This window comes from Arachis stenosperma, chromosome 10 (genome assembly GCF_014773155.1).
Source record: "Arachis stenosperma cultivar V10309 chromosome 10, arast.V10309.gnm1.PFL2, whole genome shotgun sequence".
Taxonomy (NCBI): domain Eukaryota; kingdom Viridiplantae; phylum Streptophyta; class Magnoliopsida; order Fabales; family Fabaceae; genus Arachis; species Arachis stenosperma.
The window spans coordinates 119,135,883-119,207,971 of NC_080386.1; the positions used below are offsets into that span (position 1 = coordinate 119,135,883).

The window sequence follows — 72,089 nt, forward strand, 5'->3', positions numbered from 1 at the left end:
TTCATGATTTCATCTCTATATACTACTAGCTATCTCTATCTCTATAACCAAACAGTAGGTTATTAAATTTGCTTCTAGAAGATGAGAACAATGAGAATGAATCTTTTGGTTCTGTTTGGAGTGTGTATTTATTCTATGAACAAGTATCATAAATCTCCAACTACCTACATATGGAAAATTGAACTACTTTAGTAAGACTGAAAATGGTGTTGAAATGAATGAATGATTCATGAATTGAAGGAACAATGTTTGGGCTATACGAATAACTATTGAAATTGAATATATTCCATGAAATAATTTTTTTATTATAAAATACTTTTATATATTTTCTTTATCAAAATACAAAATTATTTTTTCTAATAAAAAAACTCTTTTAAAAAGAGGAAAAGAATACTCAGTTCAAAACCAGAACCAGACACACCTTAATATATGTTTCCACCACCACCACATAACGGAAAAGAAATCAACATACATGAAAAACATTGAATTTTTTTTTTAAGAAAAAAAACAAAGATACACTAAAATTAGGAATTATATTAACAGGATTTTTGGAAGAGGAAAATGAGAATTAAAAAACAAAACCCCAAACTTCAAGGAAATTAAAGGAAATTAAAATGTGTAATATGTAGCAAAATTAAAAAGAAAACCGTTTTTCCATGAAAATAGTAAATTTAATTCCTATGAAAAATGAAAAAATAGTAAGTTTAAATTCTTCAAATCATTCACACTTGCTTAATGTAGGATAAATTTATTATTATTATTATTATTATTATTATTATTATTATTATTATTATTATTATTATTATTATTATTATTATTATTATTTACGAAGAGGACATCAATTATTTATGTTTGGGGGGAAGTCCTCTTTTTTATTAGTTTGCAGATGAGTCCATAAAAAATAGAAACAAATTAGAAATTAGAATATGCTTCTTTCACATGTGACATGTATAAACCAATATGTGCACATGATGTATATATAGTTGAATTTAGAAACCAATATGCTTCTTTCATTGAGTTATATAATTTTGTTAATCAAAATCCATATTATAAAATTATTAAATTAGGTAATAAATTAATAATAACTAAGACTAATTCAGATTGCTATAGCTGCACGCTGTTTGTTTTCTAGATAAACGCATGGATTATGATTAAATAAATCAAAAGTATATTTTAGTATACCTGTAATTTTTATTCTTCAAAACTGTTACGGCCTGGCCCAAAATCCGCACGGATTGACCCGACCCAAGCAATACCCGACCCGGACACGCGCCCCCCAACCGACCCGGACACGCGTCCTGTACGGTTCACACGCGGCTGCAGGACAGCGTCCTTGGGAATATGGGCCTGTCCCCATGAGGGGCCCACTACTGACATGTATATAAAGGGAAGATTGGCTCTTCCCACGAAGTACGTCATATCCTTTCACCTCGTTATTCTGCCCGCCTGCACATTACTGACTTGAGCGTCGGAGTGTCTTTGCAGGTGGCACCCCCCTCATCTTCTCTTCAGACCAAGTGCTCGTCTGCTCGACTAGTTCACCACTGGTGTGACCCAAGCTAAGGCGTCCTCACCCCTTCACTCGCACACCCGACCTGTCCGGAAACCAACCACCGAACATTGGCGCCGTCTGTGGGGACGTCTGCCTAAATGGAAGTCGCACTAGGTCCCGGCGACCGAGCTCGAGCCGCCGGAGCGGAGGGGGCAGCCTCCGTCGCCTCGCAAAGGGGGGCGCGGAGATCTCCCCAACAACACACGAGAACACGACCATTCGGGGGAACGGGCGGCGACAGCGCCATAATAATGCAGGAGCTACGCCACAGAGTCCAAAACCTAGAACGACAGCTGGCTGGCCGGGAACGGGATGGACAGTTTACCGACCCAAGCTACACCCCGTCTCCCGCGAGCGAGGAGGAGGACTCTCACAGAAGCCGCCCGCGACGTATATCCGCCTCCCGGACGGAAGCGGAGAGCACGCGGGAGGAATCACCCGTAAGAAGAAGACGAAATGACACAATCATCTATTCCCGCGGCAGAACAACCCGCCGAGCGGCAAGAGGTCGCGAAGACGGGGAAGGGACAAGAACAAGACAACCTGTGATAATGGGCGTCACCCCGTTCCACCGATCCATCCTCGAGGTCCGGTTGCCGAAACACTTCGACAAACCAACGGACATGAGGTATGACGGAACTCAGGACCCTCTGGAACACCTCACGGCCTTCGAGGCCAGGATGAACCTAGAGGGAGTAGGGGACGAAGTAAGATGCCGCGCCTTCCCGGTTACCCTAGCAGGACCAGCGATCAGATGGTTTAACGGCCTCCCTCAAAGTTCCATCTACAATTTCTCAGACATCAGCCGCGCATTCCTTGCCCAATTTACAACGCGGATAGCGAAGGCCAAGCACCCTATCAACCTTTTAGGGGTAACCCAGAGACAAGGAGAGCCGACCAGGAGGTACTTAGATCGGTTCAACGATGAATGCTTGGAAATCGACGGCCTAACCGACTCGGTGGCCAGTCTCTGCTTGACAAACGGCCTCCTCAATGAGAACTTCCGAAAACACCTTACCACGAAACCGGTTTGGACAATGCATGAAATCCAGACGGTGGCCAAGGAGTACATAAACGACGAGGAAGTCAGCCGAGTCGTGGCTGCCAATAAGCGGCAGTCCGGCTACAGCCAAGCTCGTCAGCCCGGTGGGGACGGTGAAAGAGCAAAAGAAAAGGCCAGGGAGGACGCATCAAACAAAGCACCCAGGCCGTTTCCTCGAGTCGGAAAGTTCACTAACTACACCCCACTCACTCTCCCCATCATGGAAGTTTATCAGCAAATAGCTGAGAAGGGAATTCTTCCGAAGTCTCGACCACTTAAGGACCGTACGGGAGGAAACAAAAACCTTTATTGTGATTACCACAAGGGTTATGGCCACCAAACACAGGACTGTTTTGACCTGAAGGATGCACTGGAACAAGCGATACGGGAGGGAAAGTTAGCAGCGTTCTCCCATCTCATCAGGGAGCCGAGAAGACGCTATCGCGATCAAGATGAGGAAGGCAAGACCCGTTCGACCAAGCGGCGACAGGAACCCGAGGACAGAGACCACGGCCTCACTGTGATAAACGTGGTAACGGCAAAAAATGCTGCACCAAAATCCCGGTCGGCACACAAGAAAGACGCTAAGGTTCTGGCGATCTCATCCCCGCCGGTGCAAGGCTCTAAAAAACCTCCATCCATTTCTTTTGGCCCGGAGGACCAGTGGTTCAACGACGCCCCGGAAGACCCCCCCATGGTCATAACGGCCAGGGTGGGAACCGGCCTCGTCAAGCGGATCCTTGTCGACACAGGAGCTGATTCAAACATCATGTTCCGCAACGTGTTCGACGCGCTAGGGCTAAAGGATGCCGACCTGACGACTCACCAGCACGGGGTTATCGGGTTAGGCGACCACTTCATCAAACGGACGGAGTAATATCCCTACCAATCTCGGTGGGGCAAATCCAAGGCCGAAGGTCGGCGATGGCCGAGTTCGTAATCCTCCGAGATTCCACAGCCTACAACATCATCTTGGAAAGAAAAACAATCAACGATTTTGAAGCCATAATCAACACCAAGCTGCTGGTTATGAAGTTCGTTGCCGATGACGGATCCATAGGCACCATAAGGGGAGACCTCGAGACGGCGGTCGCTTGTGACAACGCCAGCCTTTCCCTTCGAAAGAAGTCCAAGGAAGCATCCGGCGTGTTCCTAGCCGACCTTGATGCCAGAGTGGAAGACAAGCCGAGACCAGAACCAGAAGGGGACCTGGAGAAGTTTAGAATCGGTGACGAAGAGGAAAAGTTCACATTCGTCAACAAGAACCTCCCACATAAGCTAAAGGAACCTTTGATCGAAATGATAAGGGCCAACAGGGACTTGTTCGCCTGGACACCAGCCGACATGTCGGGCATAGACCCAAAAATCATCTCACATCATCTAGCCGTCAAGGCGGAAGCACGCCCAGTGGCTCAACGGAGGAGAAAGATGTCGGCGGAGAGAGCAGAGGAGGTATCCAAGCAAACGGCCAGCCTCCTAGAAGCAGGCTTCATACGGGAAGTGGACTACTCGACATGGCTCTCGAATGTGGTATTGGTGAGAAAACACAACGGCAAATGGAGAATGTGCGTGGACTACTCTGACCTTAACAAAGCATGCCCCAAAGACTGCTTCCCCCTCCCCAACACAGATGCACTCGTCGACGCCGCGGCGGGATACCGGTATCTAAGTTTCATGGACGCCTACTCCGGTTACAATCAGATACCGATGCACCGTCCCGACGAAGACAAGACGGCATTCATAACGCCAGGAGGAACTTTTTGCTATAAGGTAATGCCATTCGGCTTGAAAAATGCGGGGGCAACATATCAAAGGCTGATGAACAGGATATTCCACGACCTCATAGGGAAAACAGTTGAAGTTTACGTGGACGACATCCTGGCAAAAACAACACGACCTGACGACCTCTTGAACGACCTGGCAAGCGTATTTGCGTCCCTCCGTCAACACGGTATGAGGCTGAACCCCCTCAAGTGCGCCTTCGCCATGGAAGCCGGCAAGTTCCTGGGATTTATGATAACTCAGAGAGGGGTAGAAGCTAACCCGGAGAAATGCCAGGCAATACTCCAGATGAAGAGCCCGGGTTGCATCAAGGACGTCCAGAGGCTGGCAGGAAGGTTGACCTCACTGTCCCGATTTCTCGGAGCTTCGGCAACAAAGGCCCTGCCATTCTTTAACCTCATGAAGAAAGGGATGGCGTTTGAGTGGACACCCGCGTGTGAAGAAGCCTTTCAACATTTCAAGGAAATCCTGGCGGCACCTCCCGTTCTCGGGAAGCCAAAGGACGGGGAACCACTATACCTATACCTCGCTATAACAAGCAAAGCCCTGGCCGCAGTTCTGGTACGGGAGGACGGGAAAGCTCAACAGCCAGTCTATTTCATAAGCAGGGCCCTGCAAGGGGCGGAATTAAGATATAGCAAGTTGGAAAAGCTAGCCTTAGCACTCCTAACTTCCTCGAGAAGGCTTAAACAGTATTTCCAAAGTCACCAAGTTGTCGTCAGAACGGACCAAGGGATCCGGCAAGTTCTCCAAAAACCCGATCTGGCGGGAAGAATGATGACTTGGTCCATCGAGCTCTCCCAATACGACATACGATACGAACCCCGGCAGGCCATCAAGGCGCAGGCCATGGCGGATTTTTTAGTTGAAGTAACAGGAGACCCAAGCGAAGACGTGGGTACACGGTGGAAGCTCCATGTGGACGGAGCCTCCAACCAGACCTTTGGAGGTGCCGGGATCATCCTGGAAAGCCCGATCGGGGTTGTATACGAACAGTCGGTCAGGTTCGAGTTTCCCATCTCGAACAACCAGGCAGAATATGAAGCCCTTATAGGAGGCTTAACCCTAGCGGCAGAAGTCGGCGCGAGGAGACTGGAAATATGCAGTGACTCCCAAGTCGTCACTTCCCAAGTAAACGGTAGCTACCAAGCCAAAGACCCCTTGCTTCAGAAGTACCTGGAAAAGGTTAAAAGCTTGAGCCAAAAGTTTGAAGAGGTCACGGTCCACCACGTACCTAGAGAAAGGAACACACGGGCAGACCTCCTGTCGAAGTTAGCTAGCACAAAGCCGGGAGAAGGGAACCGGTCTCTCATCCAAGGCATGACGAGAGAACCCGCAATCACACTGCACGTGACAAGCCTAGGTTCTTCATGGCTAGACCCCATCATCGACTTCCTAGAACACGGCAAACTCCCTAGTGACCAAAAGGATGCGGCGAAATTGAGAAGGGAAGCGGCCAAATACGCCGTCATCCAAGGACAACTGTTCAGGAAAGGGCTCAACCAACCCCTGCTGAAGTGCCTACATCCCGACCAAACGGACTACGTCCTCAGGGAAGTCCATGAGGGCTGCTGTGGGCACCACATCGGAGGCAAGGCCCTAGCGAGGAAACTAATCCGAGCCGGATACTATTGGCCGTCGATGATGGCGGACTCCAAAGAGTTTGTGAAAAAATGCGTAAAGTGCCAACAGAACGCCAACTTTGCCAGGGGGCCAGCCTCCGAGTTAAGCCTGCTAACGACCTCCCGGCCATTCTCTCAATGGGGAGTCGACCTCTTAGGACCCTTCCCAGTCGGCCCGGGGCAAGTCAAGTACCTCATAGTCGCAATTGACTACTACACCAAATGGATAGAAGCCGAACCGCTAGCTAGCATATCCTCGTCCAATTGCAGGAAATTCATGTGGAGGCAAGTGATAACGCGATTCGGGATACCGGAGGTCGTCATCTCGGACAACGGCACGCAGTTTACTGACAAAAAGTTCACGGAATTTCTCAACGGCCTGGGTATAAGGCAAAGGTTCTCCTCGGTAGAACACCCTCAGACGAACGGACAGGTGGAGTCCGCTAACAAGGTTATCCTTTCAGGGCTAAAAAAGAGGTTGGACAATAAAAAGGGTGCTTGGGCCGACGAACTAGCATCGGTCCTCTGGTCTTACCGAACAACTGAGCAATCCTCCACCAAGGAAACTCCTTTCCGACTAACGTACGGGGTGGATGCTGTAATACCCGTAGAGATCGGTGAACCGAGTCCGCGGTTGCTTTTGAAAGGAGTAGAGGAAACCGTAGAAAAGGACCTGATAGATGAAGCCCGGGAAATGGCCCATTTGACAGAAACGGCGCTAAAACAAAGAATGGCTCTGCGCTACAACACCAAAGTGCTCAAGAGGGAATTCGAGCCAAACGACCTCGTCCTAAGGCAGAATGATATCGGCCCGCCGACCCCCGGAGAAGGCAAGCTAGCGGCTAACTGGGAAGGCCCCTATAGAATCAGGAAAGTGATGGGAAAAGGAGCATTCAAGCTAGAAAGACTTGACGGCAAAGAAGTCCCGAGAACATGGAATGCGGACAACCTAAGAAGATTCTACTCCTAGAAGAAGGCCCGACAAACCGACCAGGCTAGCTAAGTAGTTAATTTGCAAATTTAACTTTTGAACTTCTCATAGCGACTTACGAGTCCTTTACACAACTACCGAATAAGATATACTTGTGCAAATTTTCTCTCCTATTTTGTCACTTAATTTTCCAGATAATTCACCACGTCCAACGACGACGCGCGTTCCCGGGACTGATCACCCCGGGAACCCATCAACCACAATCGTAACGACTACGCAAAAGGCCGTAGGCCATTGATATAAGTGACGACAATAAACCAAAAACGGTTAAAAGAAACGGAAATACAACCAAACGAATGAGGAGAAATTCATCACGACAACATGAGCAAACGATTAAAACGGTCATTGATCACAAGCCAAGATAAAACGGCTAAACATCAAATCGTTCACAAGCCAAAAACGGCTAAAACTAGAATAGTTTACAAGTCAAAACAAAGCGGCTAGGCAAAAACCGAAAAAAGAGAATTCATTTCTTGGGGACATCGACAACCTTGCCATCCTGAATAACCTTGCGGACACCAATCGCCGACGTGTCGAATTCGGGGGCAACAATTTTAATTTGAGCTTTGAGGGCTTCCTCGGTAGCCAGGATCGCACCCTTGCCCTGTTTGACGACGTCCTTATACTTCGCCTTCCATGTCGACAGTTCGGTCTCCACGGCCTGCTTCTCTTTCTCAACTTCGGCCACACGCTTTTGCGCCGCGCCGACCTGACCCTCCAAAGCCATTTCACGCTCGACCAAACGTTCAACCGTCGCATCCGACTCTTTCTGTTTCTTCTCAGCAGCTGTTGCCTTCTGTTCGGCGGCGGTAGCTTTCTGCTCGGCAGTGGTGGCTTTCTTCTCGGCAGCATCCAGCTTTTCCGAAGATTGAGTCAATTGCTCCCGAAGGGTTTCAACTTCACTTTTTAGCTCGTTATTAGCCTTCCCGGCAGAATCCAACCTCCTACGGAGAGACTCCATACCGGACAGTTCGAACTCGGCCTTCCGAGCTATGACTGCACCGCGCAGGAGAGTGCGATACATCCACCTCGCCTGCCCGGCAAGAGATGACTCGTGGAAATACTCCTCGGTACCGGGGATCAGCTGGGAGTCTATGAAGTTCCCGGCATCGAAATTCCTTTCCATGACAGTAAGGACGCCCTCAGGACTAGACGACGCCGTGGAGGCCTTCTTTCTTTTCTTCGGGTTGGGAACCTCTTCCAACTCAACATCCGGTTCAGGCACGGAACCCCCAGTTCCAATCACCTCGCGGAAAGGGGAGGCATGGACTGCCTTGCCACCCTCAACCGCGGCACCCTGAGCCGAGGTGCCAATATCGTCGGTTGCGGCCTTCTGCTCGGGAGCATCCTTTTCCTCCGGAGGAGCATCAGGCCCCTCGGGGGCGGGTTGCTCGTCACCCTCCTCCTCATCACCACCGCCCAGAAAGGTTTGGAACAAGTCGGGAAGACCCGTCACCGACGCAGACATATCCACTGCAGGAAAGAAAAGAAGGTCGGTTAATCGCCACACAATATCAATAAAAGGAAAAAAGGTAAAGGGTAAAGTAAAAAGCTTCTCACAAATATAATTACGACCGGACTCCCGGTCACCCATGAGGAGGTGGGGATTTACTGGGTTCTTCCCAAAAACTGCCATCAACACCTCGGCAATCTGCCTATCCACCGCCGACATGCCTCTATAGGTTACCTTAATAAAAGTATTGGCCCCTGCCCCGAAACTCCAATAAGTCGGGATGAGCCGTACCCCCTCCAAAGACAACCAAAAGGGATGACGACCTTTGGCCGGGCGGACCTTAAAATACTTGTCCTTAAACCCATGGTAAGAATCTTCAAACAAACCGAAAATCTTCCGACCCTGGGCAGATCGGAAGGACATGAACCCTTTTCTGTGTTTCCCCTCCTTGGAAGGGTTTGTGAGGGTGAAGAAGAAGAGGAAAACATCCACGGACACCGGCAGTTCGAGATATTCACAGACCATCTCGAAACAGCGGATCGAGGCCCAACTGTTCGGATGCAACTGCGACGGTGACACGGAAATTCGATTTAAAAGCGCCATTTGAAAGGCTGAAAACGGAATACGAACTCCGACTTGAGTGAACATGGCTTTGTAGAACCAAATCCAGTCGGCGACCTGGCGGGGTTGGAAGTTGAGTTCGTACAATCGCTCGTGAGGAGCCGGGACAAAAACGTCGTAGTTGGCCTCCTCGTCAGTCCCACCACACAAATACCCGGCTTGACGGAACTCGGTGAGCTCCTCCTCGCCCATTTGATTAGGCGAATCCTTCACGTCGGAAACGACCCAAGCATAGGGATCGTACGCCGCGGGGTTAACGGATGCCCGGGAGACCGTGCGAGCCATACCTACATGGGGGGACCATCCAGTCAGTCTAAGAGATCGGTTGCTCAGGCCGAATACAGACACTACCCCCCACGACTCCCCGACCAAGGCCAATCAAGACTAAATGGCGAAAAGAACAAGAAAAAGCCTACCCTGGAATGGTATTTTCCCCCCTAACACATCTACTCGCAACTAAAAGGCTATACAGTAACATCAAAGAACCAAGCAACAAGTATACAAAAATAATGCATAAAAAGGGGAATGATTCGAGAGTTACCTAAATTGATGAAAAGAGGATAAAGTTGTGAGTCTGGAAAAATGCAAGAAGGACGAACAGAGGCACCGCAGCAACACCTTGAAACTTTGCAACAGGGAGGAAGAAAGGAAAAAATGGGATGTGTAGAAAAGTACAGAAGCGTCGAAACTGATCGTTTAAAAACTGCTTCCCCAAAGCGCGAAACACCTGGGGGCAGAATGGTCTTTTCAAACGGGGTTTTTCCACCCCATTATGAGCATTCAATGCTCGGCGCAAGAAACGAAGCGATGAAACGGTTGCTTGAGCAACCAAGGGACACGCGCGTTGAGGGCATATCCTTCCCACGAGCGGCCGACCAAACGAGATGCGAGACGACACGCCATTGGTAGCTCCCACGACTACCATTGGCGCGTGGGGGCACTGTTACGGCCTGGCCCAAAATCCGCACGGGTCGACCCGACCCAAGCAATACCCGACCCGGACACGCGCCCCCCAACCGACCCGGACACGCGTCCTGTACGGTTCACACGCGGCTGCAGGACAGCGTCCTTGGGAATATGGGCCTGTCCCCATGAGGGGCCCACTACTGACATGTATATAAAGGGAAGATTGGCTCTTCCCACGAGGTACGTCATATCCTTTCACCTCGTTATTCTGCCCGCCTGCACATTACTGACTTGAGCGTCGGAGTGTCTTTGCAGGTGGCACCCCCCTCATCTTCTCTTCAGACCAAGTGCTCGTCTGCTCGACTAGTTCGCCACTGGTGTGACCCAAGCTAAGGCGTCCTCACCCCTTCACTCGCACACCCGACCTGTCCGAAACCGACCACCGAACAAAAAGAATCGTCATATGAATTAAATTTATTATTTTTCATTGGTTTCTTTAGCAGCAATTTGAGAAAAAAACACTCTTATCTTATGTCATCAAATTAACTTAAATAAATGGTGATCCTATCTGCATCATATGATGAGTTATTCCTATTACACATTTACACTGCATGTGGAAAATATTCCTTGTATAAAAAAGTGGACAGCAATATTGAGATTCAGAATTAAAATCTTTTTGCCTACCAAATCATCAAACGGTACTTTTTTCTTTCCCAGTCTAATATTCTGCTTAATTTGATAAAACATTTTAAAAATATGTTTTTATTTTTAAAACTATAAACATCTCGTTTTATATTTAATAAATAATAAAAGTTTATTATATTTACAATTTTAAAAATTAAAGATGTTTTTCGAATTATAACTATATATATTAATAAATATTTAAATTTATCTTTATATTTATATTTATTATGATTTTTTATATTATTATTTGTATTCATTAAATATTATTTTAGTTTAATTTATCAAATATAAATACTATAATTTTTAAAAAGGAAAAACTTTATTACTTAGTCCTTAGTGTGCCACACAAAATGTTTCATAAAACAAAAAATTAGTTATTATCTACTCCAGCATATTTATATATTATTTTGCTTATTTTTATAAGAATTTAATTTTAATATACTGTTAGTATAAAATAATTTTACACATGTATCTAAGTACATAACATTACATCAGTAAAAATAACTACATTTTATGTTGACTGCATGAACCGTAAAGGATCATCCAAAAAAACGAATATAATTACATGACTGTATAAAACGTTTTACACTATCAAGACATTAAAATTAAACTCATTTTTATAATAAAATAATATATTAGAATAATCATTCTTTTACAACAAAATAATCAATTTTGACATAAAAAATAATCAAATCTTTTTATAACAACAGTATAATCAAACTTTTTCATAAACACTAAATATATATTTACTTATATTCGTATGGCAATAGATTGATAGTTAAATTTTGTTGTCCATAAAACATGAATTATATATATGTTAATTGTCTCCATTAACAATTCGTACAGAGTCTAAAAATATAATTGAAACTTATTTTAGAAACCATATGTATGAAGTTAAAATAAAGTGTATTTAAAAAAAGAGTAATATTATACATTCAAGTCTTTTTATAAACTAAATTCAATTAAATTAAATAATAAAATTTAGAATAATTTATAACTAATTTAGTTCGATTTAATTATAAAAAAATTTGAATATATAACATTATTTTTTAAAAAAACTATAAGTATGAAATTAAATTACAAATAAAGTGTTAAATATAAAATTAAGGCTTAAATTAAACGCACATCCTAGATTGCTAAAGACACACTTTTTACTACATATGGACAAAAATACCCTTATCATTTTGCAACTAGGAATAGTTTATCTAAGAAAAAAATTAAGGATATTTTTAGCTATTTACCATAAAGGTGTATCCTAACAATTTATATAGCATCACCCTTAAATTAAAACCAAAGATAATATATTATATAAAAAAGGTGAAAACGACAATTATTAAGGAGAAAAAGTATAGGTAATTGATTCCATTATTTTTACATATGAGATCATGATGAACATGTTCATATTGCGACGAGAAAACGGTTCAAAGTTGTGTGAGAGAGAATAATTTCCAGTTTATGGTTTTCTTTAATTTCTTTGTGTTGTGACATAAGTCATATAATGCTAAACATATCAGCCGAAAGGTTTTCCAACCTTTTTATATATGTGGGACTGCCTACACGTGATAAGGTCATTATATACCTCTTATTTTTCAAATTAAAGCATTGTAATTAGTCACCTAAAATAATTTTTATACTATTAAAAATATAATTATTTATATATCTTTTTTGTCAATTTAAATTTTTAAAATAAATAATATCATGATATATATTTTAAAAATTATATTTAAAATACTACTTCATAGTTCATGAGATTTCGACACCAACACCAATTGAGAATAACAAAAAAAATATTTTTTATTTTTTATTTTTTAAATAAAAAATAATCTAAAAAAAATTGGATTATAAACTTTAAAACAGATTATAATTAAAAATAAGAATTTTAAGTTAAAAAATCATTTATGATCAAAAATAATATTTTAAATCTTATGATTATAATTAATGATTATAGAATAAATGGTCAAATAGTTTTTGAAAGATCACGCGATCTCTATTTTGATTCTGAAAGATTTGATGAAAGATTTTAAATTAGTCACGTCTTTTCGTCATTTCTCTTGTTAACAATGTTAACAAAAGTTGATGTGGCATGTTAAGAGACACATTAGCATTAACACGATGCCATTTTTGGGTGAGGAGCTGTGAGTGAAATGGTACCGTCACTACTAAAAAAATCACTTTTAGCAGCCATTTATTTTACTTTTAGCGGCAATAAAAATAGCCGCTAATACATTTACCGACAATTAGACATTAGCCGTCTTATGCTTTGTCGCTAAAAGATTTTAGCGGCAATTATAACATTTGCCGGTAAAGATCATTTTAATGGCCGCAAAAAGTATATAACTTTTAGTGGCCATTTTCTTGGCAATTTATATGGCCACTAAAAGTAATTTTAAGATTGAAACATTGTTCACTTTTAGTTGCCATTATTATTGCGCTAAAATCTATTTTACTGGCAATTTATATGACCACTAAAAAAAATTCTAAAATTATAATATTATTCACTTTTAGCTACCATTACTATTGTGGCTAAAATTTTAAAGACATTTTTTTAATTATACTCACTTTATTAGAACTAACAACCTATATTTTTTCTATAATAATAATAATAATAATAATAATAATAATAATAATAATAATAATAATAATAATGATAATTTGCATTTGAATTTTGACCAAAAAAATTTGAAATAAGCTTTCTATTAAAATGCTCCTTCTAACAAACTAGAATGTTAAAAGCGGTATTTGTCAATATATAATAGATGTTTGTTTGTCATTTCATTGACTTTGAATACGTTTTGCAGAAAATAAAAAAATAGGCCAATGCTGCAACAAGGCTACCAACTATGAGTCCCACAGCAGTTGCAGTAATGTCAATTCCTATAACACCATCTGCATAACAGATTAAAATTTAAGTTCAATTAATGTTCTAATGCATGGTGAGAAAAGTTTGAGTAAGAAACAGGGATAAGGATATTGGCATAAACTTAAATAAATCTACACAGCCTTGGATAAAACACAGAGTTCAAGCCAATTCTCACAACTTGATAAAAACTCAAGTGAAATAGAAAACCTATGGCCTTGTCTTAATTCTTAAACTAAAACTCACAATTTCACTCGCTTTTACAAAATCTAAGTTTATAACATTCAGCACCATAAAAGCCGCCCATCATTCCTCTCATGTTCATTGTTGCAAGTCACAATTCATGATGTCACATGTTCATATTCACTATCAGCACATTGCCCAGAACCATATTTCCAATTCCAACTGAGCTTTCGAGTTATCTTTCGACTTTTTATCCAAACCTAACAACGTATATATCAAGTTATTACACACATTTTTTTCTATGTGCATTACGTTAAGATTATTTCGTACCAAATTTATTTCCTAATAAGGGATATTGAAAAAATGCTCATCTTTCTCTATGTATTTTTTATCACCCCAATAACATCTTCACTAAGCTTACCAAGGAAAAAATTTATGCCTTTAGTTTGATTCAAAATTGACGACCATGATATTGAACCAAGCGCAACTCTTTATTCTTTAGTCCCATCAAAAGACCTTGCATCATTTCGATATTTATGATTAAACTTCAAGAAGCATCAATGACCCATGTAGCAATACTTTTGACTTTTTGTGAGCCTTATAGAATGAGTGTTTATATTGTAAGAAGGGCAACCAAATTCACCATAAGTTACCATATGCTAAAAAATTATTTATTGTCCACATGAGCGCTGTTTCATATTAAATGTCTTTTTATCAAAGACATCATAGGTTTCCACCCCAACATCTCATAATTCCTTTAACTCTTCTGTCAAAGGTTGCAAGAAAATATCAATATTATTTTCAGGTGCTCTTGGTCCAAGAATGAGTAACGACAAAATAAAAAACTATTGCTTCATGCACAGCCATGGTGGAAGGTTATATGGCATTAAAATCATTGGCCATGTGCTATGTTTACTTTGCATTTTACTATATGGATTAAATCCATCAGCAGCTAATCCTAAACGAACATTGCGAGGATCTTTAGAAAATTCTTCATGAGAATTGTCAAAATTTTTCCACACTTCAGAATCTGCAGGATATCGCAAAGTCCTATTTTTATTGCGTTCGTCATAATGCCATCTCATCAATTTAGAAGTTCTTAAAGACATAAACAGTTTCTGCAACCTTGGCTTAAGGAAAAAATATCTTAGAACCTTAGCAAAAAAAATTTTCTTATTGTTTTTCCACCTAGAAACTCCACAAATTGAGCATTCGTTGATGTTCTTATTAGCCAATTCATTCCTAAAAAATATACAATCGTTGGGACAAGTATGAATCATTTCATACTTCAAGCGCAATCCCTTAACCATCTTTTTAGTATTATAATAAGAACTAGGTAACTTCTCACCAACAGGTAATACTTCCTTTAATAATCCTAGCAAAGAATTAAAAGACTCGTTACTCCATTTGAATAATTGCTTTAGATGATAAAGTTGCAATAGAAAAAAAAGTTTGCTGAATTTCTTGCATCCAGGATATAATTCTTCATCTGCATCTTTTAGTAACTTGTTAAACATTTTCACTTTTGGATGAGATTCATTTCTTGACGCATGTTTGGCTCCAAAATTTGACTCCTCCAAGTTTGGCTCCTCATCACCACTTTCTGAAGGGTTATTATCTATGTTTTGGGTAAAGCCATTATAAACATCCTCTATCATTTCTACCATATCATCACCCTTAAAAGTTTCTTCTATACAATTAGTTTCTCCAATAGGAGTAGGTGAGTTTAATAATTTCCCATGACAAAATCAAGTGTCATATAATGGCATAGTACCATTAACCACAAGGTGATCATAAGCTATTGTCTGATCCACTAAATAGTGTTATTTCTTACAAGGACAAACAATTGATTCTCCATTACTATGATGAAAGACATGGTCTAAAAACTTTTCTAATCCCTCTAGATACTCTTCACTAATTCTATCACACTGCATCCATCTTCAATTTCTAGAATTGTCCATGATCCATCTATAGATATTTTATATCCTAATTAAATTGAATAAATTAAAAATATATAAACATCAAACATCAAAGACTAGGAAATAAGGTAATCAATCTCTAACATAGGTAAATAAAAAAGTTAGTTAATTATCATTGACCTTAAAATTGGCAAAAATCTAAATTGTTACTACTCAACTTTGGCATAAATTGTAGGTACAATTTCTGGTTTTTTTTTTTTTAATTAAGCTGTGAATTTTTTCTCATTTCTTTCTTTTTCTTTTACTCTTCAATCTGTAGATAATTAAATCAAGCAAGTTAAGACATGATTAAATAAAAAAAATGGGTTTAAGACTCAGCACAAATATTCCAACTTTATAGGAAAGAAAATAATTAAATAAGGATAAAGAAATCAGCATTTTACAAACAAGTATGTTCTGAACGAACACTAAGCAACAATGCATAGAAAGAATGTTGGCTTCCTAGAAAATATTCTAAAAACAATGCAGAAATGAGAATAGCTTACAAAAAGTTAATAGTGTACAATTTAGGATCAACAATATTTGCAAAAATCTAAAGAAAAATTAATTAGTAAGTTATTAAAGTTGAAGTATAAAAGTAAATAATTTATCATAAATTTTACTAAAAGATATACTTTAAATATAAATATATAACTTCAGGGAGGTCAACCTGAACCCAACTCGAAAATTACACTGGTAGAAAATTATGAATCCAAACTTAATAAAAATGAGTTTTGGGCCAGGCAGGCTGGATCTGAACACTAAAGAGGCATTGCACATCATATAGACAATAGATACTATATAACTACTCCATTCGAGATTGATAAGTCACTTTAAATTTTTTCATACATTAATTTTTTGAATATACTAGAAAAGTCAACATGACTAATTGATATGGAATGAATGGATTACTATATAGAATAAATGTTCAGAAGCGCTCACCTTGATTTAAACTAAGGTACAGATAATATGTTTGATTACTACGATTACGTTCAATATAACACTGGAGAAGAGAATCTCTTGGACCAGGCTGCATAATTATAACAAAATAGTAAAGATAATATGTTTGAATTGGTGATTTGACAGAGTTAAATCAAATATTTAGTTGAGGTAATGATTCAATTAGCGATGTCAATTGGGTAGGCCACTCATAGCTTAATCCAAACATTAAAATGCTGCATTCAGAATATTAAAGTGATATAATTCATACTAAAAGAAAGCTGAATAATCAAAGACAAGTTCCCATAAGACATTTATCTTTTTATTGCCTTGAGGTAAGATGCATCAATATCTCACTGAAGAAGATTGTGGACATTCTCCTTATAAATTGATTATTTGTGCAAAGCACTCGTAGTAAAAATTAAATGTTACATTTTAAAAAATAAAAATAAATCCCCTTACCTACTAGCTCCAAAATGCACCCTAGACAGACAGCTTGTTAATTTTTTAACAACCCAACTATTCACCTCCTTTAGCATCACACATAGCATATTAGATAGCTGGGTTTTGGTCTTTCAAAGTTATCAAAATTGAGCTAAACAACAGAAAGAATATCTCCCTTGAGATCCTGACCCAAAAAACAAAAGCATGGATCTTAGAGAAGGGTAGCACCATAAATAGAAATCGGTGCTTATCCCTTCTGGTGGCTCACCTCAGTACCTTCAACCTCTTCAAAAATAATTAGACTACATAAACTAAGCACTACATCCACACAGTATAAGTTCCAAACTAACAATATTCATACTTAAAAATAAAGAATCAAGAACAATAACTTAACCAAACACTCGACAACACAGAAAAAGTAACAATACATCAAAGAAATGACAGTGTTGAATTAACACATCAAAACCAAGAAAAATCTGCCAGATTTCTAACCTAAAACACTCAAACCAAGCTCGTAAGCTAAAAACACACATCCAAAAGCACATTAATCAGGCATCATCCAAATTGCATATTCCTTTATCATCTCACATCTTAAATTAAAAACAAAAATAAACCAAACAACAGTTCAATTGATGACACATAGCTTTAATTGCACGAACAAGAATTAGCACTAGTAGCAGGAAACTAAATTCGAAGCTTAAGAACTGGAGCCGCAAGATCTAAAATAGTGAAAAAATGAGTAATGCAAACGCGAAGATCTAACTTGTAAGAGAATGAAATGAAGGAGTTGTAAGAGAGAGCACAGTAGATCGAAGCTGCGAACGAGTCGACTCGGCGATACCTGAAGGAGTAGATCGGAGCTACAAGAAGGATCTGAGTCAAAGAGCAAGTTCGTGAGTCCTAAATCGAAAACAAAGAGAGAAAGATAGAAAGCGATAGGTATGAGCCTTTGCTTGATCTGAACTACGGTGGCGAGGGCGGCAAAGACGACTACAGCGAGCTTCGGTGGTGAGCTTAGGCTCTCTCTTCTCTGAGACCTCTTTCTTCGGTTTCTCTGAATCCCTTATTTCTTTAGTTTAGATAAAAAATTATTTTAATAAAAATAAAACTAGCCATAATTTTATGGCCACTAAAAATATTTTATTAAAAAGGTAGTGATAGTAATAATAATAATTGTCATTTCAATATAATTTTAATAAGAATAATACTGACCATAATTTTATGGCCACTAAAAATGTTTTATTAAAAAATATTTTAATGATAATAATACTGGCCATAACTCTATAGCCAATAAAAAATTTATACAAACAAAACTTTTTTTGTATTTATTAGTGGCAATAAAGATAATTACCATTATAACATATAGTAATAATGGCAAATATATAATTAATGCCAAAATATAACTTAAATTAAAGAATTAGTGGCCATTATATTATTGCCACTAAAAGTTTGTCACTAAAACATATTTTTTTGTAGTGCGTATACATTCCTTGGTTCAATTAGCCAAATGACAGTATGACACTTTCACTCTCAATCTCAAGGTCTCACCTCACTTTACTCTCACAAAAATTAGTCTCTGCATTTTGACTTTGCAGAAGAAAAGATGAAGAACCTTTGTTCATCGTCGATTGTTGCATTCAGCCGAGGTTGCGCGTTCGCCGGCGAGGATTAGGTCCGACTTCGCACACATTGACGATGAGAATGACAACATCTTTTTGGTGTTATTGAAAGTAGTTATTTTTTTTTAAAGCTTGCTTCTTGTTTTGATTGTACTCCATTAAAAATGGATTTCTCCTTATTGTGTGTGAATGGAACTGAAATTTTGGGGCTAGGATTTTATTCATGTTGACTAATTTTTTTCGGTAATGCAAGGTTGATCCATGGCTTTGTTTTTTGGATTTTAAAGCAATTTATTTGTATTGCGTCAATAAAGTTCATTGTTTCTGCTGAATTTTTGTTCTGGTGTTGATTTAAGGTTTTTGCGTTTTATTTGTGAAATTATCTTATGCTTTGGTTTTCTGTTGACTACATACCATACGTGAAGAATGGTCCCTTTTATCTCTATTTGGAAGTAATTAAAGCTAAGTTTTATAATGTCAATGTTTAAAGCGAGTGGTTGAGAGTATCCAACAATCATCTTCCTTATTTGCTCTAGAGAAAATCTACAATCCTTAAGAAAAATTAATATGTTTCAGCATATGTCTTTTGGTGAGGCTAACTACCTGTAGCATCTTCTCAACAATTCTTTCGAAATCATTAGGATTCAGTAGAGTTGAGTAAGAACTCCGTTAGGGAGACAATGAAGAATCTTGACAATATGTACAATGGGCTGGTTTATTGACTCACGGTGGATTAAAAAATAAAAACACCCCCTAAACTCTAGTAACAAAAAACCTTTACCTCCCAATTTCAAATGTAAACCATTTCCTACCCACTACCAAACCCTAGCAGCGCCTAAGCCCCTCAGCAGCCCCAACAGTGCTGTGACCACCCTTCTAGCAACGCCGTCACCTACCCCTAGTAGCCCCAACAGTGTCGTGACTCCCCCAATTAAAATAACCATCCGGTTACATATAAAAACTGATCATCTAAATACTCATTAAAACAACCATCTGCATATTTACTGCATTGAACATTCAGATTATTTTATTTATACTTAGGTAAATAACCATCCGCATTAGACATAAAAATAACCATCCGCCGACCTAGTGTAATGAATATCTGCATTAAAAAAAGGCTTTCACTTGTGTACTTAATTCCCGTTGTCAAGTGCAGGATGGGGGAGAGAACAGCGCAAAGGCCTGCAATTGCGTAGGAGAGGACAACAACAGAACCAGCGTAGAGGTGAGCAGCACCTCCGGTGGTGACGAAAACGCTGGCGCCAACCATGCCGCCGACGCCGAGGGCGACGAGGTCGTACCAGCGGAGAGTGTGGCGCATGTGGAAGCTGGATCGGGCGCGGAGGCATGTCATCTCGTCGTAGGAGGTGGAGACTGAGATGGCACGGGTCGCAAAGCAAGAAGGAGTGTGAGAGAGACGTTTGGAGGGAGAAACCGCCGGCGCAGGAGAGGGATGCACGACTAGCGCGATGTGGGACTGCGGGAACGACACAAACTGCGCGACGGTGCTGTTGGGCGTTTGTGGTGCGCACGTCGGCGTCAGCCGGAGCTATGGGCGATGGTGGCTGGTGTCTGTGGCGGCACGGCACCAGTAAGAGAGGAAGAGACTGTGCGAGAAGGCAGTTACATCAGATAGGGGAAAGGGAGACTATTTTTGGGGTTTACGTAACTGTTGCAAATCCTTTTTTATTTGAGATTTCAAATTGGTAACTATTAAAAATTAATTATTTATTTATCATTTGATGTTAATTTTAATTTTATTCCTATTGTACACATTGTACACTAAATTCATTGACTCTCCGTACTTTCTCGTTGAGTAAACAACTCTAATCCACAAACTTTGACTATAAGAACCACTGCAATTTCATTTAAAAGGAAGGGGATATATATGCGTTAGTTTGGGATTAGGTTTTATTATTTGGGGATTAATTTGATCAAATTTTAGTAATTTACAAAGTTATCATATTAGTGGCCAACTAGGCTTCACATGTGTCTTCTGACATGTAACTTAACGTGCCACGTCAGTTTCTATTAATGCTGCAATAAAAGAAGTGACTGAAGGACTAACGTAGCCAAATTAAAATCTTTTAAGGATGAATTTAATTAAAAAAATCTTTCGAAGACCAAAATAAAAATCGCATGATCTTTCAGGAACTAATTTAAACATTTGCTCAATGATTATATAATGGTTTTGCCAGTTTAACTTCAAGTATTAAATGTTAAAAGTATAAACAATCGTTTTATCTCCTTTTTGTAATTATATATATACCACTTAAAAATAACTTTCTTTTATACATTCTAAATACAATAAATTGAGTTATCTTAAAACTGGTTTTTAATTGAGTAGTTTGAACATAAATTGATTGTTCCACAATTAATTATTCGAAAAAATAATTATATAAATAAGAGACTATTGAAATAAGTTTAGTTTTTAGCCTTCCCAACATATAAATAATACACATACAATACAACACACGTATACATATTTGTCTAGAATTATTTATAAATATGAGATTTTATCTGAAAAAGTAGATTTGTGCTAAAAGTTTTTACATGGGTGACTTCCAGATGCATTCTTGCATGGCATTTGATTCTGATTCCTTGACTCAACTCCCGCTACAAGAAAATAAGCAGTGTGCCTGAGGATTAAAAAAACAAAAGAAAAATGTAAAATTAAAATTTTTAGTTACAACTTATAATTCCGGCAATCATTTTGCACTGAATTAACATCTACCTTTTACTCTACTTATTTTGATTTTTATAGATATATTTCTAAATACAGCATTGATTCATAAATATATTAAATTACAATATTCAAACTTGGACACATACAGCCACCAAAATGGTGACACACCAAAATCAAAATGGTTTCTAACACTCGCATGAAATACGTTTACAAAATTTTAGAAATTTCATTACAAAAAGATGTGATCTTCTGATGAAATTTCTCCAAAAGAAAAAATAGAATAGCAAAAAACTAAAAAAGGAAACTTCGATTTTAGCGTATATGTTTGAGCCTTATTCAGCGGATTTTCAAGTAACAATTTTTTTAATGGGAAGCGTGTCAGATGTTGGATGTTTGATTTTTTGTATTCAAAGCTGATATGTTTTAAATAATGTAGTGATTTAGTTATGTTTTAAAATTGATGGCTTCGTATGTGTTAAATGGTTGCATCATCACCATCTCTTTGAATATGTTCGGTTGTTTCCTAGGACGGATGGTCGGTTATACGGTTAGATGGGTGGGAGCAATGATGGGATGTTGAGAATTAGGACTTGGACGTGAGTTTGGCGAGGGAAAGTGGGGCCACGATTGTCGGTAAGTCAGCGGGTGGGGCTACCTATAAGGACACTTCGATGTTAAAATAAATGTCTGTACGATGAAACAGTAGTTAATTAGGGTAAAAAGATGACGTATCTTGGAAGAGAGGTAGATCCCTCCCCTTTAATACTTTGTATTCGGCTGTACCCTTTCGCTTGGGCCTAACTGCTTTGATACTTCTGCCAACTATCCAAGTCTTTCCTAGAAGATGGTGTGACGCATGAGTCACTTTGGTTCGTATAGGTCGAAAACTCGTCGGATCGGTAGTCCACCGAATAAATTTCCGACTCTTATTGAATTGGATCAGAATAGAATCTATAAAATGAGTTTAGTTTTAAGTTTTAATGTGCGCCACTCTACAATTTTATTTATCAAGTTTTATAACTATATTTTCGTGTTTTTATTTTTGTATGTCAAATTATTTGGTCTCTTCTTAAATTAGAAAAAATCTGTATTAGACATTTGTATCTTCTCTTTATTGTATTAGTGAAAAGTATTTGATTCTTGTTTATGTATCTTGAGAGTTTAATTTAATACTTGCTATTATTGGGTGTATGTGGAATCTAGAATTGAGTAGTAGAATATCACCACTTTAATATATCTTTAGGTGAAGTTATGGCATATTTTTTGCCTGAAACTTAAAGACTTAGGTTTTAAGACAATTCACATTAATTCCTTTTGTATCAACATTATTAATTTGCACACACGCGTATATGTACATTACAAGAAAAATGCTTAATACTGTCAGATTTATCATTAAATTTAGTGTTATAAAATAATGGTAAATTTATCGACGGTAAAACTGTCGAATTTGTCAGGTTAAATTATTACTAGTGGATTTGTATTTCCGAGAGTAAATTCGCTGGTAATAATTGGAGAGAAAACAAAAAAATAGGCGAGTAAAGTAGGATCGGATATACTGTCGTAAAAATCCGCTGATAAACTCATTTAATGAAAGGCTACGTTTTGGTGATCCGCAATGATTTACTGTCAAATTTATCCGATGGTAAATTTGACGGTAATTTTATCTTAAATTCGAAGCGTGAACACTTTTTCCTTTCATTTTGAATCTCTCTCTCTCTCTACCTTTTTTTCTCCCACTCTCTCTACCCTCTCCCTCCCACCGCTCTGTCATCCCCACCACCGCCTCCTCAATCTGTCTCTCTCTCCCCTTTCTTCTTCCACACTCTTTCTAACCCTATCCCTCCCTACCGTGCGTCAGCCCCAATCCTCTCTGGCAGCCCTTCTCCTTCTCGCTGCTATCCACTTCTGCCAGCCGCCACCAACAGCACTGACCACCACCAACATTCTCCTGTTCACCTCTGTGTTTGCATTCTTCAATAAATAAATTTTTGTTTTTATTTTCGTTAAATTTAGAATTAATTTAGATTTTAGTTGTCAATTAATATTATGATTTAGTTAGAAATAATTTTAGTTGTTTGTTATCTTTGTACGTGAATATAGACTTTAAGCCGAACCACGTTAATTTATTTTGTGTCAACTTTTATCAGAACTCGATAAATTTTAGGCCAAGTTTATTTTGAATATATTTGACATAAAGAAGGTCGAATTCACAATGAGTATATTTTGCAAATAAATTTGAGTATTAACCAATGTGGTTGATTTTATATGAAGCATTAAGTAAATGGAGGTTTGTTAGTGGTGATGATTTTGAAAGCTTGAAACTCGATGAAAAATACAAATAAAGGTGGAGAGAGTTCATTAATGGTGCCTTGTATTTTCTAATTTGATAACTTTTCATTCAACTTTGGTTAGCTTAAAGATTTTTTCAACAATGTACTCATTGAATGATATTTGTCATGGTTGATAGCTTGGTAATTGGTTTGGGTTAGCTGTGGAGTGGTTAGTGTTATTGGAGGGTTTTTTTTTTTTTTTTTTTTCTATAAATTGAGCTTAGTTTTGAATTTCAAATTACACCATTCCACAATGTAAGTCATCTAATTTTAGAGTTATATTTGAGTATTTTCATATTCTGTATACTATATTGTTTGGTTTATCTTTTAGAGAATATTTGTGTTAAATTTTTGTACATTCTGTTTCTATTTGTGAGAAGTATTTTTCTCTTGTTCATTTCTTTTAAAAGTTAAGAGTATATACTGTAAGATATTTTTGTGTCTATCTTAAACTTGAGCTTCAATAGTGTCACCACTTTGATATCTCTTTTATTAGAGATTTGTTTTTATATATGAGTTATCACTTCTTCTTTTTTCAATGATTTAAATAGGATGGTGAGGAAAATTTAACAGCTAGTAGTAGAGTATTATCATCATGAATCAAAAAAAGAAAAAAAGACTAAGACTTTTTCTTCTGAAATCACAAACAGAAACTAACAATTAACACCTTCATATTTGCAATCTCCTATCAACTCTGTTTCTTTCGCATTTTGTCTTTTTTATATTGAACTTCTTCTCTTTAAAGATTTTGTTATGTTTAGCACTCTATATGCTCTAAATTATGGCATGAAAAACTGACTCTATTCCTCCCTGATGTTATTGGCATTGGTTGATTCATCCATGAAAGATTTGTTTGTTGTCTTTATCAATGGACATAGGCTTTAAGTGGAACTACGTTGATTCTTTTTATTATGTCTCTCCATGCAATTGGTCTTTTTTTTTTAATAAGTGGTATCAAAGTTTAAGATTGAGTTTTGGGTCAAATTTGTTTATAGATGAGAATATTTTGGAGATGATTTTGAATATTAACCAATATGATTAATTTTGTATGACGTTTCAATTTAGATAGTATTTTGAAAATTGATGAAAAATATAAGGCATAATGGAGATTGTATTCAATGGGTACAAGAAAAAATATTGTATCTAATGAATATAAGAAAAAAATCTATACAAATTCAAGTGCTAATAGAAATGTTGAGACACATTAATATTATAAGATATTTTTAGGTAGAGTGGCAAATGAATCAAATTTGCCGGACTCGTGAAACCTACCAAAACACTAGGATTTAAGAATTTGTCAAACCCACACCACTAAACCTGTGCGTTTTGGCGGTGGGATGGGTCGACTCAGCAGAACGGACTGACTTGTTAGGTTAAAGGCTAATTTTTTTAATTATTAAATAAAAGAGTAATTATTATTACAAAAGTTAAAAATTATATAATTTTTAATTTTTTAATTTTTTAATTTTTAATTTTTTTGTTATTAATTTTATTTATTTTATTTTATACTTTTATATATATGTTCAAATTATGTGACTTATTTTTTAAAATAAAAATAATTCTATTACCAAATATTATTTTAAACAATTTTATTAAAGTTAAAAATTTTTGAAAAGATAATTAAAAAAATATATTACTAATTTGATTTTGAGTTAATAGTCAAATTAGTCCCTAAAAGATAAGATATTTTTTAAATTCATCTTTAAAAGATTTTTTCAATCAAATTGGTCCTTTAAAGATTACGAATTAATTATATTTGTCTTCCTGTCACTCTATTAATAATTTTCTTCAAAGATTGGTATTGTAAAACGTTAATTGATAACATATATAATACCTGATATGTCTAATTGAATATTGACTAAATAAGTTTATAAAAATTTATTAATTTAGTCATTTTTTTCAATCACAAAAATTGTATTCTCAATATGATTTAGTGATTAAATTGATAGATTTTCATAAACATATTTAGTCAACGTCCAATTGAACATGTTATGTGTCATGTATGCTATCAATTAATATTTCATATTATTAATCATTGACAAAAATTGTAAGTGGAGTAACTGAAAGACAGATATGATTAATTCGTAATCTTTAGAAAACTAATTTGATAGAAAAAAATCTTTTAGAATAATTTAAAAAATATTTTATCTTTTAAAAATTAATTTGACTATTAATTTTTAAAATTTTTTATTTATATTTAATTTTTTAATTATTATTTTTATATTAGTTTTAATTTTATTTTTTTAAAGTTAAGCGAAATAATCCGCTAATCCACTGTAAAATGTGGCGGATTAGTATTTTATGCTACTTCACTTACCCACTTTGTCACTCTTTATTCTTAGATGTATGAGACTTGAATTTAAGTAGAGTGACCTTGATAACTTTATTAGAGAAATTTATTTTCAAATAGAGTTATCATTTATTTTATACTTCTTTCAGATTTCATAATGAAAATTTTTTTTGTCAGAAATTATTTTCTGTATGGAGGAAGTGTTGGTGAATTGGCCGAATATTGGCCAAGGAGGGGAATTACCGGAGGGTGGAGCTCACCCTCAACACGCCGGGGGCGTGGTGGCCGAGCGGGAGAAACAGGTGGCAGCACGCCGGGGGCGTGGTGGCTCAGCAGGAGTGGCAGGTGGCAGCACGCCAGGGGCGTGGTGGCTGAGGTGGATAGCCGAGGTGGCAGCACGCCAGGGGCGTGGTGGTTGAGGTGGCAGCACGCCAGGGGCGTGGTGACTCATCACGCCGGGGGCGTGGTACGTCAGGGGTGTCAGCGTTGCGGAGTCCCAATGCAGCACCACGCGGGGGGCGTGTTGCAGTCCTGTCTGCATGCAGGAGACAGCCCCCCACCCCGAGAACCAGCTACCACTGCTCCATGTATATATATATATGCATGCAGGACGGGCTTCTTCTCCAACACTTCATAAAATCAAACCTGAAAGAGGGGAAGTGTTACACGGGAGAAGGAGAGAAAGAAGTGAGTTTAGTTGTATTAGTAAGGAGGGTATAGTAAGTAGTAGTGAATAGTGGTGAGTTAAGTTTATGTGTGGAAATAAAAAGAGTATTAGTTTAAAGGATTAGAAAAAAAATGGTACGTAATTATCTAGCCCCTGAAGAACATATTATCAACTATCTCGATCATCCTATTTATGTAAATAAATAAATTTTTTTTTGATGTATTTAAATTATTTTATTTTTTATGTATTTTTTTTATGATACATATATATTTTGGTGCTGAGAATATTATTCTGTATATTTTTAAATATTTTAAGAATATAATACTTTTTTTTATAAAATAATAATAATAATAATAATAATAATAATAATAATAATAATATATTTAGTAAGTAAATAAACACTAAATTATATTATACTGTATCGTTATTAAAAAATTTAGTAAGTAAATATTATAATAAACTAAATATGTAAAATGTATTAAAAATAATAATATATTATATAATAGTATGAATTATTATCGTATAATACATATATATATTATTATATTATTGTTATCGGATAATATATATTATTATATTATTGTTATCGTATAATATAATATATAAATTTAATAATAATATTGTTATCGTATATTATATACATATGTATATATATATTATATTTAAGAAGATAATTATTTTTATAATAATAATATTATATTATATAATAATTTTATATTGTTTAATATTATTCTCGTATAAATATGTGAATGTATATTATAATATTATAAGGATTATTATTTAATTAATGTAACATGTAATTTTGTTAATGCAGTCTAACAGGAATTTGTTGGTGCGTAAACTGGATCCACCACAGACGTGGGATCCGATGGTGGAGAACCACTTACGCGCCACGGGATTCTACCACGTCTCCAGAATTGGAGTCATAAGAGGATTTCACCCCATGTTAGCTGCTCTGGTTGAAAGGTGGAGGCCTGAAACCCATATTTCGCGCACCTCAAACACCTCATTTCTTCTATCAAAGCGGTGCACAACTATGTTCCCCGCCTGTTGCATACTTGCTTCTATTCGCTGTTGCGCAAATGCGGAGTACGTAAATCCAGCACGCTTGCGTTCGTGAGACTCCGCACTCTTTCGCGTAAAGAGTTCATTTAACCTATAATATGTTGCTCGGACCAGCGCCAACACAGGTAGATTACGGGCACCCTTCAACACTGAGTTAATACACTCCACAAGGTTTGTTGTCATATGGCCCCATCGATGTCCCTCGTCGAATGCCAATACCCAATGTCTGAGTCCGATGGCATCGCACCACCTGGCATATGCCTCGCCTCGCTCCTCCAACCTCTTATAGTTGATATTGTACTCCTCCACCGTTCTTGAATACCCTATATTGACAACAAGCTTCTGCAAGTGAGGAACTTTGAATGCCCTTAAGAAGTTACTGCCGATGTGTCTTATACAAAACATCCACCATGCTCTTGGAGGTTGCCAGTCACCACCGGAACGATTAACTGCTGCCCGTATTGACTCATGCTGGTCTGAGATCATACCCACACCGTCTTTTCTAACAACATACGTTCGCAGATTCCTGAGGAAGAAGTGCCACGCATCAGCTGTCTCACCTTCCACCAAGGCAAAGGCGATAGGCACAATGTTCTGGTTCCCATCTTGTGCAACAGCGACTAGAAGTGTACCTTTGTATTTTCCGTATAGGTGTGTGCCGTCAACCTGAACCAGGGGTTTGCAAAGCCTGAATGCCCTAATGCATGGATTGAAACTCCAAAATACACGATGAAGTATTTTTACACCTTGTGCCTCCTCGTTCCCGTTGTAGAGTGGTCGTGTTTCTATTTGGACAATTGAACCAGGAATCTTCTGCACCATGACCGAGAGCCACCACGGCAATGCTTGGTAAGATTCCTCCCAATCACCGAAAACGAGCGCAACTGACTTCTGCTTTGCCAACCAAGCCTTTCGATAACTGATGGTATAGTTGAACCTTGACTGGACTTCCGCAATTATAGATTTCACCTTGATGGACGAGTCCGACTCGACCAACGGCCTTATAGCCTCAGCAACTGTATCTGAGTCCAACTTGGAATGATCTTGTGAAATCGTTCCGATGGTGCACGTGTGCCTACCGTTGTATCTGCGTATCTCCCAACAACCTTTTCTCCGTATCAAGCTGGCTCGGATAAGCCAGTCACATCCACGCCCGTACATCTTGCATTTTGCATAGAACGTCTGTGGCTCAGACTCAAACACATCATAGTCAACTCCTCTAGATATAGTGAAACTTCTAATTGCTGCAACGACCGACTTTCTAGAGCTGTATTCCATTTCAATTCGGAACTCTCCGTCCTCAGGATCAGCAATACCTACAGAAAGCCGAAATCATCGTTTATTGCACACTCCAAGGTATAAAGTAACAACAACTTCGTATTTAGTCAACACGTACCTCTGTTTGCATATTCCGGAAACTCGGGGGCATGCATGGCGTCGAGATCCAACTCACACATAAAAGGTGAAACGCCCATCGGTTGACTGCTCGAGGGACGAACCACTACATTCTCCACTGCTGCCTCAACTCCCACATCACCATCCTCATCTTCATCGCCGGCTTCATAAGTGGCTTCGAAGTCCTCTTCGCTGTCACTATTCATACCTTCGTACACTGCAGCTATATCATCATTTACATCTATATCATTTTGGACCGCTACTGCCTCTTCAGCTTCAAACTCAACGTACAACTCAATCTGTGGGTGTCTCATATAAGTCTGCCGGTGAATTTCAAACATATTCTGCATACTCGCCTCATCCGTGATCGAAATGGTATCAAACTGTATTAGGCCACCAAAAACTACAACCGGATTTCGGTACAGAATTCTGCTCACTCTCATTAACGTACCATTCTCCATGCTCTGACATAGCCCGTTCTGCAGCTCCATTAACGTCATCGTGCATGGAACCACAAACGAAAACGAATTTTGTGACACAAACCTCACTCCCTCATGAGTATTACGTATTATCTCACCATTACGATACACCACCAAATTTGCGGTGTCCTCCATTACACCAACTACAACATCAAAGAATCCTCACAACACACTCAAATCTCACTCACTCAGTATGGAAAACACTATCGAGCTCTACCTTATATAGAGCGGTGAACTTACCACGCCCCCCACGTGGTTCACACTTGGACCAATCACCTTCCGCCACGTCAGCACGCCACCGGCGTGCTGACGCAGCACGCCCCCCACGTGGTGCAGCAACGGGCCAACCAGATTTCGCCACGTCAGCACGCCCCCTGCGTGCTGACTAAGCACGCCCCCTGCGTGCTGCATAGGTGGCTCAACCACAGCTTGCCACCTAGCTTCCACGCCCCCCACGTGATGTAAGCACCACGCCCCCTGCGTGCTGTGCTTTTCATCTGACACGCCCATCTCTGTGTAATACACACAGTTGCTCCATATTTTCCCAAATCACCAACATGTTTTCCATATTAAAATTAATGAGCCTTTTTTTGTTGTCATTGTCTAATAACGTATGTTTTAACTCAAATTACGTTTTCTTTTTTTGTGTTAGTTTGATACCCGTAGAATTCTATTTATTTCCTAACATCAGACTGGTATAATACAATTTAGGAGTTTTTAAATTTAAACCGACTTAAATAAAATCGTTTATTCAATTCAATTTAAAACAAAAATCGATTAAAATTGTATTAATTTAGATTTTGATTGGATTTTATTTTTTACAAATTATTGGATTATATTGAATTTCGAATCTACTTTTTATAACCAATCTAATTCAATTCAAACCGCACAATATGCTATAATATTATTATTTTATTATTATATTTATAATTATACTTATAACATGTTCAATTTGTTATACATTTTTATATTATTCGTACATTATTATTATTTAACAAATATTTTATATTCAAAATGTGATTTATTTATTTTTTTAAAAAACCTGTAATTTTATTTCTATTGTTATATTATCATTGATTTTTTAAGATATTGTTGACAATTGTTATATCATTGTTGATTATTTAAAATTTGATATTGAGACTTGTTATATATATTTAATTTTTATAATTTACAAAATCACAAATCCAATTCAATCCAATCCAATCCAAAACGTTTGATATTGGATCAGATTTTTTTTTAAATCATCTAATTTAAATTGCACCGTAAATAAAATTAATTTGCAGATCGAATAAGTTTTTAACTCAAAACTTATTCAAACCGTGCCGCGAATACTTCTAGTACGAGTGTCCCGTGTACGTTTGTGATTCATATTATCAAATCAAAAAGGAAAAGAAATTTGTTAGAGTGATGAAATTAATAAAATAAAAAATTATTAATTTATAATTTTTGTCAGGTATAAATTTTGCTATTATTTTAGTTTAAGAATGATTAAATCTATATATTTGTTTATTTTGTTAGAAACAAGAGACTAAACTGGAGAGAGGATTTGTGTATTATTGAGTATATTCAAGTTGTATATTCAAGTTCTCTATTCAACTTGTCTAGAACGATACAATATAGAAGGGTATTTATAGGTGCTAAGAGAATCGTAATAATAAAGACGTAATATCCTATAATAAATATCCAGATATGCTAATTGATCCTAATTGATCCTAATTATATTCTAACATCCCCCCTCAAACTCAAGTAACAACTTGAGTTTGAAACATATTTAAAATAACGAAATAAAAAAATGCATAAACTAATAGAACGGATGCAGACGGAACTGCTGGAAGAAAGCGCAGACGGAACTGTCGCTATCAGAAGGAAGCGCAGATGGAACTGCCGCGGGTGCAGACGGAACTGCCGAAAGGAAGCGCAGATGGAACTGCCGCTGTCTGAAGGAACTAGAAAGTGCAGACGGAACTGCCAAAAGGAAGCGCAGATAGAACTGTCGCTGTCTGAAGGAACTAGGAAGTGCAGACGGAATTGCCGCTTGTCGGAAGGAAGCGCAGACGGAACTGCGGGAAAGAAACACAGACGAAACTGCCACAAGAAAACACTGACGAAACGCAGACGGAACTGCCACGAGAGAACGCAGACGAAACTGCCACCAGAGAACGCAGATGGAACTGCCACAAGGAAACATAGACAAAACGTAGATGGAATTGCCACGAGAAAAACGCAGACGGAACTGTTACGAGAGAACACAAACAGAACTGCCACGAGAGAACGCAGACGGAACGAGAGAATGCAGACGAAACTGCCACGAGAGGACGCAGGTGAAACTGCCACGAAAGGATGCAAGCATGAGAGAACGCAAACGAAACTGCCACGAGAGAGCGAAAACTATATGATTTCTTCATGAGAATAGGTAAACAGCGGATGACACTGGTGTTTGATCATTCGACTCGAAAAAAACACAAAACAGAGAAAATAGGCTAGTCGATGAGGTGAAAAAACAGCAAAGGAGTGACAAAAGGGAAAGAAGAATGTCATAGAAAAAAAAATGCAAAAACTACGGTGATTTCACCGCAAGAAAAACAACCTATCCTCTTCAAGGAGGATACCATGGCTCTGATACCATGTTAGAAACAAGAGATTAAACTGGAAAAAGGATTTGTGTATTATTGAGTATATTCAAGTTGTATATTCAAGTTCTCTATTCAACTTGTCTAGAACGATACAATATAAAAGAGTATTTATAGGTACTAAGAGAATCGTAATAATAAAAACGTAATATCCTATAATAAATACCCAGATATGCTAATCGATCCTAATTGATCCTAATTATATTCTAACATATTTTATTATCTTCCTGGTTATTGAAATCAAAACAAGAAAAGAAAGAAAAAGAAAAAGAGAAACCTGAAGAAGTTGATGAGTTTGATCTTAGAGTCATCATCAATGTCGGAAGTGGAATCTAATGCTTGTTGCATGTGATGTAGCCACCTCTCTGCAGCTTCATGTGTCACATCAAATGCTCCATGCCTAGTTATTAGAGCAGGATGCCCTGCATTCCATAAGAAATTAGTAAGGGTGTGTTTGAAAAAAAAATGAATTGAATTATAATATAAATATTATATTTATAAAAGATATATATAAAATAAAAGTTGAATTGATTTGATAATTAATTTTTATATTTGAATTAAATTAATTTAAGAATTTAATTAACATGTGTTCATAGAATGCATGATAAATTTATCATTAATAAAAGATTTTATATTTTTATTGTTTACTCTCTATTTATATTACACAATCTTCCACTATTAGTTGTGTGCCTCTAGTTTTGTCAAATCATCACCGTCTATCAGAGCTAGTGAACTCCCTTAAAATCTAATGAAATTTACAAATCAATTCTTATTTTATATTTATTGTAAGAGAAAGAATAATTGATTTACAAATCAAAATAATTTCAATTTATAAAGAACTATTAAAACACACTCTAACATAGAATTTGTTTTTAAAGATTGAAATTAAAATTAAAAGAATGAGATTCAATATTATTTTTTTGTCAAAGACTAAAATTAAAATTTTAATTTTGAGACATAAAATTTTAGTCTTTTTAATATTTTTAAAAAATAAAGATAAAAAAATAAAATTTTTAAAAATAAAAACAAATTTTAATAACATTTATTTTTAAAAATACCATAGTCTAATTTTTTAAGTTTTCATTCTATTTCTTTCACCAATCTCACCGTTTTAACCTCACCTCTATTCTACTCTTAATTTCTCATCTGACTATAACACCTATTTCCATTATATAAAATACTGAAACATAACTCAATATTGATTTTTAAGTTACCTCTTCTCTGAGAGTAGAGAATAGGGCCACCCATTCTTTGAACAAGAAACTCGTATTGATTTTGAATTGCTTCTTCTTTCTTAGACTTACCAAATATTGAACGAAACCATTCTTCCTCATCATTATAAACCCTGAAGAAAAATTAAAGAAATCAATATAGTATCCGTTAGCTACTATTTAATTAGCTTTATACACATTACGACTTAGTTTTAGTAAAATTTTTATTTTTTTTAAAGTAACTTATAAAAACTAATTTTTAAAAAATAACTTCTAAAAAGTTATAGTATCGGTAAATTAAATTAAAAATAATTTTTAATAAATATAAATAATAATAAATATATTTGAAAAAATAAATTTAAAAATTTAAAAATATTATAATAGATATTATTATAAAAAATAAAAATTTAGATATTAATTAATATATGAAGTTATCTTAAATTTTTTAATTTTGATAAGTATAAGTCATTTTAAAAAGTTTCACTTTAAGTATTTTGAAAGGAGTAAAGATCTCGTGGTATTAACTAAGAGAGTATGAAAGCCTTACAGAAGAGTATTACAAGAACCATTGAGTGCTAATAGTAATGAAACAGTATAAAAGAAGACAAGAAAAAGCACAATCAATACTATAAAGAAAATCTCGTAGGTAGTGTTAAGGGAAGAGAGAATTATTGTCATTCATCCATTGTCATAGCTGAATGATGGAAAAGAAGAGGAATAAAGAAGCAATATTCAAAAGGGGAAAGAAGTCGGAGAAGAATTTTCAGAAAGAGAGAGCAATACCACTCAACGCTATTACACATAGCCTTCCAACCTTCTATTTAAGGTTCTCTCTCTCATATCTTTCCAATTATCCTTTTGTTGCAAATCAATTGCCATCTATCCTGCCTCAGTAACTAACTCTTTTTCTGGTGATAACGGCTTGTCATTTTGGACACAACTATCATCATTACTTGCCTTAATCCTCCTTCTACTATTTTTCTTCTTTACATTACCTCCCTCTCTAAACATAACCTTGCCCTCAAGGTTAAATTGAGGAAAAGCATTAGCAATGTCTGCAGCAGATTCCCAAGCTACCTCTGTTGCCTAATTTGGACCCCAGCGGATCTTCACTTGGGGTTTCTCATGCCCATTTTTTATAACTGTTCTGCTATCCAAGATCTTAGAAGGCTGGAGAATCGGCCCAATCTCCAACGTCTGTAGCAGAAAAGAAAGATACTGTGGAACGATGTGTTGTACCAAAATTAAGCCCAAGAAAGTAAGTCCTTCCACTTGCTTGGGTTGTCGAAACAAAAGCATCTAAGGTACATTTTCAGAGTTTTGTTGACAACTTCGCTTTGGCCATCTGTTTGAGGGTGATACGCAGAGCTCATAGCTAACTTAGTGCCCTGTAACTTGAATAGACGCTGCCAAAATTTGCTGATGAAAATGCAATCTCGATCTGAAACTATGGAGTTAGGAACCCATGCAATTTAACCACGTTTCCTATGAAAGCTTCAGCCACTGTCCTACTATCAAAATCATGTTTCAGCGCAATAAAATGGGCAAATTTAGAGAGTTTGTCCACCACTACCATGATATCCAATGCCCGTGAGACTGAGGCAAGGCAGTGATAAAATCCATACAAATTTGGTCCAAAACTTGAGCAGGAATGGACAACGGTTGCAATAAACCAGCCGGCCGCTTCGCTTTGGTTTTGGCTTGTTGACAAATGGCACAGTCTAGCACATAACGCCGGATATCCCCCTGCATATTAGGCCAATAAAAATTGGAGGCGATCCGCTCAATTGTTTTGGCAATGCCCGAATGACCGCCGATCACACTATCATGGTATTCCTTTAAAATAAGCTTGATCAAGCTATTGCCTAAAGGAATAACAACCCTGTTCCTCCAAAGAAAAAGGCCATTCTTTGAAGAGTAATTACCCTCACCTTGAGGATTTTGCCTGCATTAAAGCAATAGGGCCTTTAGTGAATCATCGGCTTGAAGATCCTCCTTTAAAGTCGTGATCCAATCAAGTTGAGGTGTAGAAAATGTAGCAAAGAAGCACCGCGAAAGAGCATCAGCTGCAACGTTCTCCCAGCTTGGTTTATATTGAATTTCAAAGTCAAAACCCAATAACTTGTGGAGCCATCCACTTCTGCTGTTCTGGTGTATGCAATGTTTGGTCAACCAATGCTTTCAAACTTTGCTGATCTGAGAGGATAATGAAGTGCCTCCCTAATAAATAGTGTCGAAATTCAACCATTGCCTCTGTAATTGCATAAAACTCTTTGACATAAGCTGATTGTTGCTGCACAGTGGAGGACAATTTTTTTAAAAAATAAGCAATTGGGTGCTTTCCTTGTTTCAGAACCGCACCAATGCCTATCCCCGAGGCATCCGTCTCTAACTCGAAAGGCAATTCAAAATTGGGTAGTGCTAGCACAGGTTGGGAAGAAATAGCGTCCTTGAGACATTGGAAAGCCGCCGATGCCTGAGTGTTCCATAGAAAAGCATCTTTCTTTAATAGGTCGATAAGGGGTGCTGCCAAAGTCGCATAACCCTTGATAAATCTGCGGTAATAACCTGTGAGGCCTAGAAATCCCCTAAGCTGCTTGAGATTCTCGGGCTGCTCCCATTCACAAACAGCCTTCACTTTGGCTTGCTCCATGTGCACTCCATTTTCGGAAATTGTATGTCCCCAGATAATCGATTTCTGCCGTGCCAAAGAGGCATTTAGAGAGCTTGGCAAATAAACACTCCCATTGAAGAATTTGTAAGACCATCTCAAGGTGTTGTAGGTGCAACGCCCAAAAGGAACTATAAACCAAAATATCATCAAAGAAAACAAGTACAAACATCCGTAAGTGAGGCCGAAAGACATCATTCATCAAATGTTGGAAGGTCACTGGGGCATTGGTAAGTCCAAACGGCATTACAAGCCACTTGTAAAGGCCTTGGTGGGTGCGAAAGGCTGTCTTGTGCCTATCCTCAGGTCTCGCCAAGATTTGATGATACCCGAACCGTAAATCAAGTTTAGAAAAAACAGTAGCACGAAATAGTTCATCAAGCAACTCATCCACAGTTGGGATTGGGAAGCTATATTTGATAGTAATTTTATTCAAGGTTCTATAGTCAGTACAAAAAAGCCATGTTCCATCTTTCTTTTTGACTAATAGAATTGGAAAAGAAAAATGGGCTATTACAGGGTTAGATGATTCTGTCCTCCAACATCTGTTTCACCATCAATTCAATTTGATTCTTTTGGCTATGAGGATACCGGCATGGCCGCACCTTGACCGGTTCGGCACCCTTAGTCAGAGGAAATGAATGATCATGCGCCCGTTGTGGTGGCAGTCCCTTGGGTTGAGCAAAAACTGTGCCACAACTGTGGAGAAGGATGGTTAATTCTGGGTTCAACCCTTCCGGAAGCTGTAAAAGTGTTTCTGCTGTCTCATCACTTTGCTGAAGCTGAACCGTGAATGCCTCCGCTATGGCATCAATGTTGACCAATCGCCTAATATGGTGAAATTGAGCTTGAGACAGGGCTGAAGAAGTCTCACCCTGCACTGTCACAAACTATCCCTCGTGCCAAAAACGAAGAAAAGCAGCGTCGTAATCCACAATATAAGCTCGCAGAGTCCTCAACCATAGGGTGCCTATCACCAAATCTCCTCCCGCGACATGGAGAACAAAGACCTCCGGAATGGTAATCTTGCAAACTTGCAATGTCACTTCCAGGGAGGGAATTCGCCCCTCTACATCCATAATCGCGAAATTACCCGCCATAACACGAACACCCGGAGCTGGATCGATGGGAAGGTTTAAAAAAACTTGGCAATGCGCGGCTGGATGAAGCTATCGGAGCTACCCCGATCAATGAGAGCTTGAACGTCTAAACCCCTAATCTGAGCCTTGATTCGAATGGATGCAGGTCCAGAAGTGTCGTGCATCGCATTATAAGATAGATGATGTTCAATTACTTGTTGATCAAGTCGTTGCAACAATTTGCCGTCACTGGGGACCTCCTCAATTGAAACCCCTGGGGAAGCATCTAGCTCTAGCTCAACCTGATAGAGCATAAAATGTTTATTTGGGCATTCTTGTATGGCAGAGAACCGCTCATCACACCAGTAACATAATCCCTTGTCACGGCGGCTCTGAATTTTGGCATGTGTCAAACGCTTGATAGAACTCTTGGTAGGGATCTACTGCTACGGTGGTGTAGGTAGTAACAGAGGCAGAGTGCTGCGGGGTGGTGGTCGCAACGGTGTCGTGTGTTGGGGCGAAGCAAGAGGGGGCCTATAGTTAGAAGGGTCGTGCGTGTTCCTTGTGATGGATGAGAATTTGTCCTCATACAAGCGCGCAAGACTGACAGCTCGCATCAAGGAAGGGGGCACTGTGCCTTTACTTCGCGGCGAATATCCACCTGCAATCCACTGATAAAACAATCACGTAGTGCATCCTGAGGTTCAATGCTGGATTGATTCACCAATGAAACAAATTCGACATAATAATCAGACACAGAGCTGTGTTGTTAAAGCTTGAATAAGAGTTCTCGCGGGGACTCAAAGAGAGAGGGTCCAAATTTGATCTCAATGTCGCGCTTGAATTGAGCCCATGATCGGAAAGGAGCTAAGCATTGAGCCATTTGAAACCACGACACTGCCATGCCGGTCATGTGCATTACGACGAGACTGACTTGTTCTTCCACCAGAACTCGAAAGAAATCGAAGTATTGGTCGACAGAAAATATCCAATTTAGTGCATCCGTTCCATCAAATTTCAGGAGATCAAAGCTCACCCTTCTGTACGGTTGTAGTTGTCGTTGGTGATGATCGGCTCCGGAGTTCGAGCCTTGCGGGGAGTCACACACGACGGAATGCCCGCGATTCGGATCAGAGAAAAGATGGGTGAGAGTAGACTGGATCGCTTCTAGCTTCATATCTGTAGCCTCTGTGGCGCGCGCGCGTTCAGATCTGCTTTCCTCGGTGGCCGCTTCGATCATCTGATACAAACGCTTGATGTCAGCCTCCATAGTCTTCATCCGAATATTGTCGGCCATTATCAATGAGAGCACCCAATGGAAGGGGTAAAGATCTCGTGGTATTAACTAAGAGAGCATGAAAGCCTCAAAGAGGAGTGTTACAAGAACCATTGAGTGCTAATAGCAATGAAATAGTATAAAAGAAGACAAGAAAAAGTATAATCAATGCTATAAGGGAAGTCTCGTAGGTAGTGTTAAGGGAAGAGAGAATTATTGTTGCTCATCCATTGTCACAGCAACACCTGAATGATGGAAAAGAAGAGGAATAAAGAAGCAATATTCAAAAGGGAAAAGAAGTCAGAGAAAAATTTTCAGAAGGAGAGAGCAGTACCACTCAACGCTACCACACATAGTCTTCCAACCTTCTATTTAAGGTTCTCTCTCTCATGCCTTTTTCACTATCCTTTTGTTGCAAATCAATTGCCATCTGTCTTGCCTCGGTAACTAACTCTTTCCCTAGTGATAATGGCTTGTCATTTTGGACACAACTATCATCATTACTTGCCTCAGTTCTTTTTCTACTATTTTTCTTCGTTACATGTTTTTAAAAGTATTTTTATTTTTTAAAAACTGTAAATACAAGCACATCATTTTTTGATTTACCAAATACAAAATAAAGAGTTTATGTTTTTGAAAACACAAATCTCTTTAAAAAACTTTATTAAACTAAATCTAAGTAATATTCCGTAAATGCGGGTATGGTATCCAACTAGAAAGGATAGATTATATATGTAAAATTATAAAGAAAAAGAAATTAAATCTAAAAATAAGTTTAACTTTAATAATATTTGAGTAAAAGTATCAAAATAGAGATAAAATTTAGAACAATTTGATATTGATTTGTTTCATTTAAGTGTAAATTAAGTTCAAAAAATATAAAGATTGTAACAAATATTCCGAAAAAAAAAAAACTCTTGTAAAAGTTGTTCCATCCTAACTAACTAACTAACGCTTACCTCAAGTAGAAAGTCATAACTAATTTTGAAGTGTGTGTTAGTTAAGAAGTTTACACCAATTAAGTTCTCAATCAAATCTTATTATATTTTAATAAACATTTTAATGCCCCAAAACTCGCATCTTACTTAGAGCCTCAATTTGCACACACATTTATCTAAGTGGCTTTTGTTGTGCCAATAAATTATATTGTGCTAACTTAGTTAAATTTAATTACTAAAAAAATTTGGTCATGATGAAAATAAGACTAAACGAGGCTAGATGACCTCTTATGAGGAGCCATAATTAGATATTTCTAGATGATACATTTTTAATTAATAAATTATAATTGCTTTAGTGGATATTGATCCACTTTTATTTATTAAATGTATGTAGAAGTAATGAAAATAGAATTAGTTGAGATGGCGAATTATATATAATTTATCCAAAAAGTCTTAGTTCAAGCCATGAAGAAAAAATAATTATAGATTACTATAACGAAGAATATTTTAGGGAAAAAAATTGGATACCAACTCATATGTATTAATAGATACTAAATATGGTACTATAATAATACATTTAAAATTAACCAAGATAGCAAAGTACTAAAATGTTTCTCTTATAAATTATATATAATAAAGGGTGTTTTGAGAAAATAATTTGAACACCAAACTATTTTCATATATTTTTTATATGATAGTTAGATAAATTATATATAATGAAAAACATTTAAAAAATAATTTAAACACCAAGCTATTCCTATATCTTTTTTATATAATAGAAAATAGGAAAAAAGAAAGAAGATAAAAAAATATGTGTGTGGATATTTTTTTTGTTGTATGCAAATCTATATAAATAATAAAAAGTAGCCAAATTAAAATACTATTTATTTTGAAGAATCTTATATGTATAATTTAGAGTTAATATTTATCTGCAAATTGAAGATATTCATAGTTAAAAATCTAATTAGATCTTTGATCATATATTTTTTTAAAAAATATTCTGTTAATTTTAATATTTTTTATATAAAAAAGATCTAATTATAAAATTAAAATTAGTATAAAAATTTAATTAAAAAATATAAAAATTTAATTAAAAATTTGATAAAATTATAAGAACCAACAAAATAATTAAACTTAATTTTTATGTATATTTTTTTATATCTTTTAGATTCGTATTAAATGTGATTGATAAGGAATTAAAAAAAAAACTTGTCACCATAAAAGTATAAAATGGAGATGTAAAAAATGACAAATATCAGTTTCTTATTATTTAACGGAGGTAAAAATTTAGAGGTGATTATTTTTATACGAAGTTATTAGTTAAAAAATATTAGATAATTTAATATGTTTAACTAAATTATTTTTATTGGAGACTCGTCTAAATTAATATTTATTAGTTATTAACTATTAATTTCACATAAAATAATTAATAAATTTAATTTTTATTTATAAACGAAATTTTCACATATATCCGGTGATAAAACTATGGCTGTTACAGATCGGATCTAATATCTGTACTTTTTGTCCTTGAATCGGAGATCGAATATATTCGCAAAAATAAAAATATTTTAACTTTTAAAAGAATCAACAAAATAAAAAAAAATGAAATCCTAATTTAACATCAATGTTTATACTAAAATATACCAATTACAACCACCACAATAATAACAAACGTATACATTCAAAAAATTAAAAACAAATTTTTTTAATAATAGAAATAGAAACAATAAAATACTAAATAGAAGTGAAATGAATAAAAGCAGATCAAGCAAAAATAATTAGAAGCAAATATGCATTTCAAATATCAAAGAATCAACAAAAAAAAAAAATTGGAACCTTAATTAGAAGTGAAATGAAGTAGAAGTGAGATGAGCAAAAACAGATTTACAATGGAAAAGCACAAACAGAGAAAAAACTGCAAACAACGAGAATCCAAGCGACGAGTGACGAGGAGCAAAGGTGAACAGTGTGGAACAGCGGTGAGCGCACAACGAGCAATGAGCGAGGAGTCGTAATGAGCATGATGAACTGAGAAAAAGAGAAGCAGAACGATAGTGCAGTAAGGAGGAGCGAAATGAGGTGAAATGAGCCGAGTAAGGGATCAGTGAGTGAAGTGGGGTGAGTAAGTACAGAAGCAAAAGTAATGGACAATGGGAAAGGGTGAGTGAGTGAGGAGTGAGTGATGACAACAAGGAAGAAGAGTAAGAGTAAGAGTAAGAGGATTAGAGTTTTTAAATGTTAAAATAGATATATTATTTTTATTTATCTATAATTTATTTATTTTGCGAATTTACGGATTGGATCTGTGAATACAGATGGGATATCTACGATCCAATCTTATTAGAATGTGAATCGAATCTTATTATCTGATCTAATGATTCCACCGATCGAATAATATTCACAGTTTACAAATAATAAATACCACAAATTTACGAATATTATTCGATTTATGTTCACCCCTAAATAAAACAGCTTGTTTTATAATAAAAAGAAGGCAGCGCAACGTGCGGAAGCTCTAGAAAATAGATAATGATTTGTGTGGTTATTTTTTGTATCATAAATAAAATGTGAGTGAAATTAAGTTAACTCTTGAGTTTTTTTTGTTTTTTAATTAAGCTTTTTTCATTAGTTGGTTCCATCCTTAGTTAATCTCTGTAATTTTTCTTTTCCGAATATAGCAATTTCAGTAAGTTTATCTATTTGAGAAGCTTTAAATGTTATTTTATTGAGTTTTTAATTTATGAAAAATAGTAGTATTAATGTCTAGTATAATTTTTAAAATTAAATTGTGTCTTTCTAAAAAATTATTTAAGTGCTTGTGAATAAATTAAAAAAAATAATTTCTTTCATAATAAAAATTTTTTTTATCATATTTTTTTAAAATAAATACTTTTAGAATTAAAAAATTAAATACAAAATAATTTATTTATAAATTATTTTTAATATAAACAGTTATTGGTTAAACTATTTTTTTAAAAAGAATTTAATTAAACTAATTTACCAAACTAAATCTATTGGCTACATTCTCCTGCTACAGATCACACACTTTATGACCATTAGAGCCGTCGATTTGTCTCCCCATCAATGGCCACAAACTTCTCATGTCACTTCTCCCCTTCCCCCAAAAATAAACACTTTCAATTTCCGCCTTCACCACCACCAAAATCAAACTCACCCTAAACCCTGTATAACAATCCCCAAATTTGTTTGACACTCACCATCTCAATTCTCCTTCAATTTCAGAATTTTCCCTTCAAATTTATATTAATTTGTTTCATTTAAGTGTAAATTAAGTTTAAAAAATATAAAGATTGTAACTAATATTTCGAAAAAGAAACTCTTGTACAAGTTGTTCAATCCTAACTAACTAACTGACTAACACTTACCTCGAGTGAAAGTCATAACTAACTTTGAAGTGTTAGTTAAGGAGTTTAGAATCAAATTGAGTTAGAAAGAGATAGAGTACCTGTCGTAGAAATTGGTGGAGAGGTTAATAAAGGTTTGGAGGCCCAATTTCTGAAAGAGATTGGCTCCGCCGCCGTTGTCGTCAATGGCGAAAGCAAGGGTGGTCTCAACTCCGCTCCATTCAGCGGCCTTCTCTTGCAGACTCTGCATCACTTTTTATTTGTTTTTGTCACCACTCTTCAGAGGCATAGACACGAAACAACTATATATAATATAGAAACTAAGGAAGGTGAAGTACGTACGCAACAAGGTAACAACAATAAACAATATATGCCTCTTTTTGATTCTTAGAGGTCACATAGTTGAGTATAAAATATCACAAAATTAATTTAGATGAAAGTGAAATGAGAGTGAAATGAAACAAAGAACATTATTCTCTTAGGAGTTACTTTTGTGATATTTGCATTTTAGTCCTCATATCTTGGAAGGATGCAAATTGGTTCTTATATCTTAAATTAGTCCTCTTCCCTCGTCTCATTAATCAAAACCGGTAGCTACTCCCTCCTCCGCCATGAACACCGCCGACCATTGGCGTTTTCTCCCTTTGTTTTCCAATTCTTCGGCAAGACTTTATTAAGATTTTATTTGGTTGAAAGAATAAAAAACGGATATAAAAGATAGAAGAAAAAAAAGCTTGAGTAAATTTTTATTTTTGTTAAATATGTTTTAATGAAAAAAAATATATATAATATTATAAAAAAAATAATTTTATTTTTATATAATACAAAAGAAAATTATATATTTTTTATATATAAATTTTTATAAATATAAATATAAATTATTATTAATTAAGTATTTGTTTAAAATAATAATATTTACAAATATTACTATTAGAATATAGTAAGATGATGAATATTACTGTTAGAATATAGTAAGATGATGACAAGGAGAGAGAGAGAGAGTGAGTTTATTAAAAAAATGTACGGTTGAGTCCTTATATCAACTATATATGATATTTAAAAATTAAAATTAATTATTATGTATTTATATATAAATATTTTTTATTTAAATTATTTTTTATATATATTTTTATATTAAATAAGTATTTTATATTAATAATTAATTTTAATAGTTAATTTTAATATACATCTAATAATATTGTTAATTTTAATATTGGTCTATATATGGAAATAAAATATTTGGGTTCCAAAATTACGGATACAGTTTGAATACAAAAATAAAATTTTTAGAAATCTATGTAAATCGTTGATGGGGTCCCACGGTTTCTAAATACATATAAACCATGGGTGGGGTTCCACGATTTACGTTCAAAGCTTGTTTGCACAGAAATCGTGATAGGGGTTCCACGGTTTCGGTTGGCAATGAAAATGAGCATAAACCGTGGAAGGAGTCCAGCGGTTTATCCTCTGCTATGAATACGCGAAAGGGGTGCAGCGAATTTTTCATTTTGAGACACTTCCAAAACCTTAGAGAGAGAAAGTGACGTTCTAGAGAGGGGGGAAGAGGAAAAGTGTGGTGATTCAGATTTTTCTTGGGTCGGGATCATGACAGATGAACATAGTCTTTACCGTCTCAACGGCATTGCGCACATAGCCAGCAGCATCAACGAAGAGGTAATCCTGCTATCTTTTATTTATTGTATTTCATATAACAAAGAAATTTGGTATTTGGTATTTTGTTGTTAGAACGCGTAGTCTAGGATTAGGATTTTGAAGTTATATGAAAACTAAGTAGAATGATATTTCTCTTGTATTTGAGTCGTAGGGTTCAAATTATAGTGTTGTTGTTTAAGCGTTCATGTTTGAAAACTAAGTTTCAAAATTTGAACTTTTAAACATGTAAGTTTAAATTCAAGTATTATAGTCTTGGTTGTTAGGATTTTGAAACCTTAAAGAGTAAATTTTGTAAATTGAACCTAATGGTTATATTTACATTCTTAAATTTAAAAATTATAAGTTTTGTATTTTAGCTTTCTTGAACCTAAGATTTAGATTATATAATGTTACGTTTAGTATTTGCTTATTTTGAATTAAATATTTGAGTCTTATATTAAAGTCTTATTAAATTGAACTTAGAATGGTTGTTAGTGATGCAATCTCACTTGGTTTTGGATATTTATCTCACATGTTACAGTCTAGTAGGTGCATCACTAGTGTCTGGAGGCAACAGAACATGCCTCTGCATGATAGGATTTTACCGTATCTGGAGAGAGCAGGTTTGTACCACCTGGCGAGGCTCAACACGAGGTGGTTCTGGTTGGATGAGCCCTTCGTCAGCGCATTTATTGAGAGATAGCGTCTTGAGACGCACACCTTTCACATGCCATTCGGGGATTGCATTATCACACTGCAGGATGTCGTATACCAACTAGGATTGCCGGTGGATGGTTTACCTGTATCCGGGTTCCTTACAGATTTCGAGAAGCTGATGGAGGATGGCAGATCCATTTGGGAGTGGTTTGAGGAACTATTTGACGAGCTTCTCCCGCCGAATAAGGTGAAACAGTTTACGGTCCACTTCACCTGGTTCCACGAGAGATTCAGGGTGCTGCCGTAGGATGCTACTGAGAATACTGTATGGATATATGCATGGGCATATATTATGATGCTGCTATCCACTCAGTTGTTCGGTGATAAGAGTGGAAACCGGGTTCATGTTCAGTGGTTGCCATTTGTGGCGAGACTTGATGAGATGTACAGTTACAGTTGGGCTTCTGTAGCACTACCTGGCTATATCGATGTATGTGCCGGGTTGCCAATAGAAATGTGACGAACTTAGTCGGCCCGCTCTAGTTACTGCAATCGTGGATTTTCTGGCGGTTCCCTAGTCTCAGACCGTGTGGATTAGACGATTTTTCTTTTCTGTTGGCTTCCAGGTATCGATATACGGGCAGTTAGCATTTCAATTTTCATTTTTTAGGTTCAAGTTATTAACTTAGTTGTTATCAGTTTATATATTCATATAACACTATCTTCGTTCAGGTGGGCCACGTATTTACCAACATCCAACCGCAAGGAGGAGAGCGTTATCCCGTGTCGGCTTGCATTGGACTGCTTAGGTGATCGAGATGTAAGTTGTGTTTATTGTTTCAAATTTTATCTCCTTTTTTCCTAGATGATAAGTATTTAATGGACTAACGGATCATGCTGTAAACATTTGCAGATTGTTTGGGAGCCTTATGCTGCACTCGACATGCTGGCCGTTGTTCATCCAGAGATTCTAGCCGAGGAGCATAGTCGGTTATGGTGCGCATGTACTAGTCTGGTTTACTTCGCTGTCATTGAGTGGCACCAGGTGGATAGGGTGTTGCCACAACTCGGTGGCGTTTAGCACGTGCCTGAGACGGCATCAAATATTGACTGGCTTCATGCCAAGGACGGTAGGGGTGGGGATAGGTGGTTTCCGACCTACTATCAGGTGTGGCATCTGAGTTGGCAAAACAGAGTTGACGCTGTTTTGAGTGTTCCCCATGCGCCTCTGCGGTCTGTCCTCGGATAAAAAAAAGCTCTGCCAGCCTCCCATATGTGGACTTCACTAGTGCACTAACCAGCAGATTTTGTGTCCCTTTCAATACAAAGTTTACACACTCAGATATATTCGTGGTCATGTGGCCAAACTGTCAGCCTCCATCCTAGTGTTGGGTCCACTTATCATACTCCAATTGGTTGGCCCAATCACACATGGCCGGATTCTCAGTCCTTATAATATCAAACAAATAGTCAAACTCTGCCTCAGTCTTGGAGTACGCTGCATTCACTAGCAGCCGCCTCGCATCCTGACCCTTGAAACTGAGGGCAAAGTTAGCGGCAACATGTCGAATGCAATACGCTCGATATGCATGAGGCGGTAGCCATGAACTGTCAGTTGCCTCCAGTGTAGCCTTAATGCCATTGTGCCTATCAGAAATCACCAGAATGCCTTCTTGTGGGGTCACATGTTGACGCAAGTGGGATAAGAAAAAAGTCCAAGACTCGGCATTCTCTCCTTCCACGAATGCAAAGGCAACGGACAAGATATTCGAGTTTCCATCTTGCACGATTGCCAGGAGCAAAGTCCCGCCATACTTCCCATACAGATGAGTCCCGTCGATACTAACTAGTGGCTTGCAATGCCTAAATGCCTCAATGCATGGAGAGAATGTCCAGAAAAGACGATGAAAGTACCTCGTAGACTCATCAACCTGATCACCAACACGTACCGGAGAGGTCTTCAACAATGCCACGGTTTCGTCCATCGTGGCTTGTACCCCTAGGATCCAGCGTAGCAACTCGGCATATGACTCTTCCCAATCCCCGTATATCTGTGCAATTGCCTTCTATTTTTTCATCCACACCTTCCTATAACTAGGCCTGAATCCATAGGTTTTCTCAGTAGCTTCTTATACCGCTGCATCTGCCCTAACCATTGGAAAGATCCTGCACAAATGATATGGTGATCAAGCTGTCGGTCGTCGCTCAAAATCGAAGTGGCCAAACAAGTGTGAGGTCTATTGTACCTTCTAACCTCCCAATTACCCTTACGCTGTCGAAGTGTGATGCGAACCAACCACGTGCAGCCATTCCCAAACTCCTTGCATCTCCCATGAAACTTCAGATGATCTGACTCCATCACCCGATATTGAACTCCACGATGGATGCTATAATCCTTAACACTCAACACAACTTCCTTCTTAGTCTGGAAAGATTAGCCAATCTGAAATTCTCCAGAAGGATTTTCCTCGTGTAACCCCTGGCCTCCGGAGGTGGGATCTATGTTCGGCTGCTAGCCGATTGCTTCATAGTTTGATGTTGAGAAATATGGCAGTTGTTGTCCTGAACCATAACTGGATGGCCCCCGACATGCTGGTGGTGTCCTGGGAGTATCTTCCTCACTGTCTCCCAATATGTGATTTGGCTCATCGTCTGGATCATCCTCTCGCATCGCAATCTCAACATGATCCGGCTCACCCTCACCAAAAAGTGTAGGAATCAAACCAGGTGACCTAGCTGCCGCTGGTGGAACGGATGGAGGTTTAGCCAATAGACCACCAGCTGCAACGACAGGTATCGAAGTTGATGCACCCCCACCGTCATCGACTGAGGATTTGGCGCGGATACACCAGAACTGTCAAAACCATCTTCCAACTTGGCATACAGCTCGTGTATTCTCACCTCCAAAAAACTGAGTCGACAATGAAACAAAACCTCCATGTCTTCGTCTGACCCTATCACAAATGTTTTATACTGCACACCAGTTGAAACAACCGCAATCGGAATCTTGTAGAACACCTTCTTCACCCACTTGGACCCATATAACCCTGCCTTTTGCAATATGCTCATCTTTAGTTCTGAAAAAGTATTTGTCATACGGATAAAAACACTGACCGGTTCTTTATTAGTGAACTTAACGTTGTGCCTTTTGTTTTTTTTTTTTCAGAGCAGTAGACTAGGACCAAAAAACTCTCCTCACTCATTTATAAAGATGTGAACATGACTCTTTACATCACACCACTTCTCCTTGGTGGGTATTTATAGGCGAAATAGGTCCAGGCATAAACCGCTGAACCCCTGTCATGGTATATGCCTAATTGCACACTCCACAGAAACCGCGGGACCCCTACCACGATTTCTGGCCTAATTTTGTTTTAACGTAATCCGCTGGAGGGGTGCAGCGGTTTACGTGCATTTGGAATCATGGGACCCCTCCCGTAGTTTACATAGATTATTAGAAAGTTGTATTTTGGTATCTATTTTGCAAAAGTTGTATTTTGGTAATATTGAAACTCAAATATTTTATTTTGGTAGATTGTCCTAATATATATATATATATATATATATATATATATATATATATATATATAATATAAGTGAGTTTTGTGGTTAGGAGTGTTCACGGGTCAGATTGGTTTGAATTTGGAGTGAAATTAGAACTAACCCAAAACAAACCGATTAAGAACATTCGATTTGCTACCATTTTAACTATGCACTTAAATTAAATCCACTTTATTCGATTTTTGAACAGCAACGTTTTCACCTAATTTGAATCTATTGGATTCGATTTATATAGAAATGTACTTTAAGACTTTGACGTTGCATTTTTTGGTTTGAGACATTCAGGTAATATTGGTATGCATTTGGTTTAATGAGGTGAATTGCCCTTATCAAATTATTTCTATTATTTATGCACTATTTTTCTCTTCTAGTAATTATCTATTGATAAATATTGAATTAATAATTCTATTTATCATACTTCAATGTGTTTATTTTTAAACTATTTGTTTAAAAGAGTGAAAAAATATGAAATCAATATTTTCATGGATCATAGAAAATACGAAGTAATCAATATTTATCAAAATTATATTTATTATATCATACATTTTCTTCTTATTACAAATAAAAATATAATATTAAAAACTAGGAGTAGCTAAATTTAAACGGTATTTAAAGACTTAACTCTTATTCGATGCATAATATTTTAGACTAAATATGATAAAAATTTGAATTTTCAAGATTTTATACGCTTCTAATATTATGTTAATAGATACATAAATCATCTCATAATAAGTAGAAAACTTTACGTATATAAATACAGCAGCTTGTAACCTTCATGGGGCGGGTTGGGTGCAATAGTTTTCTTTTTGCTGTAGATCTTAATGCGCCATGATTGGCTCCATTGTTATTATATATTAAGATAAAATCTTTTTTTTTTGACAAAATAATGAGTTCTCTTATTCTTTCTCTTTTTTTGTCTCTCTTTTTTTACCTACCATATATCTCTTATATGTTGTCACAGCTCAAAATAAGTCATGACTGATGCTCAAGAAAATAGTCCCCTAACAAGTCTAACAGATTCGAATATAAGATAAATAAGAAGGTTGCAAATATTTTTGATAAATTTACACTTTCTAGAATGAATAAGTATATATTTTAAACACAAATAAAATAAATAAATATGGATGGATCCTGCCTGTGACATATAGAGCAGATGACATCTAAGAACTCAACAAAGAATATATACCCATTACAGATCATTACTCTTGAATAGAAAGGCTCACATAATCAAATATTTATTCTTGAAAAATATTTTTAGAAAAACAGAGTGAATTTTGTAATTCAGTAACTAGATAGTATATCTATAATTTACATGAGACTATATAAACATTATTATACAAATAATTTTAGTTAGAAAATAATAATTTATATGAATAAGTGAATCAATAAGGGAATTCTCATACAAAAATCAAATCAAAAGTCTACACTAAGACGGCTCCACCTCTATGGGTAGCCTTTCCTATTGTGTGTCCTAACAGAATAACAGATCTATTGTATAGACTACATGTTAGGCTAGCAACACCCCTGCTAGCTGGAGTCTGAGTTAGATGTATCTAAGTTAACGTCATAACCGTCGTTAGCTACAGTTTTCTAATATGAGCCTCTCAAACCAATTCAAAACATATAATTTCAAATACAACAAATCTTTGATCTTTCAAATATATAAGGTATCGAATCAAATCAAATCAAATAATCTTTTCTCATCATAAATCTTTTTCAATCATACTTTTTCAATTAAAAAAATTCAAACATATTTTATAATTTTAAAGTAAGTACCAACAAATACTCCAATGCTTCAAAAATAGATATGCAAGTAAAATCAAACATTTTGAAATAATGCAAAACCTTATAAAAAATATATATGGTCTCATGTATAGTTCCTAAAGTATAAACTTCACAAAAATAAATTATTCAATTCTACTAAATCAATTATTCTAATCAATTTAAAATCGTTCAAGGCAAATATAGTGAGTATAATTTAAATATCATAATAGATATATGTCAAAATAATTATAAATGTACAATCAAATCATTATAAATGTAAAGCCTACTTGTAACACTCTACCATACAAAATTTTACGCTTAAGTCGTAAAGTAGAAGTGATGTGGTATTACGACCTCTAAAATTATATATATGTATATGGTGCAGTCTATGGTAGCAATGAATGTTTGGTGGCAACAATGACTAACTTCATTGAACCAATATGTGACTGACACGTGAATATATAGAGCTCTATTGACTTTTGTTTTGAAATTGCTAATTACTGTCAATTAGGTAACACACGGCAAATAAATTTTGTTTGATAGAACCCAACTCAGCAACCCGAAACAACATCTCCAACCAAAATGCCAATCCGGTTCTTCTTCTCCCTTCGAATGATTCCTAAGCGCTGCCCTGGCTTGGTAAGGATACCCTGAGGTTGTGCATGGAGCTTCGTTGTGTTCTAGTTCTATAACCTCTGCCAAGCCTTTCGAAAGGTGCCACTGTTGTGACGAAAATCTCCTAGTCACTTCCGTGGTGATCGCCTTTACACTTCTCTGTCGATTTCATCTGCCACTACTTGGAGCATGATTCCCGAGTTTTTCGTCCAGCTTCCATCTCCGCTCTCTGACCGCCATGTTTCTTTGCTGCCATAGATTCCAAGTTTGCTAATTGCCTGGTGTAACTTGGATGAGGTTGTTCATAGAGCTTCGCCACCATCTCCTTCTTGAATTCCCTTCTCTTTAGCCGAACGTCATCATTGTTGTCCCATAGATCTACTTCCTCCGCGATGCCCTCCTTGCCACTCCTCTAACGATTCTCTTTTCTTGTTGTTTGTAGGTTGTTGTGCTCCAGCCGTTATTATTGGAGAAGATGCCAAAGACATTCATACCTCTCACAAACCTAGTTTAACACTCCATACACACATTCCACTTGTCAATTTCCCATTCTCCGGTCAATGTATAGTTATTGGTAGTCACCAAAGACATGGCCACCAAAGAATAGGTGAGGAGCCTTAAAGAATAGGTGAAACAAAAATCATAAAATTAAAAGCGTTATATTGAAAGAATGTAGTATGTGAGGAGCCTTAAAGAATACGTGAAACAAAAATCATAAAATTAAAAGCGCAACGCTCAGGAATATCATTGTCAAGGTTATTTTGCACCAAATTATCATAACCTGGGAAACAATAATATCTTTGGTTGATTTGCCATTGGGTATGTTCATCCTATAAAAGATAATATAGACTCCAAAGAATTAAAACTTAGACTCCAAAGCCAATTAAGGCTCATTCATTTTTAAATTAATTATATTTTATTTAACTATAAATTTTATTAAATATATATAAATTAAAAAGATAAACAAAAAAATTTTATTAATCATAATTTATTTTTTTATAATTATATGATATCTATTAATATTATTTTTTTAATAAATATCTGTAGTATAATAATACAATAAATATAAAATAATTAATAAAATATTAAAATTTAAAAATAATAATTATTTTTTTCAAGACAAGATAAAAGTACTTATAATAACGAAAAAATAATTAAAATTTATATAATTGTTTAATTAAAGCATATTAATTGGTTCGATCAGTGACTCAACGGTTAAATTACTGACTCAGTAATTTAATGTCTTGATTCAATTATGATAATTATAATATTTTATTTCAATAATTGATTTTAGTATTTACCTAGCATATCATGATTGTGGTGATATAAATACATTAATTTGTTAGAGAAATCCTGTAAAACCCGGTTAATTAACGGCTAATTAACCCATAAATGAGAATTTATTTTAGAAAGCCTAAAATGTGATTTTTATGGCTAAATGTGATAGAGGAGACTGAGACGAAAATTTCGGTACCAATTTTATAGAATTCGGACCAAGATTGGATCGAACGGGCCAAACCGGGCCAACCGGACCCAAAGTGGGCCCTTGGCCCAACATAACTAAACCAAAATCCTAGTTTTCAGCATTCTCTCTCCTCACTAAACACACTCACATGCTGAAAATGGAGGCCATGGAGGGAAGAACTCTCTCTCAAGTTCCTTCTCTCACTTGATCTTCAAACCACCATAATTTTTGATCTAGAGCTCCGATTGCCGCTCCGTTTGCGGCCACGCGTTCACCGCGGAGAGCTCTACAAAACCCATACAATTAATCTTGAGGTAAGCCACGTGTTTCTGTTCGAAATTTCAGCCCTTATTTTCGAGTTTCATGGGTAAAATGTTGAGATTTTGGGTTCTTTGATGTTATAGGACCCAACTCTCTTGAAGGAGAAGGTTAATCTTGTCTCCTTGGACCTTGGGTGTGGTAAGACTCTCAACCCTAGTGTAATTTATGATTTTATGATGTTTGGGTTTTGAGATGTTGTGTATGGATATGATGGTTGTGGCTTAGGTTGTGTATGTGTGGATATTGGAGCTTGATTGGTGACTTTGAAAAGCTTGGAAAGGGTTTGGTGGTGAAAAATCTGTTCTTGGAGGTGTGGAGGCCTTGAGAGCTTGTGAATAAGTGGTTTGGAAGTGCTCCGGGGGAGCTTGGGAGAATCGGCTAAGGTATGGTTTCGGTTTCCCGTATCTAATATGTAATGTGGTAGGAAATACTTAGGCTAGAGGCCCTAAGATAGGCATTGAATTGTTGATGTTGTTGAATGATTGAGATATATGATGTGGTCATATATGTGATGATGATTATTGATGCCTTGGTGGTATGATGTATGAGAAATATGCATGTTGTGATATATGCTTGATGATTGGTTATGGTTGAATTGTGGGTTGAACCATGTTGATGGTGAGTATGATGTTGATTGTGTACAATAATGATTTATTGGAATTGGTGTTGTTGAGAATTGGCATGAGGAATAGTATATGATATGTCAATGTGTTTGAGTTTGAGCCACTTGGGTGAAGTGGGGTAAAATGATGAGATAGTAATTTTGGTAATTTGTGGTAATGTGTCAATGTGTGAGTTGAGGAGGCTTGATGTTGAATTTGATATATTTTGATTGATTTCAAAGAAAAGGGATGAACTTGGCATGTTTTGATTGGTTTTGAAAAGAGTTGGAAATGGCTTGTTTTGAAATTGGCACTTTGTGGTTTTGTATGAAAATATGGTTTTTGGGCACACTTTGACGGGACATAACTTGGACTACGGATCTCCGTTTTGTACCAAATCTGTTTAGAAATGAAATTGGATCCGGGATGTCCATGCCGTTCAAAGAACGGGTGAAAACGATTTAAAATGAGGAAGTTATGTCCGTTGGAAGATTGGGGTTTAAATCTGTGAATTCTGCAGCTTTTAACTTAGAAAATTTTTAGCAGAATGACCCCTTGCACGTGGGCGCACCTGGCGCGTACGCGCCGATCTTCCAGAAAGCGCCATCCACGCGTGCGCGTGATGTGCGCGGGAGCGCCGATTGTGCTGCACCCAATGCCCAGCCATTTTCCAGAGAGTTATGCCAGAACTGTGCCAGTGTTGTGCCTGGGGCACGAGAACACCCGCGCGTACGCGTGGTTGGCGCGTGCGCGTCGATTGGCAAATCTTTAATCCACGCGTTAGCGTGCATGACGCTTGCGTGTCGATGAGTTTTTGAGGCCATCCACGCGTGCGCGTGGAGTGCGCGTACACGTGGCCCTGTTTTCATCCCAAAGTTGATTTTTGAGTTTTAAAAGCCAAATCTCATACTTCTAAGCCTCCGATCTCACTATTTATGTCTTAAATCATTATGATATACCTAGCATGAGAAGAAGGGCTAGTGAATGTGGTAACTTGCGAGTGAAGCAAGGGGAAATATGTATGATCATTGAGGATCAAAGATGATTATGTGAGATGCGGAGAATGGCGGTGGAGGTGCTTGTTATGCCATGGGCCGAAGGGCCGTAAATGTTAATGAATTGGCTGGTTATGGATTTAACCGTGAGCCGGATGGCTAGATTATTGCCGTGTGACGGCGGAGCCATGTTTATGGCTAAGTATAAATGCATATATGCTGTTGAATGAATTGTGAATGTTCGCACTTCCACCATCGGAGATGAGGGTTTCCCTGGGTAGTAGCAGTGGCTAGCCACCACGTGCTCCAGGTTGAGACTCGAAGCTCTGTTAACCCTATGTCGTAAGTGTGGCCGGGCACTGTGAAAGGCCCGGATGAGCTCGCCCCCGAAATATTCACCAGTGAGGGTGATGGATATGAATCATGTTTATGATCAAGTTTATAACGAGTATAACTCGAGTTGGGGATGCGCGACAGAGGGACAGTCCAATGGTTAGCGACCAGGACTTGTCGGGTTGGCTCTATAACCGACAAGATGATATCATCGGCCACTAGGGACAGGCATTCATCATATGCATACTATGTGAATTGTTTGAGATTGCCTATTTGACTGCATATTACTTGCTAATTGTCTAAATGTCTTAACTGCTCCTATTTGTATATTCTTTGTCTGATATAACTGTGTTTGCTATAATATACTCCTGCTGGTGGTTGGGAGGTTTGAAGGAATTGGAAAGGGAAGTATTAGTTAGACTGAAGAATCTTTAGTCAGATGCCCTTATATGGTTTAGCTTGTTTATAAGCTTTGAAATTATCTGGAGGAAGTTCTAGGATTGCCTTTGGCTTTCCTCTATTATTATGTATTATATATGTGGAAGCTGTTACCATGCTGGGGACCTCTGGTTCTCACCCATGCGGATTTTGTGGTTTTCAGATGCAGGACGTGAGGTTTCCTGCTGAGGCATGCTGGAGACTTCTAGATTTGCGAAGATCCTTTGTTCTCGGGACTATGTTTCGGTTTATATGTTTTGCTTAGATACTTTTATCTCCATTAAATAATACAAACTGTGATGACTCCTCTTATGGGAGATTTTGGAGAATAGGTTTTATGTATTTGTGTCCCTTTGAGTTTCCTTTGGGGTTTTCATTATTTTATCATATGTATATATTGCTATGCTCGGACCGGTTATCTTCGCAGCCGGATCTTGAGTCTTGATATTCCTGTTTTTGACACTCCTTTGTATATATATAATCTCGCGTTGGGTTATCCCTGTTCGTTACGTTAACGATCGGAGTGTTGCGCTTTTGAGTTGTGGTTTTTGTTTACCCCTTTTTCTACAAAGGCTCCTAGTTATAATCAATCATTCATACTACTATACGTACTAAATTTTTATTTTAGAGGTTGTAATACCTTGCCATCTCTGAATTATGACTTAAGCATAAGACTCTGTATGGTAGGGTGTTACATTATGGTATCAGAGCAGTTCGTTCCTATAGAGCCTGAGGGATGGACTGACTATGCTTCTGTGCATTTTCTGTGTGTGTGTTATGTGCTATTAGTATATCTGCTTGATATAATTGGCATAAACGTTCATGAGCATGCATTTGGGACTTTGAAGCACTAGACTTCCGATATTGAGACTGATCAACTTAATATCGATTGTTGGGTGTGTATAGGAACCAGATGGCGCCTCGTGGACGCGGTAGAGGTAGTGTGAGAGGTCGTACGAATGCTCGTGCATCGGAGAATAACCCTAATGACCCTGTGAACTTTATGGCTGCGTTGGAGAACATGGCTGCGGCTATGTGGGCCACTGCAGAGGCTCTTGGACAACAGATGAGCAACCATGGCAACGACGGAAATGGAGCTCAGGGACCAATAGAGATCAGAACTTCCGTTGTGTTGGTGAACAAGTGTGGGGTTGCTGAAGAGTATGTGAAAAAGACAGCTGCTGAGAGAGGGAGTCACAAGAGATCATTCCCACGGAACCGAGAGAAGAGCTTTGCACCTAGAGGTCCGTCTTTCAAGAGGAGAGGTTCCTTTAGGAGGCCCAACAACAACAACTCCCAAGAAAAGAAGTTTGGGAAGCAGCCTCATAATGATCAAGTTTGTACTAGGTGTGGAAGTCACCATCCGGGAGCACCATGCAAGGCCGGATGGGGTTTGTGCTACAATTGTGGAAAGGCAGGACATAAGCTCCCATGGTGTCCGGAGCGGCAGAAGCAAGGTGCTGGGAGAGCACAACAAACTGGTCGGGTGTTCACCACTTCAGCTGTAGGAGCTGAGGGATCCGAGACACTTATTCGAGGTAACTGTGAAATGGCTGGTCAAACTTTAAATGCTTTATTTGATTCTGGAGCATCGCATTCATTCATTGCATTTGAGAAAGCCCATGAGTTAGGATTGAAGATTCTAACCTTAGGTTATGATCTAAGAGTGTACAATGCTACCCATGAAGCCACGATAACTAGGTTAGGATGCCCGGAAGTTTCGTTTAGGGTCAAGCAGTGTGATTTTGTCCATAATTTAATCTGCTTACCGATGATCGGTCTTGACCTTATCTTGGGATTGGACTGGTTATCTAAGAACCATGTTCTGCTTGATTGTTCTACAAAGTCGGTGTACTTTATGCCGGAAGATACAGAAGGGCCAATTGTGGTGAATAATTATTACTTGAATTCGATGATGGTGAACTGTTCCGGAACCGAATGTCAGGGTATCATGTTGTTAACCGCGGGCGTTTCGGGTGACGATCAAAGGTTGGAACAGATTCCGGTTGTGTGTGAGTTTCCGAAAGTATTTCCCGATGATATTGATGAGTTTCCACCTAACCGAGAGGTTGAGTTTGCTATTGAGTTGGTGCCCGGGGCGGGACCAATCTCAAGTGCTCCTTATAGGATGTCATCGTTAGAGATGAACGAGCTAAAGTCTCAGTTAGAGGATTTGTTGGGAAAGAATTTTATACGACCAAGTGTCTCTCCGTGGGGCGCTCCAGTGTTACTGGTGAAGAAGAAAGTTGGGAGTATGCGGCTCTGTGTGGATTACAGGCAGCTGAACAAGGTTACAATAAAGAATAAGTACCCATTGCCAAGAATTGATGATCTCATGGATCAGTTACAAGGAGCTGGAGTTTTCTCCAAGATTGATTTGCGATCCGGTTATCACCAGATAAGGGTGAGGGATGAGGATATCCCTAAGACCGCTTTCAGGACTCGTTATGGTCATTACGAGTACACTGTGATGTCCTTTGGGTTGACGAACGCTCCTGCGATATTCATGGATTACATGAATAGAGTTTTCCGTCCGTTTCTGGATAAATTCGTTGTTGTCTTCATCGATGACATACTGATTTATTCCAAGACCGAGGAAGAGCATGCGGAACACTTGAGGACCGTGTTGCAGATTCTGAAGGAGAAGAAACTCTATGCAAAACTGTCTAAGTGTGAATTTTGGAAGAGTGAGGTGAAGTTTTTGGGTCACGTAGTGAGTAAGAAGGGAATAGCCGTAGATCCAACTAAGGTGGAGGCTGTGATGGATTGGAAACAACCAACCACCGTAACAGAGATAAGGAGCTTTCTGGGTTTAGATGGCTATTACTGAAGGTTTATCAAGGGCTTTTCACAGATAGCTTTGCCAATGACAAAGTTAACCCGCAAAGACACTCCGTTTGTTTGGACTCCTGAATGCGAGGAGAGCTTTCAGACATTGAAGAAAAAGTTGACTACTGCACCTGTGTTAGTGTTACCCGAGCCGAATGAGCCTTTTGAGGTGTATTGTGATGCCTCATTGAAGGGTCTAGGGTGCGTGCTGATGCAGCACCATAATGTGGTAGCGTATGCCTCACGACAGTTGAGACCTCATGAAGTTAGTTACCCTACGCACGATTTGGAACTCGCTGCGGTTGTGTTTGCCTTGAAGGTGTGGAGGCATTATCTCTATGGGGTTAAGTTCCAAGTTTTCTCTGATCATAAGAGCTTGAAGTATCTCTTTGATCAGAAAGAGCTTAATATGAGGCAGAGAAGGTGGATGGAATTGTTGAAGGACTACGACTTCGAGTTGCATTACCATCCGGGAAAGGCAAACGTAGTGGCGGATGCGTTGAGTCGGAAGTCATTATATGCGGCTTGGATGATGCTTCAAGAGGAGAAGTTGCTCAAGGGATTCGAGAGTCTTAAAATTGGTGCTCGAGAAGTATCCGGAACTTTATGTTTGAGCCGATTAGAAATCTCAAGTGACTTTAAGTCCGAACTCCTAAAGGCTCATCAAAATGATGAAGCGTTATGGAAAGTGTTACCGGCCATTGAGCAAGGAAAACGGTGGAGAGTGTCGAAAGAAAAAGATGGGTTATAGAGATTCAAGGGTAGGATCATTGTGCCGGATGTTGGCACTTTGAGGCAAGATATCTTAAAGGAGGCACACAAAAGCGGATTCTCCATTCACCCGGGAAGTACTAAGATGTACCATGATTTGAAGGCGATGTTTTGGTGGCCGGGTATGAAGAATGATGTGGCGGAATATGTTTCAAAGTGCTTAACTTGTCAAAAGGTAAATATTGAACATCAAAAGCCTGCCGGTATGTTGCAACCTTTAGAGATTCCACAATGGAAGTGGGAAAGTATTGCAATGGACTTTGTGTCAGGATTGCCAAGGACTAGGGCTGGTTTTGATGCTATTTGGGTGATGGTGGACCGACTAACGAAGTCAGCTCACTTTTTGCCCATTCGTATGACTTACACCCTTGAGGAGCTAGCACGGTTATACATAAAGGAGATTGTGAGACTTCATGGTGTACCTGCTACTATAATCTCTGATAGAGATCCTCGTTTCACTTCAAGGTTTTGGGGTGCATTTCAGAAGGCTTTTGGAACCCGATTAAGCTTGAGCACGGCTTACCATCCTCAAACAGATGGTCAATCTGAGAGGACGATCCAAACACTAGAGGATATGTTGAGAGCTTGTGTTTTGGACCAACCGGCGAGTTGGGATCGGTATATGCCATTAGTGGAGTTTGCATACAATAATAGTTATCATGCGAGCATTGGAATGGCTCCATATGAGGCCTTGTATGGGAGGAAATGTCAATCTCCGCTATGTTGGTATGAAGCTGGAGAGAAAAGCTTGTTGGGGCCAGAAATGATAGCTGAGACTACTGAACAAGTCAAGAAAATCCGAGATAGGATGCTTACGGCGCAGAGTCGTCAAAAGAGTTACGCCGATCAAAGGCGAAAGCCCTTAGAATTTGAGGAAGGAGACCATGTTTTCCTTAAGGTTACTCCGACTACAGGAGTAGGTAGGGCGATTAAGGCAAAGAAGTTGAATCCTCGATACATTGGTCCATTTCAGATCCTAGAGAGGATTGGACCGGTGGCGTATCGGATGGCTCTACTACCTCATCTTTCGAATCTGCACGACGTGTTTCACGTGTCGCAGCTTCGGAAGTACACTCCTGATGCTAGCCATGTGTTGGAACCTGAATCGGTTCAGTTAAGGGAAGATTTGACGCTTCCAGTGGCTCCAGTCAGAATTGATGATACTAGCATTAAACGGTTGCGTGGAAAAGAGGTTTCATTAGTCAAAGTGGCATGGAGTCGAGGCGGTGTTGAGGAACACACTTGGGAACTTGAGTCAGAGATGCGAACGGACTATTCGCATTTATTCTCAGGTAATTGTACTTGAATTTTGTGGGCAAAATTCCCATTTAGGTGGGTAGAATGTAAAACCCGGTTAATTAACGGCTAATTAACCCATAAATGAGAATTTATTCTAGAAAGCCTAAAATGTGATTTTTATGGCTAAATGTGATAGAGGAGACTGAGACGAGAATTTCGGTACCAATTTTATAGAATTCGGACCAAGATTGGACCGAACGGGCCAAACCGGGCCAACCGGACCCAAAGTGGGCCCTTGGCCCAACATAACTAAACCAAAACCCTAGTTTTCAGCATTCTCTCTCCTCACTAAACACACTCACATGCTGAAAATGGAGGCCATGGAGGGAAGAACTCTCTCTCAAGTTCCTTCTCTCACTTGATCTTCAAACTACCATAACTTTTGATCTAGAGCTCCGATTGCCGCTCCGTTTGCGGCCACGCGTTCACCGCGGAGAGCTCTACAAAACCCATACAATTAATCTTGAGGTAAGCCACGTGTTTCTGTTCGAAATTTCAGCCCTTATTTTCGAGTTTCATGGGTAAAATGTTGAGATTTTGGGTTCTTTGATGTTATAGGACCCAACTCTCTTGAAGGAGAAGGTTAATCTTGTCTCCTTGGACCTTGGGTGTGGTAAGACTCTCAACTCTAGTGTAATTTGTGATTTTATGATGTTTGGGTTTTGAGATGTTGTGTATGGATATGATGGTTGTGGCTTAGGTTGTGTATGTGTGGATATTGGAGCTTGATTGGTGACTTTGAAAAGCTTGGAAAGGGTTTGGTGGTGAAAAATCTGTTCTTGGAGGTGTTGAGGCCTTGAGAGCTTGTGAATAAGTGGTTTGGAAGTGCTCCGGGGGAGCTTGGGAGAATCGGCTAAGGTATGGTTTTGGTTTCCCGTATCTAATATGTAATGTGGTAGGAAATACTTAGGCTAGAGGCCCTAAGATAGGCATTGAATTGTTGATGTTGTTGAATGATTGAGATATATGATGTGGTCATATATGTGATGATGATTATTGATGCCTTGGTGGTATGATGTATGAGAAATATGCATGTTGTGATATATGCTTGATGATTGGTTATGGTTGAATTGTGGGTTGAACCATGTTGATGGTGAGTATGATGTTGATTGTGTACAATAATGATTTATTAGAATTGGTGTTGTTGAGAATTGGCATGAGGAATAGTATATGATATGTCAATGTGTTTGAGTTTGAGCCACTTGGGTGAAGTGGGGTAAACTGATGAGATAGTAATTTTGGTAATTTGTGGTAATGTGTCAATGTGTGAGTTGAGGAGGCTTGATGTTGAATTTGATATATTTTGATTGATTTCAAAGAAAAGGGATGAACTTGGCATGTTTTGATTGGTTTTGAAAAGAGTTGGAAATGGCTTGTTTTGAAATTGGCACTTTGTGGTTTTGTATGAAAATATGATTTTTGGGCACACTTTGGCGGGACATAACTTGGACTACGGATCTCCGTTTTGTACCAAATCTGTTTAGAAATGAAATTGGATCCGTGATGTCCATGCCATTCAAAGAACGGGTGAAAAACGATTTAAAATGAGGAAGTTATGTCCGTTGGAAGATTGGGGTTTAAATCTGTGAATTCTGCAGCTTTTAACTTAGAAAATTTTTAGCAGAATGACCCCTTGCGCGTGGGCGCACCTGCCGCGTACGCGCCGATCTTCCAGAAAGCGCCATCCACGCGTGCGCGTGATGTGCGCGGGAGCGCCGATTGCGCTGCACCCAATGCCCAGCCATTTTCCAGAGAGTTATGCCAGAACTGTGCCAGTGTTGTGCCTAAGGCACGAGAACACCCGCGCGTACGCGTGGTTGGCGCGTGCACGTCGATTGGCAAATCTTTAATCCACGCGTTAGCGTGCATGACGCTTGCGCGTCGATGAGTTTTTGAGGCCATCCACGCGTGCGCGTGGAGTGCGCGTACGCGTGGCCCTGTTTTCATCCCAAAGTTAATTTTTGAGTTTTAAAAGCCAAATCTCATACTTCTAAGCCTCCGATCTCACTATTTATGTCTTAAATCATTATGATATACCTAGCATGAGAAGAAGGGCTAGTGAATGTGGTAACTTGCGAGTGAAGCAAGGGGGAAATATGTATGATCATTGAGGATCAAAGATGATTATGTGAGATGCGGAGAATGGCGGTGGAGGTGCTTGTTATGCCATGGGCCGAAGGGCCGTAAATGTTAATGAATTGGCTGGTTATGGATTTAACCGTGAGCCGGATGGCTAGATTATTGCCGTGTGACGGCGGAGCCATGTTTATGGCTAAGTATAAATGCATATATGCTGTTGAATGAATTGTGAATGTTTGCACTTCCACCATCAGAGATGAGGGTTTCCCTGGGTAGTAGCAGTGGCTAGCCACCACGTGCTCCAGGTTGAGACTCGAAGCTCTGTTAACCCTATGTCGTAAGTGTGGCCGGGCACTGTGAAAGGCCCGGATGAGCTCGCCCCCGAAATATTCACCAGTGAGGGTGATGGATATGGATCATGTTTATGATCAAGTTTATAACGAGTATAACTCGAGTTGGGGATGCGCGACAGAGGGACAGTCCAATGGTTAGCGACCAGGACTTGTCGGGTTGGCTCTATAACCGACAAGATGATATCATCGGCCACTAGGGACAGGCATTCATCATATGCATACTATGTGAATTGTTTGAGATTGCCTATTTGACTGCATATTACTTGCTAATTGTCTAAATGTCTTAACTGCTCCTATTTGTATATTCTTTGTCTGATATAACTGTGTTTGCTATAATATACTCCTGCTGGTGGTTGGGAGGTTTGAAGGAATTGGAAAGGGAAGTATTAGTTAGACTGAAGAATCTTTAGTCAGATGCCCTTATATGGTTTAGCTTGTTTATAAGCTTTGAAATTATCTGGAGGAAGTTCTAGGATTGCCTTTGGCTTTCCTCTATTATTATGTATTATATATGTGGAAGCTGTTACCATGCTGGGGACCTCTAGTTCTCACCCATGCGGATTTTGTGGTTTTCAGATGCAGGACGTGAGGTTTCCCGCTGAGGCATGCTGGAGACTTCTAGATTTGCGAAGATCCTTTGTTCTTGGGACTATGTTTCGGTTTATATGTTTTGCTTAGATACTTTTATCTCCATTAAATAATACAAACTGTGATGACTCCTCTTATGGGAGATTTTGGAGAATAGGTTTTATGTATTTATGTCCCTTTGAGTTTCCTTTGGGGTTTTCATTATTTTATCATATGTATATATTGCTATGCTCGGACCGGTTATCTTCGCAGCCGGATCTTGAGTCTTGATATTCCTGTTTTTGACACTCCTTTGTATATATATAATCTCGCGTTGGGTTATCCCTGTTCGTTACGTTAACGATCGGAGTGTTGCGCTTTTGAGTTGCGATTTTTGTTTACCCCTTTTTCTACAAAGGCTCCTAGTTATAATCAATCATTCATACTACTATACGTACTAAATTTTTATTTTAGAGGTCGTAATACCTTGCCATCTCTGAATTATGACTTAAGCATAAGACTCTGTATGGTAGGGTGTTACAAATCCATATTATTATTGTATTAAAACTAAAGGTGATTGCTTCTATACATAATTTATATGGGTAGTTTTTTTGGTGGCCAAGATTATAGTGGCTAAAAATGGCTAAATTTTGACTGACCAATGAACACATGACATGTGGAGAGTTGAATGGAAATTGTTAGTTAAAATGATAAGCCCTTATTATTAGTGATTATTGCAGGACAAAAAAGTAAATAAACTAACCAAAATGATGTATATATCATATGGGTGTTTTTTGAAGAAAAAAAATCTATTAGTATTTTTTGAGTGGATAATTCTAAAATTTTAATGGTTGGATCTTAGTGTAAAAATTTATTATAATGTTGGATCAATAAAAGGTCATAAACTATTAATAATGAGAGTAATCTAAAAAAAAGAACTAAATCATGTAATATTTATGTGAGTTCTTACTATTAATATATTTGTAGCATAAATTATATGAGAGTATAAATTTATAAAATGTTAAAATTTTATAAGAAAATATTTTTATTTTAAATAAAAATAACTATTAAATAGTATTGTTGATATTATCACAGTTACTATTATTTTTGTTCTTGTTATTATTTATATTATTATTATTAAAAGAGAAATAATAATTTTACTAATGCTATCCCTAATATTTTTAGAATCACACTGTATAAATCTGGTTAGATTTTTATAAATTTTTTTATTATAATTATTTGTTATTTTAAAATTTAAAATGTAAAAAATTTATACTGAAATATCACATTAGAAGGTTACATATAGGTTTTTTTTTTCGAAAACAAAATTCATGGTTTAAATTTATATGTTTGTAGATATGCACTTTTATGAGTTCCAGTCAAATACAAATTGTGAATTTCAGTTTTTATTAATTTTTATTCTATTTTTATCTTTTATTGTAACATGTAAGAGATAGTAGTAGCCTCGACCATCCAAAAATTTTAAAGAACTATGTCTATATATGGGATACATGTCTAAGAAAATAAAAAATATTATGTAAGTTTGTAGCTTTATATGTATTAGTTTTTTATTTTGTAATGAGTTTATATCTTAATTATTTAGCTCTCTAATATTTTTTACTTAACCAATTTATTATCATACACTCAAGTTTTGTACTTATCAAAGTAGCTTTTATATATTTATCTCTATATCTATTTTTAAGAAAAATTATTTGTTCTTTTAATAATAACATATTTAATATTTATATTATTATATAAAATATTAGTAATGACTTATAGAATTATGTTCTGGTAATTATATTGTATATCTTAGATGTTATTTTCTTGTAAAAAAATACTCAGTTTTTTGTTTAATTTTACATTCTTAAAAAAAAATAATTTACCTAACTTTTTTTGTCATAACTTATTTAATTCCAGCTGTCATTTTATTTTGATATTCGTATCTTAATCTGTGTTTTCACGTAAAACCGTTTTAATAAAATAATTTCAGTATCCGAAATAGATTTAAAATTTAGAAGTTTTAATTTGAAAATATAAATATGAGATTTGATTTCAAACAAAATTTTTTTGTAAAAATACGTACTAGCGCTTAAGCTGGCAGTACCAGCTCTAATCTATTCAGTACCGCGTATTTTGGAAAATAATACTTTTGAAAAATGATTTATTATTTTGAAAGGGGTAAAAATAATTTAGAATTAAAAACCGGGCACTAATCTTAAAGGTTTTGGCCTAAAGTGGGCCAAACGAACCAAAAATATTAACGGGTTGGATCGGGCCCAAAGTCCAACATATATAAGCTCATTTCTAGCCCAAAAAGGAGAGAGAGAGCCGCAGGTTAAGAGAGAAAGGAGAAGGAAGGGGTGGCACTATTCATCCTCCATTTTCGGGAGCCATAACTTGAGCTACGGACCTCCAATTGACGAGTCGTTTGTGGCCACGCGAAGCTCTCGACGAGCTCTTCCTTTCTATCTAAGTTTTTTTGGTAAGAACTCGAAGCTCACTTCCCACTTCTCTATCTTAAGATTCTGCGCGATTTTGGTTATGAGTTTTGAGTAGATTTCGTGGTTTTGCTTATTTAGGTGATCTCTAGTAGCGGGTAATTGATGGATTTTACTCCTACTGTCATTGGATAAGGTAAGGTTCCACTAAACCCTTGTGTTTAGTTATTTTGAGTATCTTAGGTTTTGATTTTGGTGATATATATGTTGTTAGTTTGAGCTTTGGTGTTTGTTGGAGTTGGTTGAGGCTTTGGATCAAGTTTAGTGGCTTCGTTTTGGTGTTTGGCGCGTTTGGGAATCGGCCAAGGTATGGTTTCGGTTTCCTTTATGTAATATGTAATGTTCATGAACACTTAGGCTAGTTAACCCTAAGATAAGATTGAATGTTGTTGGTGTATGAATAATTATATGTGAATTGATGTAATTGTTGGTTGTATGGAATTAATGCGGTTAATGATGATTGTTGAGAATTATTGGTATTGATGAGTATTTATGGTGGTTAGTTATATTGGTGAATAATGAGGATTATGAGAAATTCAGGTAAAATATTTGTGGTGGTTTGGAATAAAGGATATTGATGATATGATGTATGTTGATGATGATTTTTGGATATTGAAACTTGTGGTTGATGTTATGTTAAGGTTGGTGGATTATTGTTGATATGTAATGTTGTTGAAAGAAGTTGGTATTGTTGATAATTGAAGATGAATATTGATGTTGTTGGTGTTAATTATAAATTGTGATATTGGTTGATGTTGGTGAGTGTTTACGATGAGCGTGGTAATATGAATGTGGATAATAATTGATAATGTTGAGGTTAAGTGATGAGGATTTGGAGTGGTTGTTGATGTTTGTTGTTGGTTAAAGATTATTTATGATGGTTTTGGATGTTGATGATTAAGGAATTTGATGGTATTGAGTAGTGTAAATGGGAGATTATTGATGGTTGACCACTTGAACTTGAGGAATGAGTGGTATGGACTTTTATGTTGTTTTGGTATTATTTGGGATGATTTAGATTGGTTTTGGTTTGAAAGTTGATTAAATTGAGGTTATGTGGTTTTTGGGTAAAAATATTTTTTTTTTGTGAAATTTGTTTGATCATAACTTTTGTCTCAATTTTCAAAATTTGTTGGATTTTGTTTAGAAATAAAGATTATTGAAAACCCTTCGATTTGATATAAGGTTTGTAAATTTTGGATTTTTGTAGAAGAAGTTATGATCATTCAAAGATTAGTGTCGAAATCTGAAATTCTGCAAAGTTGCAGAATTTTATGATTTCTGGTATGTGCGTGCGCATAGCCTTGTGCACACGCACACACCAATGGAGTTTTACAACCTGTGCGTACGCACAGCCCTGTGCACACGCACAAGTCGAGAAGGGTCGTCTGTTGGGGGCGCTCGCACAGCTTGTGCAAGTGAACAGGCTTGCAAATTTTAGTACCTGTGCGTACGCACACTCCTATGCGTACGCACACTTTCAAATCTTCCTGGGCGTTCGCGCGCACGCACATACCCTGTTTCATAAATTTAAACTTTATTTTCAACTATTTCACCTTCCTAACAAATTTGTAAGCTTCTATAACACCATTTTAGGACTTTTGAGCCTAGTTTTGGATATTCAAAATATGGGAAAGAGTTTATAGGTTTTAGATGATAATATTTGAAAAGATTAGCAGACGGAGGTCTAGGTCTCTGGTGTATGGAGGATGAGTTTGATTGAGAGAGAAGGAAGAGTAGTGAACTTGGTGAGTATTGACAACGAATTGAGAAACTAAGGAACTAAAGATTTTTGGAATGGAAATGATGAATGGATGATGGTTGTGATGAGTTGAGGACTCAAAGAGGAATAATGATCTTGTTGAATGATGAGAGTGTGCCAGGCACTATATCCTTGGGTTTAGTATGAGAGTGTGCAGGGTATTATGTCCCTGGGATTGAATTATGATTGGTAATCTTTTCTGCTGCAAGAGTGTGGCAAGCACTATATCCTTGGGTTATGCATGCGAGTGTGCCCGGCACTATATCCGTGGGCGAATATCATGTGTCCGGCACTATATCTGTGGGTCAATAGAGTGTGTCCGACACTATATTCGTGGGTGTGGCGGAAAAGCGACATCCGAAAGGATGTGTAGGTTGGCATTTATGGACCGACAAGTGATATCACGAATCAATAGGATAGGCATTCATCATATGCATCTTTTATGTGCTTGTTTGCTTTGATTACGTAAGTTTGCCTAATTGTATAACATGTCTATTTGCTTACTTGAACTACTTGCTTTATATGCTTCTACTTGTGTTTTACTTGTTTGCATTAATTTGTGATTGTCTGGTGCTGAGGAGGTTAGGTAGGCGGTGGCGATGGGATCGTACGGAGGTTAGGTTGGCGACGACTGTGGGATACATCTGTGTGATTAGTTTTAGTTAGAACCTCCCTAAGTTTAGATAACCCGGTTTATGGTTTAAGTTCTTTATATATTTATTTATTTTGTTCTAAGCTTGAATATCAGTATGTGATGTGAAGTTCTAGGATTGCCTTCGGCGTCCCGAAGCCTTACATCTTACATCATTGGGCATTGTTACCATACTGAGAACCTTCGGTTCTCATTCCATACTTTGTCGTTATTTTTCAGATGCATGTCGTGATTCACCTTGGTGAAATTGTGGACATGGTGACAGAGTGGAGTATGGTTCTTTCCTCATTTATTTCTGATTAACTTATGTCGTAGTATTCTCTCACCTTTTGTATATTCAACTTTATGACCTTAGAGGCTTGTTTGAGAGATAAGTTGTATAAATTGTTTTAAACTCCAAAACTCTGTATTGTTCTATTTGTAACTAGTCGGCTTAAACTCAGAAAGCTGCGGCTAATTCTCTTTGATTATAATAATACTGTATCTATATACATGTTTTATTCTTTTCATCTGAACCTTGTGTCTTGTGCGTTAGCTTCGTGTGAACATTTCGCGCTTTTGTAAATCTGTCTTTGAACTTATTCCTTCATCAGGCTTTTAGAATATATTATTTCCTTCTATATATATGTATAAGTCTTAGAATTATCGTAACCCTTGATTAACCTTTGCTTTACGGCTAGAGGTAAGGCTTAGAATAATTAGGGTCTTACAATAACAGTATTATACCTTTTTAAGTAATTAATAATTTATGATTTTTTTTCAAATAATTTTAATTAATAATTTTTGTAACTAAATATACTATAAATTTTTTGTCCATTATAATTTTATAATATATTATTGATATTGTTGTCTCTTTTATGTAATTGTCAATCAAAAATGATATTACAAAAAATAATTTATAAGATTTTTTCTTTATATTTAGATAAAATCAATTCAATAACTATATATTATTCTTAAATTATTTTTATGTAATGAAAAAATCTAAAAAAGAAGTTAAAAAATTCAATAATTTGACCCCTCCATATTAAAAATTTTAGATCTGTCTCTGGTAATCTAAATACAAAAATATTATATACACTATTATGATTAAAATATCTTTTACCGTAATTTTATATGAATATCTTAAGAAAATACGAGTGGCTCTTTTTGTTTTATATTTTTACGTTTCGTGCTTGTCAATGTCTATTTCTTCTTTAGTTTTAAAACTTATATCATGGAATTAACAAATAATATATATAATCATGGATATACAAATTAAAAAACAAAAAATTTTTAGTTAAATAAAAATTAACAAATTAATATCTTAAAAAAGCATAAACATTGATAAAAACTAATAAATTACTTTACAAATCGTGGTAGTTTTGCAAATTTTATATTTGTTTCTTTAAAATTTTATACAAAGACCAAATTTTATATAAATATTGAGAGGAAAAAAAATTAACAGTGAATTCAGTTTTAAGACAATCTAGTATAATTAATTTTTAACTAGTTTATTTAAGTAAAGTATAAAAGGTATGACATTATGAATTCAAGATTTACGGATGCCAGTTTTAGTGGATTCACAAAGTAAACAAGTAAATCTTATTAATAAAACTATTATGATGATTTTTAATAAGAACAATGTTATATAACTAACAATATTTTGTCAGTACTTAGTGAGTAATAATTTATGTCCATATTTATAAAGATTTTGTACACAATAAACATACAGTTTACAGCTATGTTTATTAAAGTTTTGTACACATGAATTATTACTGTTTGCACTCAAAATTTTCAGAATTTGAACACATAAATTAATAAAATTTATCTATTAAAAATAATCACAACTAGAAAATGGCTTAATACAGACAGATTTACAGACAGATTTGGTATATATTACAAACGGATTTTTGGTTACCGACGAAATTACCGACGGATTTTGTCCCTCTGTAAAAGCCTCGTCGAAAATTATTTACCGACGGATTTTTTTCTGTCGGAAAATTACCGACAGATTTTTACCAATTACCGACGAATTTTCCCTCTGTAAATTCTCCATTCATTTCCCGAAGCCGACGAACTTTCCAACGGATTTTCCGTCTGTAATTACAGGTGGATTTTCTGACGGATTTTCCGTCTGTAATTACAGGCGGATTTTCCAACGGATTTTTCTGTCTATAATTACAGGCAGATTTTTCGACGGATTTTTCTTCTGTAATTACAGGCGAATTTTCTGACGGATTTTTCGTCTGTAATTACAGACGAATTTTCCAACGAATTTTTCCGTCTGTAATTACAGACGGATTTTCTGACAGATTTTCCGTCTGTAATTTAACCTTGGAAAATCATCTCACACTCTTATTACAGACAGAAAATCCGTCTGTAAATCTGTCAGTAAACTAAAATAGATTTTTTTTATTTTTTCAATTACAAAATAAATTTTTTTTCATACAAAATAAATATAAATTTAATACAAATTTTTATCTAATTTGTATTTGAATATTTATAATATTACAAAAAATAAACAAATTCATCGTATTATAAAATTAAAAGAAAATTATTATAAACAAGCAAGTCAATATAATTCAAAACATAACCAAAGTGTATTATCAACTATAATCCTCAGTATATTGTTCAGCCATACTAAATTTTACACAATTTTACATATATTACAGAAAGATTAACTGAATTCTTTCTCAAAAAATGGACATGTATCAGCATCCATCAACCATATGTGCATGAATTCTTCTTGAACCTGATAGGTTTGATTTAGAAGAGTTCATCACCAAAGAAAAAGTAATTTCCTTATGGTGCTTTGTTTGACATGCCAGAGCCTTCAGCAGCAAAATAAAAAAATGAGCATTGAGAAGAATTTTGCAAATGCTGCTCTAATTGCATCAGGCTGAGCAGCCTCTCCAGGAGACCCAATTGCAATTCTTTGGATTGTCATCAATTCACGTGGGAACATCGAAGTATCCACATCCATTTCTGCTCAACTGTGGCACAAAATGAGAAAAAAGATCATGTTAAGATATTAAGACCTTTCAATTATTTTCTGTTCAATTGTATACTGTGGATTTTCATTGTACAACATATTAAGACCAACCAAAAGTATAAATTTAGTGCTTCAAATTGGTTGTTGTGCCAGAGTTGGGTATATATCTTGTCGGATATTTATAGAAACTTTGTGCCAATACAAGTGAGATGTCACACTTACTAGATATACAGGCTTTTAGTTTATCTATAATGACTAATGCTGACAATGGTATTCATTCTAGATTAATATCAATAGGTTTTATCTTGATATTGTAATAATTTTATAAGTTGCATCATAGACAGCATGTGTTACAATTTTTTTAAAATTAGATATATCCAGTTAGGTGCCTTACATGTATGCTGCCTATATAGAAAAGCATAGATAATAGTGAACATAGTAATAATGCACAACAATTACAAACCTCCGTGCAAAATTGGAAAACTTGTACTTATTTCTTCTGTCCAATCCTATGAGCACGATCCTGAGCTTTAACTATTGGTTCTCCAATAGCATCTACTAATGCCTGGTTCTTGCTCACTTGCTCCATGGCCTTGCTGCAAATTTCACAATTAATCAGTTTAGAAGCTGCTAAGGTGGGACAGAATTTCAATTTAAAAATGTTAAAAAGTTAAACTCCTATCATGATTAATATAAGGTCCCACAAAATGTAATTCAAGAAAACTAACCTGTAAAAATATCAGGACCCGGGAATCACGCTCTTTTAATTTAGGAAGTAACTTATCCAATAGAACCATTTTACCTACAAAAGAAATTTTTAGAAACATTTGACAATGTCAAGTCATTAAATGATCAGTCTACAAAGAACTTCAATTTCACCTGATATTTGGAACCATTCATCAAAAGTTTCAGCAGAGCTAAAAATTTCAGGCAGAAGAAAATTGAGAAGGGTCCAGAGTTCATGAAGATTATTCTGCAATTACAAAATAAGAAACCACAATAAATATCCAACTTTGTTAGATGATGCATGTTACGAGAAAAAGTGAACTAGAATAAGAGTTTTAAAAGTTACACCAGTCTATGAACAGATAATGCTGCGGGGAGGTACAAAAAATAAACAAAAACACAAAACAGCAGTGCTACCAAGTTAACCCAAATTATGAGTACAA

The 72,089-nt window shown here is 36.9% G+C and overlaps 1 protein-coding gene across 3 annotated transcripts; it reads right to left on the reverse strand.

Moving 5' to 3' along the window:
- Positions 1–21,031: 21,031 nt before the first annotated feature.
- On the reverse strand, positions 21,032–43,093 carry LOC130954758 (two-on-two hemoglobin-3-like). 3 transcript variants are annotated; one of them, XM_057881524.1, is made up of 4 exons: positions 42,837–43,093; positions 33,410–33,540; positions 32,473–32,617; positions 21,032–21,269 (listed from the first exon to the last, which is right to left on the reverse strand). In XM_057881524.1, the coding sequence occupies exons 1-4, from the start codon at positions 42,983–42,985 to the stop codon at positions 21,260–21,262; spliced, it is 435 nt and encodes a 144-aa protein (XP_057737507.1). In that variant the 5' UTR covers positions 42,986–43,093; the 3' UTR covers positions 21,032–21,259. The 3 variants fall into 3 exon arrangements, with proteins under 3 accessions (XP_057737507.1, XP_057737505.1, XP_057737506.1); XM_057881522.1 differs by having other exon boundaries at positions 21,032–21,292; XM_057881523.1 differs by lacking the exon at positions 21,032–21,269 and adding an exon at positions 26,144–26,604.
- Positions 43,094–72,089: the final 28,996 nt, after the last annotated feature.

Bases quoted from the DNA above. Each gene is read 5' to 3' on its own strand.
- LOC130954758 (XM_057881522.1), bottom strand. From the start codon at position 42,985: ATGCAGAGTCTGCAAGAGAAGGCCGCTGAATGGAGCGGAGTTGAGACC. The intron at 33,541-42,836 runs GTACTCTATCTC...ATTTTTCTTCAG, and splicing joins TCCACCAATTTCTACGACAG to GGTTTATAATGATGAGGAAG. The intron at 32,618-33,409 runs GTAACTTAAAAA...TATGGAATGCAG, and splicing joins TCTCTACTCTCAGAGAAGAG to GGCATCCTGCTCTAATAACT.